A 55,112-nucleotide genomic window follows, 5' to 3' on the forward strand; every position below is an offset into this window, starting at 1 on the left:
CAAATAACAATATAATTAGCAAACTAAGTTTTAACAAACAAAAAATGAGAGGAATAATCTCTAATATCATATCATAAAGAAACTAGACATCTACAGAGACAGAAACTTTGGTCACTGAGCAAAGAATTTTTGAATGAATAATGGTCCATTGAAGATATCAGTGAGAAAAATATTTTAAAATTACCGGGAATCAAGTGGCAATGACAGCACAAGTTCTAGAACTACTGGGATACAGCATCAGCAACTTTAAAAGCAATTTGAAAGATACACGTTCTTATAGTAAAGATTTAATAGATCTCAAAGTAATAGTCTTATGATGATATGTGCTTCTACTAAAATATAGGATAAATATTAATACAATAGATAGTAAAAATAATAAGTGTTAGGACAGAAATTGATGAACTAGGGATGCAAAGAACAATACACAAAAAAGAAACAAGACTGACATACCACTAGAGAAACTAGTAAAAGGAAGAGAAAATGCAAATTAACAATGGAAAGACAATTGTTCACACACAAATGAAATAAAAATTATTAGGGTGTTTATATATATTCTAAAGATGTAAAACCTAGAAGAGACTGGTAAATTTTTAAACATATATTTCTTACCAAGGCTAAGTCAAGACATCATTAAGAACTCATATAGACCCATAGTGAGTACATGATTGAAGTAGTAAGTAAAAGTTCTCTACAAAGAAAAGACTAGCGTTACACACACTATTGAATTCTACCAAGCTGCTAAGTCGTAACACTAACACTGCACAAATGACCCCACAATGGTGAAAGGGAAGGGACTCTCCAAACTCATTCTATGATGTCTATGAATATCAAAATTAGATAAGGGCAAAATAAATAAAACTAAAAAAATCACCTGGTGCACATAGATGTCAAAATTATCAACAAAACACTTCCAACTCAAATTCAAGACACATTGAGAAAGCCATACATCCCCACCTTGTAGGTTTCATCCCAAAGATGCAGGTTTGGTTCCACATATGGAATCCATGAAAGTAATACACAATATAAATAGACTTAAGAACATAAATCTTAGCCTTAGGAAAAAATGATTAACTCTAGTTGCATATAAACAAATACACATATAAATAATTTCACATATTTTTTAATATTTTTATTTTAATTTTAAATAGCTTGTTTTACATGTCAATCCCAGTTCCCTCTCCCTCCCCCTCCTCCCGCACTCCCCTTCCCCCCCACCGTCCCACCCTATTGCCAAATCCTTCCACATAGGGGATATCTAGAGTCTGTCATTTCACTCAGGGCAGGGTCCAGGCACTCCCCTAAGAGTCCAGGCTGAGAGAGCATCCCTCTTTGTGCTATAGGCACACGATGACTGTTTGTATTCCAGGGATAGACACTGATCCACAGCTCAGGGCCCCATAGGTTGCCCAGGCCTTCTTGCTGACAGTCACATTTGGGGGGGTCCAGATCAGTCCCATGCTGGCCTCCCCACTGTCTGTCTGGGGTCCAAGAGCTCTCCCCTGTTCAGATCAGCTGTCTCTGCTGGTTTTGCCAGCCCATTCTTTGCCAATTTGCTCATCACTCCTCTCTCTCTGTCACTGGGTTCCTTGGGTTCAGTTCAGTGATTAATTGTGTGTTTGCCTCTGCTTCCATCAGTCACAGGATGAAGGCTCCTGGATGGTTATAGACATCAAGTTCATTATCAGGAATGGGCATTCGAGGTGGTCTCTCCACTATTGCTTAGCTTGCCAATTGGTGTTATCCCTTTATATCACTCGAGGTCACTCTGGTGCCTGATCTGTCTTTAATCCTATGATTCCCTCTTCCCCCTATTCTACCCCCACCCCCTCAACTTCCTGTTCCCCCATGACCAACTCTCTTCCTCTTCACCCCCTCTCTTCTTCCCATGTCCCACTCCCCACCCCCTCGCCGTGTTCCCCATCCATTCAGAGGATTTTGTCTCAATCCTCTTCTTTTGGGTACTATGCATATATGCATATCTTTTAGGTTCTTTCCTGTTTCCCAGACTCTCTATCAGTGGAAGTGCAGACTGGCACTATCCTGATCCATGTCTAAAATCCATATATGAGTGAGTACATACCATGTTTGTCTTTTTGCGACTGGGTTACCTCACTCAGGATGGTTCTTCCAGTGCTATCCATTTCCCTGCGAATTTCAAGATTCCATTGTTTTTTTTTTCTGCTGAGTAATACTCCATTGTGTAAATGTACCACATTTTCTCTATCCACTCTTCAGTTGAGGGGCATCTAGGTTGCTTCCAGGTTCTGGCTATTACAAATAATGCTGCTATGAACATAGTGGAGCAGATGTCCTTGTTGTATGAACTTGCCTCATTTGGATATATGCCTAAGAGTGGAATTGCTGGGTCTAGTGGTAGATTAATTCCCATTTTCCTGAGGAATCTCCATACTGATTTCCAAAGAGGCTGTATGAGTCGGCACTCCCACCAGCAGTGGAGGAGTCACATATTTTTAAGGAAAGAAAAATATAATTTAATGTAGATCAGCTACACACATGAACTCACAACAGTTGTGATAGCATGTCAAAAACTATGTAAGCTCAAACCAGACAAAAATCCCAACATTGAGAGGGGAAGTGAACATTAAGTCTAATAGTAGTAAAGAACCAATAGCAATTAATAGCTACTCAGAGAGGGAAAGTCCGTTTTCTGTAACAGTGTAGTGGCCCCTAGTAAGCCAACCATACTTAACTGGAAGACTATTCATTCAAAAATATATGGTCAGGAGAAATTGAACTTTCTGATTAATAAATAAATAAAAAACTAAAATAGGACACAAAGTGGGTGGGTAGGAAAAGGCACTGGATCTGAGAGGAGTTGGAGGGAGGAGTGAATATGATCAAAATATATTATAAAAAGTTTTCAAAGAACTAATAAAGAAGATAAAAGTGAAGAACATGCTGAGTATCATAATGGCTCTCCAAGATACTGTCATTTGAAGTGACATTAAAGTATTGACTGATTTTGTATGTGGGTAGGTGTACATGCATGCCATAGAGTACCTGGGGAGGGCAGAGGACAACTTTATGGAGTCAATGCTCTACTTGCACCATGTTTCTATGGCTTGAACTAAAGTTATCAGTTTGTGTCACAAGTGCTTATTCTCATTGAAAAATCTCACTAGCCCTGAAAGTGATATTGAACCAACACAATTGGGAGGAGTGACTTACACGAAGTATTGGGGAAAGTGTGAAGGTTCTGAAACCCAAAAAGATCTTACTATATAAGATGAAAGTCATAATATATCTAAGGAAATATCCCTTGGCTCACTAAGGCAAAGATAAAGAATGGGGAATTGTTAATATTAGGTAGCTAAAATTAGGGGAGATGGCAGAGAAGAATTTTGTTTAGCTTTAAAAAGTATGGTAAAGCTTTAGATATCATTTTATAAGTAACTGATTTTCCTATGTTTTGGAATAGCTTATTTAGTTGAAGTTTAAGATATTAGATCTTTTTAAATGTGTGTGTGTGTGTATGTGTGTGTGTGTGAGTGTGTGTTCGTGTGTGTGTGCGTGTGTGTGAGAGTGTGTGTGTGCGTGTGTGTGTATGTGTGTGTATGTATGTGTGTGTGTATGTGTAAGAGTGTGAGTGTGTGTCTGTGTGTGTGTGAGTGTGTGTGTATGTGTAAGAGTGTGAGTGTGTGTGTGAGTGTGTGTGTGTGCGTGTGTGTGTATGTGTGTATGTGTGTGTGTGGTGTGTGTATGTGTGTGTGTATGTGTGTGTGTATGTGTGTGTGTGAGTGTGTGTGTGTATGTGTGTGTATGTGTGTGTGGTGTGTGTGAGTGTGTGTGTGCATGTGCGTGTGCGTGTGTGTGAGAGTGTGTGTGTGCGTGTGTGTGTATGTGTGTGTATGTATGTGTGTGTGTATGTGTAAGAGTGTGAGTGTGTGTGTCTGTGTGTGTGTGTGAGTGTGTGTGTATGTGTAAGAGTGTGAGTGTGTGTGCGTGTGTGTGTGAGTGTGTGTGTGCGTGTGTGTGTATGTGTGTATGTGTGTGTGTGGTGTGTGTGTGTGTATGTGTGTGTGTATGTGTGTGTGTGAGTGTGTGTGTGTATGTGTGTGTGTGTATGTGTGTGTGTATGTGTGTGTGTGCGTGTGTGTGTGTATGTGTGTGTGTGTGTGTGTGTGTTGCCTACATGGACATCTGTGGACCATGTGTATTCATGATGCCAACAGAGGCTAGAAGGGAAATTGAATCTCTTGGGATTGGAGTTACACAAGGTTGTGAGTGGATTTTAGAAATAAATCATATGGATTATAGAAATAAAACCTAGAATCTCTGTAAAAACAGCCAATGCTTTTAATTGATGAGCCACCTCCAAATCCCTCAAAATATTAGATCGTATATAGAAACATGTAATGTAGCTCAGTTATGAGAAGCTGTAATTCACACCACACAGTAACACTAAAAATAATTTGAAAACTGGTTTAAAAATGTATTTTGAGGAAATATCAACATGAATTAATTCTGAACTAAAACATTGGGTGGATGAAAATGAAACAAATATAATAATTCAAATTTACAGAGATGTAATAGCATCAAGTTCCCAAGGTCAAGACTGTGAACATTTTACTTTTGGAATGTCAAAATTTAAACTCCTGGAAGACATCCAAATAGGGTATGAATTTTCTCTTACAGAGTCTAGAATGCAAAAGAGATTCATGTCTTAGGTACAGAAAATGTATACTATCATAACTTTGCTACAAATCATATTTGAAGCTGTAGGAATAGAATAGCTAAGAATCTAGAGACATAGTCCTATAAAATAAAGGTATCAAAAGAGACTTACTAGAGAAATGATAAATCTAGAATCTACTGATATCATGAAAGTGAAGACAAACATTTTAAAGGAATAAAAAAAGTTCATTATGCTAAGATTTAAATAGGTGCCGATAAGATAGGCCCAATTGATTCAGCTTCACTAGTATTTTTGGCAAAGCATTGCTTGGAAGGTCTGGAACAAAGTCCCAGGGGAATGAGTTGAAACTAAATGAAAGTGAAAAGGAGATAAGTGTTAGGCCATTAAGTTGGAAAAGGGGAGAAGAGAAATTGACATCTATAAGGGAATGTACATGTTTGAAGCAATTAATTCAGACACTGAATTTCTTAATGCTGCAAACACTGGTCAAGTAAAAATAAGAAGGATACAGATACAGAAAACAAAGGAAACAAATAAATAAGCCTTTGAGAAAATGAAAGCAGATGGAATCCAGAGGTTGTGTATCAAGGGAGAAAGATTATCTAGACCAGTTCGAATGCACATTTTTTCTAGAGGTAAACATTGAGGTAAGGGGAGAAACTTGGTAGAAAGTCAATGAGTTGGACTAGCTTTCTCCTCTTTCTTGAAGATGGTCCTTTTGATGGCCTGGATGAGTTCCTTGTTTCGAAGACTATAGATAATGGGATTGGCCAAAGGTGTTAACACAGAATAGACTACAGCTAGAGTGCGGTCAAGAGTCAGTGAATAGCTCTTCTTTAGCCGAACATACATGAAGATGATGCTCCCAAAGAATATGATGACCACGACAAGATGTGAGGCACACGTGGAGAAGGCCTTCCTTCTTCCTGCTGCTGTTTTTATCTTCATCACAGCACCAATGATTCTCCCATAAGAAGTCATGATAAAAAGGAAAGTGATAAGAATGATGAAGGCATTGACAGCAAAATCCACCAGAACATTAGTGGATGTGTCCTTGCAGGCCAGGCTCAGAAGAGGTGGAAAGTCACAGAAGATGTGTGGGATTTCATTGTAGTTACAGAAGGGGAGCTGAGAGACGAGGATGACCTCAGAAATAGGACACAGGAAGCCACAAGTCCAGCAGCCAGCAGCCATCTTGGCACAGAGTGTTGTGGTCATAACTGAGGGGTAGTGGAGGGGCCGGCAAATGGCCAGGTATCTGTCATAGGCCATGGCTGTAAGAAGGTAACATTCAGAGGCCCCTAGGGAATGAAAGAAATAAGTCTGAAGGAGGCATCCTCCAAAAGAAATGGTCTTCTTCTCACTGAGAAGATTAGCTAGCATCTTGGGAATGGTGGTGGCAGTATACCACAATTCCAAGAAAGAGAGAACACTGACAAAGTGGTACATGGGTTTGTGAAGGGCTGCATCCAGTCGGATGACTAGGAAGATGAGCATATTACCACCAATGGTGAATAGGTATGCCAACAGCAGCAAGACAAAAAGCCATCCCCTGATGTGTCCCACATTGGGGAAGCCAAGGAGCACAAACTCAGACAAGCTTGAGAAGTTGTGTTGATCCATGAGAGGCTGAAGAGGACAAGGAAAGGTTGAAAACCTGAATTAGAGGGATTGCTAATCTATGATGAAGCCTTATTTATCTTTGTCCCTCATAAATATAAAGGAAACATTTTACTTACTGTCATTAATGCTAATGCTATTAACACTAAATAAAAATAACAGCTAGTTCTGGTTCTGAATACATTCAGTGGGAAAGGTATCATTGTTATGCCTATTTTACTCAAGGGAAACTCGAGGATGGATAGACCATGACTCCTTGCTGTTTCATTTGACACCATTTCATAGGAAGAAAAATTTTAATTTCTGTACTCATATTGCTCATCTCTAAGCTATATAGTCTTCCCAGAGCATTCTAAACGTTCTCCTAAGTGATGCACAGACTTTTCCTCAGCCTAGCATAAAATGAGTTAATGTGTGATATTGGTATAGCAGGTTTTTTCTTGTTATTTGACTGAAATCTATAAATAATAATTGAACAAGGATGCCTTGGGACTCAGGAATACAAAGCTCAGCAAGATACAATTTCTGATAGCAGAACTCACAGTCATATTACCACAGGTAAGCATTTCCATCAGTCTTCTTGATATAACCTGTGACATAAAACACCATGGAGTGGCAGGAAGGAGGTTCATTTGTCAGACAAGGGTTACTGAAAGGGTTTTCTCAGAAAAGGAAGGCACTGAGCCAAGCTGTCCAAGCAGAGAAAAAAACAATGGTAGAGGGAAAGAAACATTGCAGACAAATACTGTCTCTTTTGGGCTGAAAGAAACCTGGAAAAGGCACTGTGTAAACTCACCCATCGACCTGAGACCCTGTCTCAAAAGATGCAAAATGTCACTAAAGAATGATTATAAAGGGTGATACAATCAGTTGTAGACAGACTGTCAACACAGCTGAAATGTAGCTCTTATGACAAGAACCTCAGAGATAAATGAACAGAGGTGTCTTGTGGGTACCCCTGAAATGAAAATAAGATGGACGAGCAGCACGTTTGGTGATGGAATGCAGGTTTAAAATCAGTAATGATAACTTAGCAGTAAATAAAAGCCCCTTGTTTTAAGAAAACTAACCAGAATACACAGGTAAAGAACAGACAGACAACTGTGAATTCCATCTAAAAATGCACTGGACATTCCCATTGTTCTCAAGCATAATGTGAACCATATATAAAACAAAAATAAAGGAAAAGAGAACAAAGAAAAAGGGAAATAGAAAGGGGAAGAAAGGAAAGGGGGATAAGAAATTAGTGATTATAATGTCACTTTATTTGTATAAAAATGGTAGCCATCATCAGTCACTGTGCCCATTACAGACATGCTCATTTGGTAATGACCATCTAATTCCAACCATCATTGCAATTTCTTTTATATTTTTCAGTTGAACCTTTAGAATAATGGTTGCTACATTAGCGGTATTAAATAAAAATTATTTAACCAGCTAACTAAATAATTAGCATACCAGACACCTTTGCTTTGATTTATACCACTCACTGTAACCCAAATGCCCCAGCCCAAGTGCCCTCCTGTAGAGATAAACTTACAGATTTGCTGTTTTTAAAAGTTAAATTCATGCAAAGCAATTTCTGCTTAAGCATTTCTTATTAAATCTCTCATAAAGAAGCATATTCACCTCTCCAATTACAAGAGATGGATGTCAAAACAGTAACTCATGCTTCATTGCATTATGGGTACTTTTTCCCCTCTTGGCCACTGGCTTCTGGTTTAACTCTCATCCTTTTTCCTCCTTCCATGACCTACCTCTTGCATCCTTCACAATCAGGTCAAATGTTAGCTCATTAATGAAGCCTTTTTTTTACTTTCCTAGGGAAAGTTATTTATTCCTTCTATACAATCATAGCATTTAGAGTGACTAATCAGCATAGAGTTGCTACCCTATAATAAGTTGTCTTCACTACAAATTGAGGCGATCTTTGAGAGCAAGTACAAACTCTGCTAATTAAGGCATATCTGCAATGAATGATGGCAATGAGAAACAGAGTTCAGGTTTCTTGTATGCTATCTCCCCCCTACATCCAAGTTAAGTTACATCTTTCCACCTGCATGCAGGATCCCTATCCTGTCAGTATCTCAAGATCAATATATGCAAAATAATCTCCCCTGATCTGTCTAGCATCCTGCCTTTTTCTACCCCCAACCCAAATAAATAAATGTCTGATTATCTGCTGTGTTTAAGGAACTGTTAGTGTTCCTCCTTTCTAAATTACTTTGTCTAAAGCTAACTGTAAGTTCATGTCAAAGAAGGTCTGGTGAGCATGAGATGCTTTCAGAACTACTTTGAAGAATTGTGAACTCTAAATTCTTACACCAAGAATGTTTAATACCATCACTAAAAACCCTGGGTAAGGATCTCTTTAGGTGTTTTCCAAAAACACCTGCTCCTAAGAGATGCTAAGACTTCTTTAGATGTTAACTACAGATTCTAAAGAAACCCGTGCTTTATACCATCTACACTAGCCTGTAGCTTATCTGCATGATCACTCACTTCACAGTGTAAACAGCAGTGAATTTCTCAGTTTAAGTGTGGACTGGAAAGGGATATGGGTGAAGCTGACCATTAACGTTGCTTGTAGATCTTATTCTGTAAAGGCTGTAAAGCTGGACTTTCTAAAAATGTTATGCAAGTAATCTGTCCATTGAATCCAACCCTCTGATCTTAACACAGTGTCTGTTTTCAATTCCCTTTTTTCATAACATTAATATTAATTGCTTTATATGAATACTGTATCGAAAGCCCAAGCATTCAGTTTACACACGAAATTATACAATTATATCGCTTCACAAAGGCAGTGAACACATTACAGTCTACAAAATCTACTTTACAGAAATTTAAAAATTCTAAATATCAAAAGGTACAGCGAAGAAACAGCTATAAATTTGGCAGCCCTTACACCACCTCTTCTATCCCCAATGCTTACAGCTAGTTAATCCCCAGTTAACTGACCAACAGTAGCACATTGTCTGTTTCGACCTTGCCTGGCTGCTTATGTGCAATAGATGAAGGCTCCTTCTTCATGAGTCTTATCCCCACAGTCACAGTCCCTCGAGTCAAAGAAACAAATTTTAGATCACTTGGGGCACAAGGAAGCAAGAAACCCCTAGTTCCAGAAACAAATGAGAATAAGACTCAATTGGGGTCTTTGGAGGACTCATGGAAACAATGTTCATTCCTGAGAGGTAATTTGAGAGAATTTACCTATCTCATTCCCTCCCATACTACCCTGATTCTAGTGAGTTCTTAAAAAAAAAGGAAGTCTAACATTTCTCTCTTTGAGAAGCCTCACTGATAACAGCTACCACTTTTGAAATAAAAAATGGGTATGGATTCTTAATATTTTTCCAATAAAACACCTGCTTTCTGGGTCTTTGGTGGTTATCAAATAATGTCAGCCAATGCAATTTCCATAGTCACTCTGCAATATTAGTATACTTATTAGTCCCATTTAATTCCTAAATAAACTAAAACAGAGCCTCCAACACTGTGTCCTGGGTCGCACACCTCAGCATTGTAAACAAAGCACTATAACAATGGCTCTGTGATACCTGTGCCTCCAAAAGTGTGTGTGGGAAGTGGTCAGTAGAATGTAACCAAAGTCACAAAACCACAGAATGATGTCTGTCTCAAGCCCTGTGTTCTTGACCAGTATCCATTACCTTTCTACCTTTAGGTGGCTATTTATTTATTTATTTTAATTTTATGTTTTACTTAATATGTGTGTTGTAAGAATTATATGGTATAAAATATCAAGAGAAACTATACTTATCTCAAGATATTAGTCTGCTTTTTGTTTTGTTTTTCTCATTTTGTATTAGTTCTTTGAAAACTTTCCACGATGTTTTGATCATATTAACATCCTCCACTCCTCCCAAATCCATACCCTTTTATTTACACAACCAATTTTGTGTCCTTTTAAAAAATCATATTCAGTAAGTACTGCATGTACTCCTGGATTTTTGTCCTTCCACTGGCGTGTGGTCAACCCCTCAAGGGACTGCACTCTTTAAGAAAACTGTAAGATATCAACTGCTATCAACAGTTCCGTGTGTGTGTGTGTGTGTGTGTGTGTGTGTGTGTGTGTGATGGTCTCTCCATGCTATGTGGTAGAATTTTGTAGGATTGAGCTAGTGAAGGACTTATGTATGTTGTCACAGATGCTCTAAGTAGGTATGTCTGAAAATATCAGATACTATGATTGTGTACACATGTGTGTGCAGAGAGATAGGAGGAGTCAAATGGGACTTAATCCTTAGATTCTGCAATATCTACTGCTTTTTCTGCCTGTCACTAGACAGATATTCAACAATTGTTAGTCAAATGTTCATCCAGGTTAAGCCAGATGCTCTACTAGGAAGTTCTATAGCATCATGCATTTCTAAATACTCCCCATCTTTAATAATTCATTCAATAACTACATTTCAAACTTCATTGTGAAGGTATACCTGCTTCTTATGTGTCTATTGAATTCTGTGTCCACATTGCCTAATACTCTATCTGGCATACAGACAGTCAATATAGTTAATCAATGTTTTAAAGGACCTTTCTGTTCTATACATATTTCTTTGGAGAGTTCACTTATTAGTGGTCTTAGTACGCATGGTGTTTTCATTTGATAACAAAACATGAAACCATATCCTATCTCCACTGAAGTTCATTTTATGAGTTTTTGGTCAGTTTTCCAAGGTCTTTAACTTATTTTGAGGTTTGGATTCTGTCATCTCCTCTCTTGTGCGTATCACTAACTTTATATTAAGCATAAATTTAATAAGTACATTATTTGGCTCTTCATCTATCTTGCTACAAAATCTGTAGACATTCCCAATGATTGTACTGACCACTGTAACAGAACCCTAGTTCCATTTTTCAAGGTCGCCAATTAAACATCTATTAATTCCATTTTTAACTTTCTGTTTTTTCCAGTGTATACAGTGCTTCTTCCTAGGACTGGGATCAAAAGGGCAGGAGACAATAAAAGGCTAGAAAGCCTGGAAATAATTAAAAGAACTGGGACATGCCTCGCATGAAGTATTGTGGGATTTCATGACTGGACTCAGAATCACTGATGGCAGATGCCAATGTATCAATATACAAAACTTAATGATTTCGTCCTTTGATATAATTTACTCTCAGATTATAACTCGATTCATACAAATTTTCTCAGTCTGTACTAATACAGTGACATAAACTTTTGCTAAGGGACAGGTAATTTTTTTTAAAGATCCAGATAGTAAATATGATCTGTCAGGTCTCCAGGGTCTATAACAAGTACTCAACTTTGTCTTTGTAGCACAAATGTAGCCATTTCTAGCATGGGAAAGGATGCCTGTGGCTCTGCTCTCGTAGAAACGTGTCTACAGAAACAAACTGCAGATATTATTTGGTCCAGACACACACACACACACACACACACACACACACACACACACACACACGTATACATACAATTTTAAATAACATTTTCATCATCCTAGTGTTTTTAAAATGTCTTCACTTGGAATTATTCCTCAGAAAACATCTCTGTGTTTCCCAGCATGCAACCACAGCATTCCAAATGCACAGAAAAAAAGACTTATTTAATCCCAGCACTCCGGAGTCAGGGGCAGGTGGATCTCTGTGAGTTTCAGGACAGGCTCCAAAGCAATGCAGAGAAACGCTGTCTCAAAGAAACAACAAAAAAGACTTATTCTCATATAAGTTTTCTATTATTTGGGTTTTAAAAAATGATTATTTTTAATGACTTCTTTTAAAAAAATGATTATTTTTAATGACTTCTATTGTCACATCCTGATACATAAAAGATATACACAGTGTACTTTCTGTGAGTGGATTTGGCAGAGACAACTTGAAAAAAACCTGAAGAGGGCACAAATCAAGGAACACATGTCATTTAAGCCTCCTTCAGAAGACAGAATAAAAAATCGAAGCTTATCATCTCTTTCAAAATGGAAGAAAAAGTAATTGAAATAATGTAAAATGATAATTATTTCTTCAGAAATGTTTAATCCCTTTTTAAGGAAAAATATAAAATATGATACTTTCTGAGATCCACTCACTAGAGTTGTGAATGCTAATCATATTGAAACAAACCTATTAGATATATTATATAAGATCAATGTTATCCCTGCTTGTCAGTCTTTCTTAAATACAGCACTCAGGTACTTTTGTTATCTAATGGACAGAAGAAGTCAGGACACTACTGTTGGAAATTTTATGGTCTATATAAAACGTCAAGCTTCACAAGTGTAATGAGTTGTCAATAAGGCAGGAAAATCCATGGTAGGCACATTCACCACTGACTGGGGAGTCACTTTCTGGGAAATATGGATCCCTACAAGTCTATGGCTCACAGAAGCCTGCTCTTCTCTGTGATTCTTAGGACCACAGATGTTCTGTAAAGAAGAAGAAAGAGGAAGATGAGAAAGAGAGATAGAACATGAATCTGGATCAGTAAGGAAGTGGGAAGGATAGGGGATGGGTTGAGGAAAATGGGAAAAAAGTCAAAGCATATATATGACAAAATTGAAATAAAAACTTGAAAAAAATTAAAAACACATGAAGTTGGGAAGGAAAAGTAGTGATGGGCAATAGGGAGGAACTCGGTAGGAGAGAATAGGAGATGGGTGTCTTTAAAATGCATTAAATGTATGTATTAAATTATCAGACAGCAAAATAAAATAGATCTGTAAGTGCCTTGAAACAGGGAACCAAGAGTGTGCTGACTTCTCTCTTTACCCCTTCCATGGTTCATAGGGCTAGTTTTTCACAAAGGGGATACATGAGCAGTGTTTCCTGGTTGACTGTTTCAAATACAGAGTGTAGACAGTGCCTTTATAACTTGCTTAGACCTCTGATCACCTAGGCACCGTTGTTTTCCGTCAGATTCTCTTTCACATTAGAGGAAGCCTCTACTCCTCTTCCAACAAGTTTTATCATAATGTTGCTCAAGAACATTGAGCTCCACATACCTTTGCTTTCTATTTTGATAGTTCACTAGTCTCCATCTCAGCATTTGTCCAACATGCCCTTTGAATCTTCATGTAACTAATCTCAATGTCTTCTGGATCTTTCTCCAAAAATCCAGTCTTAACTGCAACCCCCTAGACAGCCTAGATCCTAGAAGTGAACACATTTCAATTTCTTTCTGTCTGCTTAAAAAAACTAAACTTTATTTATTTATTTTGCTGTGTTTGTTTCTTCAAATATGTGTCCTCATCCACACCCATATTAGTAGGGACTATATTTCTCCTCCAACATCTTTTTTCAATTTGTCCTTATCCAAGACTACGTTAGTTATTTGACTATTTCACATATTATTGAAATGATTAGTTAATTATTGACATAAGTAACCAGCTCAATCTTGCCATTTTCAAATGGGTGAATGATAAAACTGTAGGGCCTTAGAATCAATTCAACAAAGCCTTGATCTTCTGTATAACCCTCTTAACAGCCTCTTTCACTTCCTTATTGCGAAGGGTATAAATAATAGGGTTGAGGAAAGGGGTGAGAAAAGTGTATACCAAGGCAATAAGCTTGCCTCTGCCCTCAGCTCGAATCTCTGGTGGCCCTACATAGACAATGAAGGCAGAGCCAAAGAACAGTGTCACTACAGTTATATGGGAGGAACAGGTAGAAAAGGCTTTCGCACGGCTAGCAGCTGAAGACAACTTCAGCACAGCTTTCACAATACCTCCATAGAGTCCCAAGATGAGGACAAGATTGCATGTATTGATCATACCAATCACAGCAATATAAACCTGAGCATGCCAGCTTGTATCCACACATGCCAACTGCATCACTGGGCCAAGGTCACAAAAGTAATGGGCTACCTCTTTCAAGCAGTAGGGTAAGGTGGCAGTGAGACCAGCAGGCACTAGGGCAGCTGAAAAGCCAGCCACCCATGTACCCCCAACTAGCCGTAGCTGTACCTGTCTGCTCATGATTACATGATAGTGGAGTGGGCGACAGATGGCCAGGTAGCGGTCCAGAGCCATGACACCTAACAGGTAGCACTCAGTCATGCCTAAGGAGTGGAAGACATACAACTGGACAAAGCATGCAGCCGATGGGATGGGTGAACGTCCACGGAGCAAGGTATGTAGCAAGGTGGGCACTGTGGTGCTGACGTACCAGAGTTCCAGGAAGGAGAGGACACTGATAAAGAAGTACATGGGAGTGGACAGCCCTGAATCTGCTTGGACAAGGACAATGATAAATAAGTTCCCTGCAAGTGTGAGGAGATAGATGCACAGGGTTCCAAAGATTGCAAGATGTTGGAGGGTACCAGTGGGAGTGAAACCAGCAAGGATGAAAGTCTGGGTCCAGGTGTGGTTAGCATAATCCATGATTCCTGGGAATGAGATATAAAGACACCAAATGAGCAGCATTAGGCTTTTTCCCTCTTGAGCCCAAAGACTAGAAGACACAAGCTAAGAAATAATTTATAATATCCAATCTGTTCCCTCTAGTCTATAAAAGAGGAGTCAATACTAGAAGTCATAAGTGATTTGCATATTATCTGTCACTGACAGATGACATAGAGTTCTAGTTCCTTAATTCACAGACCAATATTTAGTGAACTATGGCAGCAGGACCTCAGGCCTAGGATTTTCTTTCTGGTAAACAAACAAACACAGCCAAATAAACAAAGAAAAAGCAAAACAATAATGAAAAAAACAAGAATAGGAAAATTATGTTTCTCATTCTCTTACCATTCTAGGTAAAATATTCCCACGATACTTAGAAATTGCCAGGGCACAGCAGGAAAAGGAGACTTACTGTTTTAAACAGCTAAGTCTCTCTGGGGGCGTTTCCTGGAACTCATCAAAATTCCCATCAAAGATTGAAAGAGAAAAAGATCGAAAAAAACAAAAGTTGTCTTGGGAGCATTTCTCAAAGCTTAGATTTTAATCAATGAGCTGGCAGGATTCTTTTTTTTTCTGGAAGGATCCTAACAAGAGACAAACTTCAGGATTCTGCAGGGTATAAAGAGAAGAGAGACAGTATGAAGCCAGTCCTTAGGAGGTGTGTCAAGAGGTGCTGAGGTAGTACACGTAGCACCTTCTTTCTGGAACTGCATTTCTAAATTTATTAGCAACTCAAAGCAAACCCTGGTCCAGACCACTGCTTCCTCTTTGTTTCAACTCTTCAAGTGAAGAAGTTTAAGTTAGAGGTTCATGAAGCTCCTGGTAAGTCATTAGTCTGTGTTTATCTAGTCATTGATTTATGTGTGTTGGGTTAGCATGGAGATAGATAGTCTACATTAACATCCCTAGAGTGCCACTCCCGTACTCCAAGGGGAACTATTAAGGAAAGGTCAAAGCTGTTCCCTACTTCTCTTCTTCAGCCACTCTTACCTCTTCTGTGCCACCTCCAACCATTACCTCACTGCCTTGGTTACAGCAGAACTAATCTCATCCTTATTGGCATCACTTCTATCCCAAGACACTGCATTACTTATAGTCCATGCTCCTGGAAATGCAGGTCTCCCACAAACTCCTTAACGAATCTTCCCTGGGGCTGCTATGACTGTTTTTCGGAATGGATCCCCCTGGACCAAAAAGTTAGGTTCAGAGAAGTGAGTCAGATGAGGCATGTTCCTCAAACAACTTAGCCCTGCAATCTTCACTTTGGAGTTCTGAAATCCATCCCCAGGGATATTGCCTGTTTTGCAATGACCACATAACATATGATTAAAGAAACAATCCAATGCTGAGATCCTCATTCATGCATGGAGAGTAACAACTTGGGGAACCCAGAAATGGATTGCCTCTTAAAAACCCTGCTGGCCAGGGGATTTGTCATTATTCACCATTGTTCCAGGACAGCCTCTAAAACAATACAGAGAAACCCTGTCTTGAACCACCCCCCCAAAAGAAAAATTATTGGTTTATGTGTATTGTGAATGTGTGTGCCTATGTTTTTGTACACAGGCATGCAGATGTCTAAAAGGCAAAAGGGGGCATCAGATCCTCTGGAGCTAGAGTTTCAGACAGTTGTGAGCTGCCAGAGGTGGGTGCTGGGACTTAAACTCAGGTCCTCTGTAAACGCAGCCAGCATTATTAACTGCTGAGTCACCTCTCTGGCTCTCCTAAATTACTATTCTAAGTCCCTGTCAGCAGGATTGCTACCAGTACTCAATCCAGTACACCATTTTACCCTGACCACCTTAATGAGACAAACTTAGCATTTCACAAAATACATCTACTCTTATTTTCTTCAAAACTCCTTATATCAGTTTCTGAGGTTTAATCTCAGCTGAGTGAGTACTATCTCCAAGTGTGCACTTGGTTAGACTCAGAATCAAGATGAATAACAAGTTAATTGTATTTAGCCACTGAGTGTGAGACATTTGACTTATTCATTGATATAAAGGTACTTTGAAAAAATTAAGAGCAAGAGACATGTGAAGAGTAGTTGATAAATTCACCTTAAGAGAAGGGAATAATATATTATATTAAGAAACATACAGCTCATGAAGGGATTGGTCTTGTGAAACCACAGGGTTGTGGTGGCGAGGGTCTACCCTCCTCCCAAATAGAAACAGTCTAGACAGGAAGCCATTGAAGAGAACTCTTAAACTTGTGATAGGAATATTCTCCACAGTTGAAGGCTTCTGGTGGGGGTATGGGTGGGGAAGGACTCAGTTTTCTTAATGGGCTGGTCACTGGGAGCTTGACCATGCACCACTGGGCATGTGAGCAACACAAAATAGAGTTGGTATTTTTCTTTCTTCTTCCTTGTTCTGAGAGGAGGTCATACGTGTGCGAGTGTGGAACTGGGAGGACTGAGAAGTGAGTGTGATCAAGGTTATTTTGTGAAACTCACAAATAATCAATAAAAACATGTCGGATAAAAAGAAAAAAAGAAACAGATCACATTAAGTGGATGGAAAATACTAAATCCCCGAGACTGGAAAAGCTTCCCATGGAAATCATAACGTTGGAGACCAAAGTATAAAATACCCATTGCTTCTGAGTGCAATGGTGGGCAGCTTCTGTATCCTTCTTCCTCTGAAATACTCAACTATTCACTGGGATAGATAATTGCAGCAGTCCTTCAATACAATGCAATACAATGCTGTATCTTCTACAGCCCCACACATGGGACCATGGTTTATCCAAACCCTTAAATTAATAATGGGGCTACTCAAAGTAGCAAAGTTCATATTCTGAGTTTCTCCTTATTTTCACATTACATTTGTCCTTCTGCATTTCTATTTTGCCAGCCAAGCTCGGAGAAGAATTGTCTCAGAATTTCTACATTTGATGTGATATCTCCATTTGCATGTCTGAAATCATGCTAATGACTGAGTGGATTATGCTCTCAAGTCCTGTGTCTCAGGTTATTATTAATCAGATGCAAATGCCTGAGCATAGAAGTAGGAGATGCTACGTAGCATTACACAGAAGAGGAATATATACTATCAAGTTGTAATCTGTAGCAAAGGATGGCTTTTAAAATTATCTATATAAAAGTTTTAAGTGGGAAGGATATAATATATGTACAAAAATTCAATAGATCATTAGTAAATTTTCAAAAAATAGCACATGCCCATGAGAAATTAGAAGTAAATTAATGAATGCTTTATAAACTTAGGGACATTGAAGAAGAGTGAGAAGAAGAATCATTGAAGTCAGAGATGGTGGATGAGTACAAGCAAGCTTTTTTCTGGACAAAGTAGGGCAGATATACATATGAACTCACATCACTTATGACAACATCCGTAATAAGACCATGCCAGGCTAAATCTCAGCACGGAGAGGAGGGATGAACATGAAGTCATATTCTTAGCTGTGGCTATTGGCAACTGATAGCTCTGTGGCAGAGAGAGAGTCAGTTTTCTTTGAGGGCATACCGCCCACCCCTAAGTCCACCAAGCTGCAGTGGAAGGCCATATACCCAAAGATATATGGGAAGCACAAATAGAACTTGATGAGTTTAAATTTTTAAAATTATTTTTATTTCATGTACATTATTTTGCCTCTATGAGGGTGTTGTATTCCATGGAACTGGAGTTATAGACAGTTGTGAGCTGCCCTGTGGGTGCTGGGAATTGAACTCTGGTCCTTTGGAAGAGCAGTCAGTGCTCTTAACCACTGAGCCATCTCTTCACCCTGAGTTTAAACTTTTTTGAAATAATAAAGAGGATGCAAAATTAAGTTGGGTAAGGAAGTGGAGTAGATCTGGGAGGATGTGGGGGAGGGGGTGAATTATTCAAAATACATCATAGGAAACTTGCAAACACATTCATAAATTATTGTAAGCTGTATTTATCAATAATGATATTTCAAAATTGTGCCCTAAAGGCTACAAAAAAGGCATCAGGTACAGCTAAACTATACCCGATAAACAAGAAAATGATGTCTTGTGGTCATAGTTCATTCCACAAAATAACTGAGCAGGTTTGCATTCAGGGTCCAGGGTTCTTACTAATTCCATCTTTCTTTGCTACTTACTGTACTGGAGTTAGGACAAAGTACCAATAACCCGCATGAGGAATGCTGGACTTACTGCAAGTGTACTGTGAGTGATGTGTTTACTTTTAGTACTGACCTCTTCTACTGTCTGTTCTACTAAAGTCATCAAGATCCAGCATTGGAGGAGTGGCCAAAAGTTAACATGAACGTTTAGCTCCATACATCACAATCGGCACTTATAAAATTCTATGTCGTTTGAAGTACAAAATGGAATAAATAGCTGCTTCCTGCCAGAGCCAGCCTGAGAGACTCCAATTCCCCGAAATACCATCTGGCCACTCAAAGAGTATGTAGAGGGGATGAAGATCCAGTCGCATTACACACAAATGATATAAATGTTATTTGTACGTTTTGAAAAGCACTGTGTAAAAATAGCCTCAGATTCATGTTGTAAGGGAAAGACCCAAGGAGGTTAAGAGATAAAATGGTGTACAATGAAAGGCAAAGGTAGTTTGGAGTTATGAATGTATTTGCAAGAGGCATTTTCTCTGGATAGAATTAAAGAATAGTAATATAATGTCTGTCACACGTATTCGATTTTTTAAAAGTCTGTTTATTTATTCACTTATCCATTTTCCTTCAAATACAAATGAATAAAAATTCATGGTGTAGTAGCCATCGTTTTCCTAAGTTGACTGGCCACTAGCTCTGCAGTAGATACATAAGTACCACTATCCTACTATAGAGCATGGATACCATAGGAATGGAAGCCCACAGGGTTAATTACTAAAGTGATGCAAGCCACTGGCAGAACAAACAAGTCCCAGCAGTTCTTTAGTGCTGACGACACAGAAAACAATTCCTTTGAAATCACAATCAGAAGTTAGAGGCATAAGGAGAGAAAAGACAAGGGTCTCAAACAAAAGCCAGAATAATGGAGTACTGTACAGTACTGTACCCAGCACTGAAAGAGCATAGGGTTAATGATCATGTCCAAGTGCTCTGGTTACATAAGGAGGACTGTGAACACAGCTCAGGAGGAGATGTGTCATTGGAATGCCTCGAGTATGCTGCATAACACCCCCACAAATGTAAGATATATGTACAGCTAAGCATTCTCAAATGAGCAAATCCTTCTTGTAGCGATGTGGAAAATGTTGGATAATAACATTTATGTTGTTCCTAAGATCCTATCACAGTACCCATTTTACAGATTAAGGAAATTAAGGCAGAGATTTTAAATACATTGCCTAAGGCCATAAAGCAAGTGAATATTAGAATTAATGTTTGAACCCATGAAGGAAACCTTCAGTCTCTTTTCTAATCACCACTGTGAGATAACAAGGTCAATTTGTTTACTGAACATTCATTGGAATTTTAGAATATTCTATTACAGACATTGTAAAACAAAGAGAAGTCAGAAAGCAGGTATTTTTCCCCAGTAAATAGAAAAGCTGGGGCTGAATTTGACCAATAAATTTCCTTTCTTGGGGATATTCAGAATATGCTCTCCTGGACCTGGATCAGATGATGCTTTAGAAAATGTTGCAATTAGAATCGAAACTTCCTCAGCTGGAAGGAATGTCAGCCACCTTCCCTGCCAGCCACTCAGATTTCACACAAAGTTGAGCTTGACGTGACCCTGCCAAGGTCAGCTAGACATCTGGATGACATCTGGTTGAATTCAACTCTTGAAGGCAATTCCTTTCTAATTTTGTTGTGACAACAGTGAAACAATAACCCTTAGTCATCATAGGGATATGATGAAGGTTTTAAAATGTGTTTTAGGCTAGGCATGATTTTACAGCTGTTGTTAAGCCCCAATACACTGAAGCACTGTACTGTGTGTTTAAGGCCTGTCTGTCTAGTATATAAAGTGAAACTCAAGCCAAGCTGGATACAGCTTCAACTCAACTCATACACACACACACACACACTACACACACACACACACACACACACACACACACACACACACGCACACTCCACACACATACCTGTGTGTATACAGAATTTTTATAATCACCAATCCTGATGTGGTAAGTATTAAAAATTTCATTACTTTGATTTTTGTAGTGACACATATGTAAGAATGAGAAAAAATGCCACACGTTCACACAGTGCCTAGTCTCCCTCAAGGCTTTAGTTCTGTCATTCCAATTACAGACCAGCCCTAAGTGGGTACCTGGTGACTCAGAGTTCACAAAGTCTGAAATGTGGAGGCTAAAGGGAACAGTATTGTCAGACTTTGAGCAGAGGACGGGGCCTGACACCACAGATTTGTGTGGTATTTTTCTTTCTACTGTGTACACACCCACCTTTCCTGACACACCTCAGTTTCTTTCTGCTCCTCCTGGAAAGGATGGCTTCAGATTCATTGTTAGTAATAAAATAACCACGATTCTGAAAGTGAGCTCATGCTCAGCTCCACTGCCCTTGTCCCGTAAGAGACGAGGTGAGCAATTCTAGTCTCCAGGCCCGAAAGCTCTGTCATCCTCTGCTGACTCTGGTACTGTGAGTCAAGATTACTGGGCTGGACCAGCTGGGAGCTGTCTGCTCATTGTGAGTCTCCACACATGCTGTCATTGAATTGTTTCTGTCACCTTTGTTGCCTGCCCTTTAAACTCCCTGTTGAGATCATGGTTTGAAATGAAGAGGCTGCTGCTGGCTGTAGGGGGCCTTACTTCAGTGTTGTCACGTCTGCTTTTTTCATCTGCTACACTTTAGAGATTTGTGAATTCTGAGCTATCGTTTACCTACTCAGGGCTGGTCTGGTAATTAGAAGGACAGAAAGTCTTGACAGGGAGTAGGCACTGGACAAATGTGTTTATCTTTTCTCACTCTTGTATGTGTCCCAGTTCAAAAACTAAAGTCATAAATTCAACTGAAATATTTTCTCTATGCAAGTTTTTAATCTGCTGTGGCATTTCTTCATTGGAAAGGATTAGGGAGGAAATACTTCTTTTCCCTCAACTGCCTCCACCTTTGACTGGTGTAAGACAGTGGGTCTGTGCAGCATCGTGAGTGCTAAATTGAGTGGTAATCTTATCGGCATTTATTTAGGTTCTGCAAAAACGATTAACAAACCAGTTGATCCTTACTTTTGCCCAGAATGTGGATAACACCAAAAGAGATAATCAGGCTTCCCTCAGCGAAGTCCTGATCTTGTCACTGACCCTTTTCACAGCCTCCTTCACCTCTTTGTTACGAAGAGAATAGATGATGGGGTTGAGGAATGGAGTGAGAAGGGCGTACACTAGAGCAATAAGTTTGTCGGTGCTCTGAGGTCTGTTCTGAGGCGAGCCCACATACACGGTAAAAGCAGAAGCATAGAACAGCGCCACCACTGTCATGTGGGAAGAGCAAGTGGAGAAGGCTTTGGCACGGCTGGCTGCTGAAGGCAGCTTCAGAACAGCCGTCAGAATACCGCCATAGAGTCCCAAGATGAGGACAAAATTGCATCCAGTGGCCACACCAATCACTGCTCCATGAACCTGAGCATGCCAGCTTGTGTCCACGCATGCCAACCGCATTAGTGGTGCTAGGTCACAAAAGTAATGGGCTACCTCTTTCAAGCAGTAGGGCAAAGTGGCAGTGAGACTGGCAGGCACCAGGGCAGCTGAAAAGCCAGCCACCCAAGTGGCACCTGCTAGCCACAGCTGTATCTGTCTGCTCATGAACGCATGGTAATGCAGTGGGCGACAGATGGCCAGGTAGCGGTCCAGAGCCATGACACCTAACAGGTAGCACTCAGTCATGCCTAAGGAATGGAAGACATACAACTGGACAAAGCATGCAGCCGATGGGATGGGTGAACGTCCACGGAGCAGGGTATGTAGCAAGGTGGGCACTGTGGTGCTGACATACCAGAGTTCCAGGAAGGAGAGGACACTGATAAAGAAGTACATGGGAGTCGACAGCCCTGAATCTGCTTGGACAAGGACAATGATAAACAAGTTCCCTCCAAGTGTGAGGAGATAGATGCACAGGGTTCCCAGAAAGGCAAGAGGTCTCAGAGTGCCAGAAGGAGTGAAGCCAGCAAGGGTGAAAGTCTGGGTCCAGGTGTGGTTAGCATGATCCATACTTCCAAGAAGGAGAGGGGAGCAGTTAAGTTACAAGATGCGCTACTGCAGGCTCCTTCATCTCTTGATGAAATAGTCCTAGAGCCAAGAACAGCAACTGTGAGCACATGGCTGAGCTTGGACATCATCTGATTGAATCCCTCATGTTTCCACAGTGGAACTTCAGCTTTCCCCTTCCTCGTCCCCCACCCAAGGTGAAATGGTGGCTGTATGCTGGACTGGAACTAGAAGTGAAGACTCCCGACTCTGTTTAGTGTTTGTGTATGTTCTACTACTGGACTCTTGAGAGTCCAGCAACTCAATTCTCCGCTGTCCCACTATCAATCACAGAGAAGAGGAAGCTTTTCTACTGTAATCTCTCCTATGACCTCTATCTTTGCTGCTCACTCTGTGTATCCAGTTTACAATAACAAAATATACAGAGGTATTGTGCTGTTGTAAAGGAAGGATTGCCATCTAAAGGTGGTTATTGTGACCTCTCTCAGGAAGTCTTCTTACTCTTTAACTATTCTTCTAAGTAAGGGTTAGGTGATCTGGGCATGATAATGGTGCAGACTCTCCAAGAATACTCCCTAAAATATCAGGCCCATGGTATCCAATTGTTACTCACTCAACAGTCATACTGCACCTTCTAAAATCCAGTCATCATGAAAGACAGGTAACACCGATTATCAAAGAAGAAAAGCACCAGTGAGAATCCCCAGGCAGGGAGGAGACTGCAGCAGCCTGAGACTGGCTGCATGCCCTTGCTCTGACACACCCCCGTTGTACACTCTGAACTGGGGGATTTTTCACTTAACCAACTTCCTCTTCCATACAAGGAAGAACAGGAAGACTTGGCAGTTGGTTCCTAAAACTCTTACAAGTTCTCATCTCCCAAGGTTATTGGGAAATAATTGTGACTTTTGTGGGCATCAAGTCGAATTTCACTTGAGTTTTCTTACCATGCCCTGTGAGGACTCACTTGGAAAGGTGAAAGCTCTGGCCTAATTCTCTTCTGATCATTGGACACCCTCTTCACAACCTTCACACATTACCTGATCTCTTGACAGCACTAGAACCTGCAGCATCCTCCTCAGAGCAATTTCCATATCTGTCTACTTATATTCAAAACTCGTAGAAGAGCCACTTTCCCAGAAGCTCCTTATGGGGTGTTCCCTGGAGCTGTGAGTGTGATGAGCTCTCAGTAAAAGTCCCTCTGGAGCAAGGGGTTGGCAGGGAGAAGTGAAACACACAAGTTATGTTTCTCAGATAACTTCTCTTCATCCTGCACCCAAGACTGACACCTTCATCAGTAAATTCATGCTCCAGTAAGAGACAATAAGTACTAATGCTATGGGAAATGATGTCAAAAGAAGAGATGAATAGTTGTGTAAAATAATGTTATAGTGAATTTAATTTTTAATCTAGATATCCTTTTTATCAGCATATTTGTTCATGATATTATTTCCTAAGGAAAAATTGTGAACCAAAGTTCAAAGTGGTATAATAGGTAGTTAAACCATTGTGACAAGAAGTACTCATTCATCAAATATTTATGGAGCGCTTTCTGCTTTCCATATTTTGTACTAGGATAGAGATGGTACAGAGAACAATATTTATTTCCTCAAGAAATTTAATTTGTAGTGTGAGACATATCTCTAAATAGAAAGTAGAAAGATAGAAAAATAAAACAATAAAGGATATGTAAACATGTGAGAAGATATCAACTCAACACTAAAAATATGGAGTGTTCAACCTAGAGATATATTGTGGTATTTCCCTCATTATTTTTTACTTTGACAAAGACCTTGAATTGTTTTTCATTATATTTTTTATATTTTTTTAGATAAAAGCTTGCTTCACATGTCAATCCCAGCTTCCTCCTGTCCTCCTGCACACCTCCACCATCCCCCCCTCAGCCTCCCACCCTATATCCACTCCCTTCCATGTAGGGGATATCCAGAGTCTGTCATTTTGTTCAGGGCAGGGGCCAGGCCCTCCCCGAAGAGTCCAGGCTGAGAGAGTATCCCTCTCTGTGGTATGGACACACAAAGTCCATTTGTATGCCAGGGATAAATACTGATCTACTGCTCAGGGCCCCATAGATTGTCCAGGCCTCTTCGCTGACACCCACAATCAGGGGGTCTGTATCAGTCCCATGCTGGCCTCCCAGCTGTCAGTCTGGGGTCCAAGAGCTCCCCCTTGTTCAGGTTAGCTGTCTCTGCTGGTTTCACCAGCCCATTCTTTATCCATTTGCTCACCATTCCTCCCTCTTTGTCACTGGGTTCCAGGGGTTCAGTTTAGTGTTTAGCTGTGGCCTCTACTTTCATCATTCACTGGATGAAGGCTTTAGGATGGCATATAAGGTAGTGTCAAACTCATTATCAGGGATGGGCATTTAATGTAGTCTCTCCACCAGTGCTCAGTTTGCCAGTTGGTGTCATCCTTGTAGATTGCTAGAGATCTCACTGGTGCCAGATTTCTCTTCACACCTATCATGGCTCCCTCTATTATGGTATTTCTCATCGTGTTCTACCCTATTCTTCCCCCAACCCAAACTTCTTGCTCCCCCATGATCTCCTCTTCTCCTTCTCTCTTTGTCCCAGCTGGGAAAAAAGATCAAGAAGTTTACAAACATACTTGATTTGGAAACTGGCAAATTGACAGGTATTTTCAAGCATTTATGTATTGACATATAAAAAAACATGCTTCAAACGAAACATTAGCAATACTTATGTAAACTTCATACTTATCTTCATTAAAACCAGGTTATCGCATTTCTAGGAATACACTCTGTGTGTGTGTGTGTGTGTGTATACATAAATACACATATAGATGTATTTCCTTTTAGTCTTATTTATAATTGTAAAAGTCCAGAAGCCTTTCTATAATAGGAGCTGGTTAAATAACACAAATCAGGAGATACCAAGAAGCTTATTATAAAAATCTGAATGCCCTTAATGAAATGATATATAAAAAATTTCCAGTATGAATAGAAATACTTACATTAGTTTGTTTTTGCTAAAGAAAATACTGGAGAGTTGTAGAAAACACTATCATATTTTTTCTATGAGTACAGTATGTGTCAAAACACAGAAAGGGAGAAATTAGGTTTAGAAGTGGGAGAAACATTCATATTGCCTTCTGTGTATTAACTTGACTATTAAAATAATATAGGTATGTTATCTAATGTACAGTTGTCCTCACTTTAAAAACTCACATTAGTGTGATGACATTGTGTCCTGCTCTAGCAATCAATGATTAGTGAATATCCCCTGAGTTGTGGGGTGACTGCTAAAGACTCTATACTAAGACTGCAAGTTCTTCATGCACATCATGGAGTATAGACCCCAGTGATGAATTAATTTGCTCTAAGAGATGGTCAGCACTTCTTTTGGGTATTACCAAAGTTTGTGCTACTCTGGTAGTGTTCTGTTCTCTTCACAACTACTTCCCAATAAGACAAGTTGAGATAACTATAATTAGTAAGACAACAAGTAAGGAGAAAACAGTTATGGTGCCTATTTTACATAGGTAAGAATAATGACAAGGATGCCCAAGTTCTCACTAAACACCCTGGTCCAAAGGAAATGATGGACTTGAATTACTACTAATTTGACTGTTCTTTATAAGAAAAATATGATATATATGAAAATTCCCCTTTATGGAATTTATATGTAAAATATTACAAGTAGCATCTTTCTCATATGGATATATACATTCCATGTGTTTTACATGTATAAAATACTTTAGCCCAAGAATTCTCTCAACTTACCTAATGTCCGAATTTCAAAACAGAGAAAGACAAGTGAAAAATTCAAAGACATTATAGGTAAAAACTATGAAAGATAATGATTGAACCATGGGAAATGATGTTAAAATGCCATCTTTAAACACTATCTGCCCTGCATTTGGACAAAGGGGGATTTTTTACCACCTAGAAACCCTTTTCAGTGCTCAAACTTCCATCAGCCACTTTGTATATTTCATTTCTTTTAATCTTTCTGGGAGTTTGTGTTCATTGATATGTTTTTAGGGTAAGGAAAAATATTTCAGAGGTTCATGTTTTTGCCCAGAATTTTATAACTAAAAGGAGGCAAAATCTGGATACATGTGGACATATTTACCTCCCTTTGTCATATTCAGAAATTGCCTGTCTGACTGGACCTACATCAGGTCCTTCTTTCTTCAGACAGGGTTAGTCTTGGAAGTGATCTCAAAGGTAGAGCACTTGCCTAGCACACTCATGGTCTGACATTCAAAGCAGTGCTGCAACCACATAACCAAATTTTCTTAAGGTGGAAAGAATTTGAAAAGTCATCTACAACCAGCAGGTATTTTGCAGAGACAGAATGAGGCCAAGAATGTTGCAATAGAGCAGCAGGAGTTACCAAATTCATCCAAGTTAGATAAATGTATGTATATCTGTAGGAAATTTAGAACTGTTTCTTTATGTGCTTTAAATGACTGGCATGGTCTTTTAGAAAGAATGTGTAAAGAAATGTAAAACTGGAGAATGCTCTAAAGAGGTGGGTCGGTGCGTACCAGCATCTGATAGTGAGCCTGAAAACCCGAATCCTATCTCTAAGACCCTTATGGTAGAAGGAGAGAACTAACTTCTATAAGTTGTTCTTTGATTTCCACATGTACTCAAATGTACATGCACAAATAGCATGCACTTCCACATGTGCACACATACACATATGTATGTATGTGCACACATACACCACAAATAAATAAATAAATAAAATAAAAAACAGTGGTCATCATGGAGGGATGTTCTTTTAGCCTGGACACATGGGGGAGGGCCTAGGTCCTGCCCTGGATGAAATGACAGACTTTGGAGATCCTCCCAAGAAGGGCCTCACCATCCCTGGGGAATGGTGTGGGGATTGGGTGAGGGGCTGGGGGGAGGGCTGGGGGCAGGGCAAAGGAGGAGGTATGGGAAAGGGAGCTGGGATTGACTTGCGAAGCAAGCATGTTTCTAATTTAAATAAAAACACATATTGGAAAAACAAAACAAAAAAACCAGTGATCATTTACTGGTATGATACAGAAATTTAAAAAATTATTGTCCAGATATAAAATTGATTTTACAAAGAGTATTCAAGACTCACACAGTGGTCTGCCCCTGCCAATTTCTGTGTGTCTAAGGAGCTGTGGCTATTTTTGAATTTCATATCCCCTCCTTGGTCATCAGTTCTGCCGTCGGGAAAGTGAGAGAGCTGAAGCAAGTCATCTCAGAGAAGAAAATGGTACAGAGACCAGGTGGGCATAAGGAAGGTCAGAGTTGTTAACCTCCAGTTCCTATTTTCTATTTCTGTGTGTTTCACCTTGTATTTATATTTTTAGATGTGTTTCTGCATACATGATTTGTTCATCTTTCTATTTGAAAGAAGAGAAATGAGTGTTTTCTGGGATGCTTAGTTTCATCATTATGTAAGACAGATGGGTCATCATTTTCTCTCTAATTTTATAATAATTCTGGGGTCTTCCTGAGGCTCTGTGTTCTGATGAATACAGTCACTTTAGTGAACATTGTATAAATGATATTGCTCCAGTCACTGAAGGCTTGATGGCTATAAATATATAGATTCTGGTTAAATTCCTGATGAAAGGTCTAAATGTGCCTAAAATGGACCTATAAATAGCCTTTCATCTAATCTTAGTCAAAAGTGCTTCCAGTACACTCGGTGTCCAGTTTAGGTAAGTAACTGGAGCTTTAGGTGTCTATTTGATAAATGACAAGTGAATTTATCCACGTGTCATGACCTGTCTTGCCTCAGTGAACTACCATTAAAGTAAGGGTTTGGTGGACAACAAAAAAACGCCACCAATGTTCATGGACTATAGAAATTCTAGACATGGAGAGAAGAAACCACAATGTACCAGCCTCACAATGAGCCTGGAAATGTTAACTAAGCAAGGTTTTAAAGCAACCGTTCAACACTTCCTCTTCTTCAGCAGATCTCAGGAAGTTGCCTTGACTATCCCTATCTTTAGTCACACCGATCATTTATTTCCATGTCCTGTTTTCAAGACAAGGAACTTTGACCCCACTGCTGACTATGGATGCAACACATCCTGCTGGAGCATATGTCTCACAGGGAAGCAGGAGAGGTAGACCTTAAACAGCTTTAGAAATCCTCCTACAAAACTTTTCTTAAGAGCAACTCAGGGGAACAGAGTGAAATACTAACAAGTTTCCTAATGAGAAAACAAACGAGTTGCTTAATTGAGCTGGGAAAGCCAGAAGCCAGAGCAAGGGGAATGTTTCCCAGGAGGAAGCCTATGCCCAATTAATAACCCAGGGCCTCAACTTCAGTAATTATCAGCATTTTCTCTTCAGAGATCACCAGTGCAGGAGTTACACAGTAGGCAACTTTGGGGAGGCCCTCATTGTTTCCCTTTGCTTCCTTTAATTATTCCTAATTAGGATCATGGGAACACAGGCCAAGATGTCAAAGATGCTATGTTAGATTAAGTCTTTGTAGGAGTCCCTTCCCCAGGCCATGTCAGAGACTTTCTCTAAATCGTACAATTACTTCTTGTGTCTACAGTACATAATTTGTTGGCTTAGACTGTATTCCAGTCCTAGGTTAGAATTCAAAGTTTGTCATTAGCTGACTCCAGCATAATGTGAGCTACAGACCTTCCCTGGCCTCAACCTTGTAATACATAAAAGTGATTTCACTCCATGACTTTTATAGTGTTTTGAGCTATAAATCTAAACTGTGATAAATGATATGGAGTACAACATTAAGTATGATGCAAGTAATCCCCTTCCACTATGAGGGTGCTAGCAACAAAGGAGTCCAATCAAGTTCAGTAGGTTGACTTTTGATTACACACACTGGGGGAGGGTGAAAAGTGCCAGTGAATTAAAGTAAATTCAGCTACTTTTGTGTTCTTTTCTGCTCTTTCAGAGCATGTTATCAGCTGCCACTTCTATGAAAACAAAAAAGATTCTAATCATTGCTTATCTTTATACCCCTACTTGTCTATACACATAACTGTTTATTACGATTCTCAGGTGCTACTAAAAAGTAAAATTCACAAGTGAACAATATCATAGAATATTCAGTCAAAACCCCTACACTTTAATTCCAATCCCATATTCCATCAATTTAAAAATGTTTACACAGTTCAGTTAATTTGTTTTGGCCTCATTTGCAAGCTGCAAGCAAAAGCTAAATGGAAGACCAATAGGAAGATTTTGTAAAATAATTTTAATGAACATACAAAAAGTTGCTGCAGGAATGAAACCTAACTTTGTTGACATCTATTATTTTGAGCAGCATAAAAGAATCTAATTCCAAACACAAGAAATGATTTCTAAATCTTAAAATTATCAGGTTAGAGATGAGTTCAATTAATGACTAAAAGCCTAGAGGTCTTCAGCTCTGTGTACTCGTAGTGATCTTTACAAGTCGTTAAATTGTGAAAAAGGCAAGACCTCTGATACATAATAAATACTCATGACGTGAGAGTCAGTGAGGAGGCCTGGGCAACCTATGGGGCCCTGAGCAGTGGATCAGTGTTTATCCCTGTCATACAAACAGACATCGTGTGTCCATAACACAAAGAGGGATGCTTTCTCTGCCTGGACTCTTAGGGAAGTGCCTGGACCCTACCCTGAGTGAAAGTTTGGGATGGAAAATAAGCTCTTCATTTCTTATATGTGTAGTGATAAATATCCTAAACGGGGTGAAATGATATATCATAATAGCTTCTATTTAACTTTCTCTGATGATTAGAAAAACTGAACTTTTACTTTGAGGGGTGTGTTTTTAGTTAGTTTTTTTTTTAATTTTTAAGTAATTCATGCAGGTGTACAATGAAATATCTTAAAAATCACTTCCTGATCCACTGCTCAGGACCCCATAGGTAGCCCAGGCCTCTTCACTGACTCTCACATTCAGGGGGTCTGGATAGATCCCATGCTGGCCTCCCAGCTGTTGGTCTAGGGTTCAAGAGCTCTCCCCTGTTCAGATCAGCTGTCTCTGCTGGTTTTGCCAGCCCATTCTTTGCCAATTTGCTCATCGCTCCTCTCTCTCTGTTGCTGGGTTCCTTGGGTTCTGTTCAGTATTTAACTGTGGGTGTTTGCCTCTGCTTCCATCAGTCACTGGATGAAGGCTCCAGGATGGTTATAGACATCAAGTTCACTATCAGGAATGGTCATTCGAGGTGGTCTATACACTATTGCTTAGCTTGCCAATTGTTGTCATCCCTTTAGATCACTAGAGGTCACAATGGTGCCTTATCTGTCTTTTAACCGATGATTCCCTCTTATCCCTCGAATACTAACAGACATCGTGTGTCCATAACACAAAGAGGGATGCTCTCTCTGCCTGGACTCTTAGGGAAGTGCCTGGACCCTACCCTGAGTGAAATGACAGACTGTAGATATCTCCTATGCTGAAGGAATTGGCAATAGGGTGAGAGGATGGGGGGGGAGGGTGGGGGGAGGGTATGGGAGGAGGGGAGGGAGAGGGAACTCGGATTCACATGTAAAACAAGCTATTTAAAATTAAAATAAAAAGTAAATAAAAAATTAAAAACAATCACTTCCTGACTCACTATACCTCTCCTATATCTTCCCGACACATCCCCCTCCTAACTTCATGTCTTCTCTCTCTCTCTCTCTCTCTCTCTCTCTCTCTCTCTCTCTCTCTCTCTCTCTCTCTCTCTGTGCGTGCATGTGTGTGTGTATGTGTGTGTGTGTATGTGTGTGTGTGTGTGTGTGTGTGTGTGTATACAATAATCCATTAAATCCAATTCAATTACTGCTGCCCAGGTGTGAAGGAGTGTGTGGGGTTCCCACCTGTGGAGACAATTTCAGGAATAATAACTTTCCTTCCCTTAGCAACTACCACCTGCTAATAGTAAGGGGTTGGGGGACAGAAGATATCTGCCTCAATCTGTGTTGGAATTGTGAATGACTTGATTTTGTATATGGGTGCATGCAAATTGATATGGAAATACACTGTTTCATAAGCCAACTAAGAAAAGAATTAGCCAGCTAATAGGATTACAAGTGAAGTTCCATGTTTACATAAGAACTAGTTTTCAAATTCAAATTCAAAATCAATTGTGCCCTACCTTAGCGGTAATGTTAGTAAAATTATGCATATAACCCTTCCCTCTTCTCTTATTTAATGAAACTACTTATGCATACATTTTATGAATATTTGCAATCATACTCTAGACCTGGCCAAAAGGTGGATGCCACTTCTTCAAGTTCCCAACATATTATTGCATAATAAATCTAATATCTGATAATGAAGACACACCCTGCTCGCTTGATACTGAGACTTATTAACAGGCAAATGGATAAACTTTCAGAAAATAAAAAGTGTGAATAAAGAAAAGACTGGAGTGAAGAAGACCAAGGGGCCTGAGGGGCCAGATCATCCTTCCTGTCCTGAAGAAGGCACAGCCAGTGCCAGTTCCCAGTCCTCCAGGTCTCATCTGGCTCCATCTATCACTTCTTTGGCTAAGGTACAAGTTATCTGCCCCCTTTAATTTCCTCAATCCAAATATCACAATCATATCTTGAAGTTCTGAACATGTTCCCCACTTACCACTGAGATTTAATTAGGTAGAAACACATAGAGAAGTTGGATATGACAGAAGTAGATACAATTAATAGCATCCATTATCTGGACATTCCCTTTACTCTATGTATCCTCCCATTCTTCTTAACCCCTCCATCTTTTTCTTACTTAAGAAAATATAACTCATCCCATAACCCTTCTCCAGGTTACAATGCATCTCTCTCTGAGGGTCTTCAGTTGAGGGGCATCTAGGTTGTTTCCAGGTTCTGGCTATTACAAATAATGCTGCTATGAACATAGCTGAGCAGCTGTCCTTATTGTATGAGGGTACATCTTTTGGGCATATGCCTAAGAGTGGAATTGCTGGATCGTGGGGTAGACGGATTCCCATTTTCTTGAGGAATCTCCATTCCGATCTCCAAAGTGGCTGCACAAGTTGGCATTCCCACCAGTGAAGGAGTGTTCCCTTTTCTCCACATTCTCTCCAGCATAAACTGTTATTAGTGATTTTGATTTTAGCCATTCTTATGGGAGTGAGATGGTATCTCAGAGTTGTTTTGATTTGCATTTCCCTGATGGCTCTCCTAATTGGATTGGGAAGGGGTGGGGGGTGAGGGGGCAAGGGTAGGGATTGGGGGAACAAGAAGGAGATGGAAGAAAGAGAGGGGGAAAAGAGGAGGGGAGAGGAAGACTCAAGGGGAGCAGGAAGGTTGAGCCAGGGTAGGAAAAGAGGAAAGAAGGATAAAAGATACAACAATAGAGGGAGCCATTATAAGTTGGAGGAGATATCTGGCACTAGTGAGATCTTTACAGATCTACAAGAATGACACCAACTGACATTAAGGCTACCTTAAATGCCCCCCATGGTAATGAGATTGATGACTACCTTATGTGTCACCCTAGGACCCTCATCCAGTAGCTGACAGAAGCAGAGGCAGACATCCACAGCTAAAAACCAAATTGAACTACTGGAACCCAGTTGCAGGCTGGTGAAACCCACAGAGACAGCTGATCTAAACAAGGGGAACACATGGACCTCAGACTGATAACTGAGAGGCCAACATGGGACTGATCCAGACACCTCCTCCCCACAACCTAGATGCCAGAGAAGAGGCTGTGGCAATCGATGGGACCTTGGAGAGTAGAGCACTATTTATTCCTGGCATACAAATAGTCTCTGGAAGCCCATTCCACATAGAGGGATGCTCTCTCATCCTGGATACATGATAGAGGACCTAGGCCCTGCCCAGGATGATATGACAGACTCTGGAAATACCTTATGGAAGCTTTTACCCTCCTTGGGGAGTAGAGGAGAAAAGGAGTGGGGTAAGCGGTTGGGGAGCTGGGGTAGGAAGGGAAGGAAAGGGAACTGAAAAGTAATGTGTAAAGAGTTGAAAAAAATATGTTCATGAAACCAAAAAAAATAAAGGAAAAGATTTTAAAAAAAGAAAGAAAATATAATCAGGCAGTTAAGCAAAAATACAAGCAATTTTACTCATCAAAACCTTACCATTCAGATAATTTAAAGGTTTTGTTTTGTATTTTCAATTATTTGTATAATTATATGAAGTTTTTTCTAGTGTAACTTCTTATAGTAGTTATTTCTTTTTTCTTCCTTTTTTTATGTAAGTTAGAAACAAACTTGCTTCACATGTAAATCCCAGCTCCCTCTCCCTCCCATCCTCCTCTTCCCTCCCCATCATGCCCCCCAGTCCCCAACCCAATCTCCACTCTGAACCTCAGGGAAGGTGAGGCCCTCCATGGAGGATCTCCAGAGTCTGTCATTTCATCCAGGGCAGGCCTAGGCCCTCCCCCAAGAGTCCAGGCTGAGAGAGCATCCCTCATTGTGGGATGGGCAGCCAAAGTCCATTTGTATGCCATGGATAAATACTACCCAATGCCCCATAGATTACCTAGGCCTACAATATTTATTTCTTTTTTAATTGTTTTTCCAATTTAACATGTCAGGATTGTCTTTCCAAGTCCCTAGGTTAAATGCATATAATCCACTTTCAATGAATATCCCTCAAATGTGTGCATTAAGGATCATTTTGTGGTCTTCAAGATAGCCCAGTAATTTATTTTATGCATATATTATAAATTTTTGTTAATTTAAATTTAGCCATTGCTACTTCTTTACTTATTTACCCATCACTACAACTAAGTATATTGCTTTTTGATTTTTATGTTATAGTAATTGTCTACACCTATGAAAAAAATCAGATCCAAGTGAACTCTAGTCATTCATAGGTAATGACTGTGTGTGACATGATAGATCAGGTTATTTGCACCCCCTTGAGTCTGTGCAACAATGCTATCTCCTTATACACAAATATATGAAGTTCATAGATTTTCATTGTTGTGCATGTTCTGTCTAACAGGTACACAATCTTCTTTTCATTGGAATACTCTGTTGAAATCCAGTGAGCTCAGAACACTATGCAGAAAAGAAATTAGATGCCTATCAATAACTCTCTGATTTTCCATATCACTGTTGTTGAAGAAAACTCTCTATCCATGTTTAAGGACATGTGTCCAATCAAAGTAACTAACTCTGCTTGAACCTATTTAAAAGAGTTGGCTATGGGCCAGGTCAGGTTGTTTTTGATCATTTAACTGTAACAGATTGGTATCTCCTGAGGAAATGTACTGTAATTTGTACCCTCAGAATAACTGTAGGTAGTCCAGTGGCAACTAAAGTCCTATGTCACCTTTCTGGTTACTATTACCATTCTTGATTTTCAACAGTATCTAATTTCCACATTTTACATTGTTCTGCCATAAAAATAAAGGATATATTTGAATTAATGATGATTTCACTTAAATACTTCATAAAATTGCTCTCAACAGCATGTGCTGTGTTCACGCTAAACATCTTTTATGTTAGAAAGATTACTGAGATTCTCAGTGAGTGTTCAAACATCTGTGGCTGAAGCCCTTTGCTTTAATTCATTAGGCTTTTGGCCAATGAAAGAATTCCTCTTTAGTTTATTCCTAGTTCTGCAAATGCATAAAAATTGTTAGGACTAACATAGAGATTGTGATTTATCTTACGTGAAGTTTAATTTGCATTTGCTGCTAAACTTACAAGTTTATATCCCTGTGTTTGTCCATCCTAGAACCAAAACACACAGACCCCAAACCAGAGCATTACCAGAGAATCCTAAAGGACCCCATGACAGTGGTGGTGCTCATTGCAACAGACCCATTTGAGTCATCAGAACATGGAATGAAGAACATGTTTCATGCTACAGTGGCTACTGTGAACCAGTATTTCCATGTGAAAGTTTTCAACAACAACCTGAAAGAAAAGTTCACAAAAGATAATTTCATCATAATCTCCAATTACTTCAAGTTCAGAGGAATCCTAGATATAAATGAAGCTTCCCCTGTGGTGGAAACTGGTCCTGACTAAATGATTGAAGCTCCAAGTATATTATCTGAAGAGCAAATAAACTTCCCAAGATTTCTGATATACACAAGTATGCCTCTGGAACACTGGTTTATGGATTATTTACATTACACAAAGTAATGACTGAAAATTTGTTTCTGTCTTTTTCTCCACCAACACCTGGACTCAAATATGATAAGTTTCCAGTCAGGGCATAATGACAATATTGTAACACAAGATTTTACCATGTATGGGGATAGCAGGTGAAACCATTCCACATATTAAGGAATAAGAGTGGGTGATGACCTTTTAACAGCCTACTTCCTAAGATATCTCTGAAAGAGTACTCTGCAGTCCTAAATATATACTTATAAAACAGAGAGGCACTCCATTTCATAAAATAAATTCTAACAGTTTTAACAATAGATTTTTAAAACCATTAAAGAGAAATATTTAACTACTGAGAGGGTCAAAATAATACCTATATAAATGAGAATATATGCAACCCTGTAGATTTTATTAATCAGTACCATGAATAGGATAGCTGTTCTCACAATATGTAAATGGCATGCAAAATTTTAGAGATGACAGGAAAAATACCACTGTGCTACAAGGTGTGACGAGTGAAAGGCTGTGATGATATGGAGAGGAAGCACCTGGAACTTTTAATTCTTACTACTCTACTATCTCTGAAGCTGAAACAAGTCCAAAAATAATGGAAAATAATTTTTAGAAGAAAAACGCTAATGCTTTTTGGAGGAATATATAACTCACAACCTGGTACAAAAGACTAAGAGCAAATATACCTAAAGAAAACTGAAAGACTATGTAGGAAGTGCCAATTGCACTAGTTATCAACACTAGTATAAATAAATGCCTTCTATAAATATGATAGTATTCAGTTAGTGGAACACAGAAAAATCAACAGATATGTAGCAAGGAAGTAGAACATTATTTCAAAAAAATATGGCATTATATCATGAGGAAAGAATGAAGAACTATGAAAAAGTAGGAATGTTTATGTAGCGTGAAAACAGACTGAATCACGTTCTTGCTTTGAGTTCTTTTATATTTGTTTGGTTTTTGAGATAGGACCTCACTATATAACTCTGCCTGCCTGCCCTGGAACTGATTATGTAGATCAGGGTATCCTCAAACTCATAGAGCTATGCCTGTGTCTATCACCTGAGTAGCCTGCATGTATACATCTAGGTAATACTTGATATTTGTCTTACAATACATAATAAGATAAATTAAAGACCTAAAATAGAATTTGATATTATTAGTTTGACATGTATTTTACTTTTTTCTCTTTATAGTTTTAAAATATATTTAAATGACTCTTGGCTCCCCCCACACCCACCTCCCTTGGCTTCATGTGAGTGTGGGCCCTCCTCAGGCCCCAACTCCCGCCCATCACCTCCTCCCTCAATCTTCCTGTGCCTGATCCTCAAATCGAGTGGACCCATCTAGACAGGAAGGTCGTGAGTCCTGCCACACCCCACCCTTGGTTCCCCCTCCGCCCAGATCTGCTTGAGTATGGAGAATACAAGAAGAAGGCAGACCATCTAGAGTTGCAGACCCTGAAATCTTGGCCTACATACACCACCAGGAGACCAGTGGAAACAGAGAGAACCCACCTGAACCCATTCGAGGAAGGGATGGGAAGATGACAGTATAAGAACACACTCAGCAATAGACAGACCAATATGACACCACAAGAATCTAGAGACTCCATACCAGCAAGACGCAAAAAGCACAACGCAGATGAAGCAGAAGAAACAGACCTTAAAAATTATTTTATGAAGATGATAGAGATCCTCAAAGAAGAAATGAGAAAATCCCTTGAAGAAATAGAAGAAAAAACAAACCAAAATTTCAATAAACAAGCAAATCTCTTAAAGAATCTAAAGAGAGTCAAGAAAAAACAAATAAGTGAAGGAAACAACACAAACAGTTCAAGGCTTGAAAGATGAAAGAGAAACAATAAAGAAAACACAGAATGAGGAGATGCTAGAAATAAAAAATCTGGGTAAATGATCAGGTACTTCAGATGTAAGTATAACCAATAAAATACAAGAGATGGAAGAGAGAATCTCAGGTGTTGAAGACTCATTAGAGGATATACAGTCATCGACCAAAGAAAATCTCAAGTCCAACAAATCCCTAACACAAAATATCCAGGAAATATGGAACACTGTGAAGAGACCAAACCTAAGAATAATGGGTATAGAAGAAGATGAAGAAATACAACTCAAAGGTACAGAAAACATATTCAACAAAATCATAGAAGAAAACTTCTCCAACCTAAAGAAGGATATACCTATAAAAGTACAAGAAGTTTACAGAACACCAAATAGACTGGACCACATAAAGAATTCCCTTAGCCACATAATAATCAAAACACCAAATCTACAGAATAAAGAGAAAATATTAAGAGCAGCAAAAGAAAAAGGCCAAGTAACATATAAAGGCAGACCTATCTGAATTATACCTGACTTCTCAATGGAAGCTATGAAAGCCAGAAGGTCCTGGATAGATGTCCTACAAACACTAAGGGAACAAAGATACCAGCCCAGACAAAAGCTTTCAGTTACTATAGATGGAGAAAACAAGATATTCCATGACAAAACCAGATTTAAACAATGCATATCCACAAATTCAGCCCTACAGAAAATACTGGAATGAAAGCTACAACCTAATGAAGATAACTACACTCACAAAAACATAGACAATAGATAATCACACTTTACCACACACCAAAAGAATAAAGGGGGGGGGGAATCCACACACAATAATACCACCACCGATAAATCCAAAACAAACAAGAATCAACAATCAATGGTCATTAATATCCCTCAACGTCAATGGTTTCAATTTGCCTATAAAAAAACACAGGCCAACAGAATGGATATGAACACAGAATCTATCCTTCTGCTGCATACAAGAAACACATCTCACCATCAAAGACAAACGTTACCTTAGAGTAAAGGGTTGGGGAAACATTTCCCAATCAAACGGATACATGAAACAAGCTTGTGTAGCAGCAATCCTAATATCTAACAAATTAGAATTCAAATTAAAATGAATCAAAAGAGATGAACAAGGGCATTTCATGTTCATCACAGGAAAAGTCCATCAAGATGGAGTCTCAATTCTGAACATCTATGTCCCAAATATAAAGGCACCCACATTCGTAAAAGAAACATTACTAAAACTCAAATCACACATAAAACATAGTAGGAGACTTAAGCACCTCTCTCTCACCACTAGACAGGAACGCCTACGGAAACTTAACAAAGAAACAAAAGAACTAACAGAAGTTATGACCCAATTGGTATTAACAGACATCTATAGAAAATTCCATCCAAAAACAAAAGAATATACCTTCTTCTCAGCTCCATATGGAACCTTCTGTAACATCAACCACATACTTAGCAACACAGCAAACCTCCACAGATACAAAAAAAAAAATTGGAAAAACCCCTTGTATCTTATCAGACCACCATGCTTTAAAGTTAGAATTCAACAACAACACAAATTGCAGAAACCCCACAAACGGAACAATGGGCAATTGCACCATTCCTGGGTCAAGGAAGAAATAAAAAAAGAAATTAAAGACATCCTGGAATTCAATGAGAATGAAGACACAACATACCCAAACTTATGGGACACTTGAAAGTAGTGCTAAGAGGAAAGTTCATAGCACTAAGTGCCCACATGAAGAAACTGGAGAATAGTCACACTGAAGAATTAGCAGCACAATTGAAAGCTCTAAAAAAAAAAAGAAGAAGCAAACTCACCCAGGAGGAGTAAACACCAGGAAATAATCAAATTGAGGGCTGAAATCAATAAAGTAGAAACCAGGAAAGCATTACAAATAATCAATGAAATAAAGAGTTGGTTCTTTGAGAAAATCAAAAAGACAGACAAACCTTTATCCAAACTAACCAAAAGGCAGAGAGAGAGTGAGAGAATGCTAATTAACAAAGTCAGAAATGAAAATGGGGACACAACAACGGACACTGAGGAAATCTAGAGAATCATCAGGTAATGCTTTGAAAACCTGTACTACAAAAAATTTGAAAATCTAAAGGAAATGGACAATTTTTTGAATAGATATTACCTGCTAAAATTAAATCAAGAACAGATAAGCAATTTAAACAGACCTATAATCTCTAATGAAATAGAAGCAGTCATCAAAAGTCTCCCAACCAAAAAAAAGCCCAGGGTCAGATGGTTTCAGTGCAGAAATTCAAAGACAGGCTAATGCTATTACTTTTCAAACTGTTCCACACAATATAAGCAGAAGGGGCATTGCCTAACTCTTTTTACAAGGCTACAATTACCTTGGTACCCAAACCCCACAAAGACACAAATAAGAAAGAGAACTACAGACCAATATCCCTCATGAACATGAATGCAAAAATACTCAATAAAATATTAGCAAATCGAATCCAAGAACACATCAGAAAAATCATTAACCATAATCAAGTAGGCTTCATCTTGGGGATACAGGGATGGTTCAACATACGAAAATCTATCAGTATAATTCACCATATAAACAAACTGCAAAAGAAAAACCACATGATCATCTCACTTGATGCGGAAAAATCCTTTGACAAAATTCAACACCCCTCCATAATAAAGGTCCTGGAGAGATCAGGGATAAGAGGAACATACCTGAACATAATAAAAGGAATATGCAGTAAACCAACAACTAACACCAAACTAAATGGAGAGAAACTCAATGCAATTCCTTTGAAATCAGGAACAAGACAAGGCTGTGCACTCTCTCCATATCTCTTCAATATTGTATTTGAAGTTCTATCTAGAGCAATAAGAAAACAAAAGGGGATGAAGGGAATACAAATTGGAAAAAAGAAGTCAAACTTTCACTATTTGCAGATGATATGATAGTTTACATATGTGACCTGAAAAACTCTACAAGGGAACTCATACAGCTGATAAACATCTTCAGCAAAGTTGCAGGATTCAAGATTAACTAAAAAAATCAGTAACCCTATTATATAGAGACACTAAGTGGCTGAGAAAGAAATCAGAGAAATAGCACCCTTTACAACAGCCCCAAACAACACAAAATATTTGGGAATAATGCTAACCAACAAGTGAAAGACCTGTACAGCAAGAACTTTGGGTCGTTAAAGAAAGAAATTAAAGAAATCTCTCCCATGCTCTTGGATTGTTAGTATTAACATAGTAAAAATGGCAATCTTGTCATAACCAATCTACAGATTCAACACAATCCCCATCAAAATATTCATACAATTTTTCACAGATGTCAAAAGAACAATGCTCAACTTTATATGGAAAAACAAAAGACCCAGAATAGCTAAAGCAACCCTGTCAATAAAGGAACTTCCAGAGGCATCACCATCCCTGATTTCAAGCTCTATTACAGAGCTATAGTCCTGAAAACAGCTTGGTATTGGCACAAAAATAGACAGGTAGACCAGTGGAATTGAGTTGAAAACTCTGATACTAACCTACACACCTATGACCATTTGATTTTTGACAAAGAACCTAAAATTATACATTGGAAAAAAGACACCATCTTCCACAAATGGTGCTGGCATAATTCATTGCTTGCATGTAGAAGACTGCAGATAGATCCAGGTCAATCACCTTGCATAAAACATAAGTCCAAATCGATCAAAGACTTCAACATAAATCCAGCCACACTGAATATGTTAGAAAAGAGAGTGGGAGGCACATTTGAGCAAATTGGTAAATGAGACCACTTCCTGCACATAACACCAGTAGCATAGACACTGAGATAAACAATTAATAAATGGGATCTCCTGAAACTGAGAAGTTTCTGTAAGGCAAATGACATATTCAACAAGACAAAAAGGCAGTCCACAGTATGGGAAAAAATATTTACTAACCCCACATATGACAAAGAACTCAATAAGCAAGTCTCCAAAACACCAAAGGATCCAATTAAAAAGTGGGGGGTCTGAACTAAATAGAGAATTCTCAATAGAGGAGTTTAAAATGGCTGAAAGACACATGAGAAAGTGCTCAACATCCTTAGCCATCATGGAAATTCAAATCAAAACAACTCTGAGATACCATCTTACTCCTATCATAATGGCTAAAATCAAAATCACCAATGACAATTTATGCTGGAGAGGATATGGAGAGAGGGGAACACTCATCCACTGCTGGTGGGAGTACCAACTCTTACAGCACTTTGGAAATCAGTATGGAGATTTCTCAGAAAATTGGGAGTCAGTCTACCCCAAGATCCAGTAATTCCACTCTTAGGCATATACCCAAAAGATGCACATTCATACAACAGGAACATCTGCTACAGTATGTTCATAGCAGCATTATTTGTAATAGACAAAAACTGGAAGCAACCTAGATGCCCGTCAACTGAAGAGTAGAGAAAATGTGGTACATTTACACAATGGAGTATTACTCAGTGGAAAAATCAATGGAATCTTGAAATTTGCAGGCAAGTGGATGGTACTAGAAGAAACCATCCTTAGTGAGGTAACCCAGTCACAAAAAGTCAAGCATTGTATGTAATCATATATGGATTTTAGGCATGAAACAGAGGATTGCCAGCCTACAACTCCACTGACAGAGAGTCTTGGAAACAGGGAGGACCCTAAGAGAGATATGCATGGTAACCCAGAGAAGGGGAACAGAACAGAATCTTCTGAGGGGATTAGGAGCATGGGGGGGAGGGGGAGGAACCTGGGAGAGAGGGGATGAAGAGGAGGGGAGAGTAAGAAATGGGGAGCAAGAAATTTGATTCGGGGGAATAATAGAGAAGAGAAGGATGAGAAATACTATAATAGAAGGAGCCATTATAGGTTTGAAGAGAGATCTGGCACTAGTGAGACGTCCAGAGGCCTACAAGGATGACACCACTGTCAATCTAACCAATAGTGGAGAGGCTACCTTAAGTGCCCTTCCCTGATAATGTGATTGATGACTCCCTTGTATGTCATCCTAGATCCTTCATCCAGTGCCTGAAAGAAGCAGAGCCAGACACCCACAGTTAAACATTGAACTGAACTCCGGGAACCCAGTTGTAGAGAGGGAGAAGTGATGAGCAAAGAAATTAAGACTTGGCAGGTGAAACCCACAGAACAGCTGACCTGAACAAGGGGGAGCTCATAGACCCCAGACTGATAGCTGAGAAGCCAGCATGGGACTGATCCAGACCCCCTGAACATGGGTGTCAGTGAGGAGGCCTCAGCATCCTTTAGGACCTCAGGCAGTAAATCAGCATTTATCCCTGTCATCCAGATGGACTTTGGGAGTTCATTTCACTTGGAGGGGTGCTGTCTCCACCTGGACACATAGGGGAGGGCCTAGCCCCTGCCACAGATCATATGACAGACTTTCGTGATCCCCCATGAAGGGCCTCATCCTCCTTGGAGAGTGGAGTGGGGATTGAGGGAGGGGTTGGGAGAGGGTTGAAGGGGGCTGGAGAGGAGAGGAGGGAGAGGAAGCTGGGATTGACATGTGAAATAAACTTGTTTCTAATTTAAATTAAATTTAAATTAGTGAGAAATCAGAGAAACATTAGCTTTTACAATAGCCACAAAGAGCATAAAATATTTTGGAGTAATGCTAATAAAATAAGTTAAAGACCTGTACAGTAATAACTTTGAGTCCTTAAAGAAAAAAATTAAAGACTACACCAGAAAATGGAAAGATCTCCCATGCTCTTGGATAGGTAGGATCAACATAGTAAAAATGACAATCTTGCCAAAAGCAATCTACAGATTTAGTGCAATCCCCATCAAAATCCCAACACAGTCTTCACAGATCTTCAAAGAACTATACTCAGCTTTATATGGAAAAACAAAAAATCCAGAATAACCACAAAAACCCTGTACAATAAAGGAATTTCTGGATCACCATCCCTGACTTCAAGCTCTATTATAGAGCCATAGTCCTGAAAAAAGCTTGGTATTGGCACAAAAATAGACAGGTAGACCAATGGAATCGAATTGAAAACCATACACCTATGAACACCTGATTTTTGAAAAAGAAGCTAAAGTTATACAATGGAAAAAAGCATCCTCAACAAATGGTGTTGGCATAACTGGATGTGTACTAGTAGAAAATTGTGATAGATTCATATCTATCACCATGTACAAAACTTAAATCCAAATGGATCAAAGACTTTAACATAAATACAGCCACACTGAACCTGTTAGAAGAAAAAGTGGGAGTTATCCTTGAACAAATTGGTACAGGTGAATGCTTCCTGAGATACCATCTTAAACCAGCCAGAATGGCTAAAATAAAAAACACCAATAACAGTCTATACTGGAGAGGATGTGGAGAAAAAGGAACACACTTCCATTGTTGGTGGGAGTGCAAACTTGTACAACTACTTTGGAAGACAGTATGGCAGTTTCTCAGGAAAATGGAAATGAGTCTACCTAAAATCCAGCAATTCTTCTCCTGGGCATATACCCAAAGAATGCACATTCATACAACAAGGACATATGTTCAACTATGTTCATAGCAGCATTATTTGTAATAGCCAGAATCTGGAAGTAACCTAGATGCCCTTCAGCTGAAGAATGGATAGAGAAAATGTGGTACATTTACACAATGGAGTACTACTCAGCAGAAAAAAATGGAATCTTGATATTTGCAGGTAAATGGATAGCACTAGAAGAAACCATCCTGAGTAAGGTAACTCGGTCACAAAAAGACAAACATGGTATGTACTCACTCATACATGGTTTTTAACCATAGCGAAAAGGATTACCAGCCTACAATCCACACCGCCCAAAGAGCTAGGGAACTCATGGTCCCCCTGTAAGAGGAGGGGAACAAGGACCCCTGAGCAAATTGGTAGCACAAGGGAAGAGAGGAGGGAGATGGAAAGGGGAGCAGGGGAGAAAAGGGGAGGAGAACAGGAGAACTGAGACAGGGGGCAGATAGAAGAGGGAAAGAAAGAAGATGCCTTGATAAAGAGAGCCAGCACATGTTTGGAGAGAGGTCTAGCACAGAGGAAATGGTAGGGGATCCATAGGGATAACCCCAACTAAGAATATAGGCAGTGATGGAGAGGCGACCTTTGATGCCCTTCCCCTATAATTAAATTGATGACTGCCTTGGTTACCATTCCTAGAACCTTGACCCAGTAGTTGATTGAGGCAGAAACAGGCACCCACAGCTGAGCACTGAGCCATACTCATAGAATCCAGTTGCAGAGAGGGAGGAGAGATGACCAAATGAACCAAGGCAGAACTGGAGACACCCTCAGAAACAGTTGACATGACCTAATGAGAGCACGCAGATCCTAGTCGTTGGACCAAACCAAGCCCTCTGAATGTGGGTACCAGCTAGGAGACCAAGGCAGTCTATGGAACTTCTGACAGTAGAACCAGGGTTTATTACTAGGTCACAAATGGACTTTGGGAGCCCATTCCCTATGGAGGGATACTATTGCAGCCCTGATACAGAAAGGGTGGCCTGGGCCCTCCCACAAGTGATGTGACGGACTTTGATGATCTCCCATGGAGGGCCTCACTATCCCTGGGGTTGGAGGATTGGTGGGAAGCATGGGAGGATGGGAGGGTGAGGGGATGGGGGATGGATATGTAATTAAGAGTGTTTCTGAAAATAAAAAGGAAAAATATATTTAAATGAGATACAATTACACCACTTCACTTTTCTTTTTTCTTTCCAACTCATCCAATATTCTACTCATTCTCAATGTGTTAGCCTTTTTAAAAATAATTTTTGTTGTATAACATGTATGTATGCATGTATGTGTGTGTGTGTGTGTGTGTGTGTGTGTATGTATAGATGTACATGGGCCTTAAATCGAAGAACGTAACTGGTTTCACTGATGATATACATACCACTATTTTACCCCTGGGCATATCTTTCCAGACTTTTCATGGCTGTGATCTGCACCCTGTGATAAATAACAAGATCACCTTGTGTGTAAGTTTCCCCTGACTAAGTCTTTAATTGTTAATGCATAATTGTCTGCTTCTTTTTGTTCTGAGACATCTGTGTGACAGGACAATTCTCCAAATACTTAGACAATCCTAAAAGTCAAGAAAAATTCATTTTTGGCATTCTTCTGCTACATATCTTCCGCACACATTGGATTGAGGAACACTGGGCAGAACTATCTAGTTCAATGATGGTGATTTGTGTTCTTCATGCTGAAGTGATTGTGAAATGAAATTAAAATGAAAACAGAATAAATCATGTTCATTCTTGCCACATGTTTTTTTTGCTTGATTTTTTGAGACAGGGTCATACTGTGTAACTCTGTCTGCCTGGAAACTCACAATGTTGACCAGGTTGGACTTGAACTCACAGAGACACTCCTATCTCTAATACATGAGTGCTGGGTTTGAAGCATGTAGCACCATACCCTACTTTTTCCACATGGTCTTGGCCCTCTGAGTTAAGTCATTTTCAAACCTCTCTATGACTATACAATGTCCTACTCTACCTGGTGCATCACACAGCATATAAAGCCCACTAAAGAGAAACTTGGATAGGCATGGGTGTCTATGGTTTCCAACCACATCTTCTGCACTTTTCTTTTACTCTTGATTCAGTTGTCTTTAGATGGCTCCAGTATCAGTCTTAAACCATTTCCTATGTGACCCAAGTCAGGAAACCCAAGGAAACTAGTAATCTAAGTTCATACAAGATCTAGGGGTCCTTATAACCAACCCCTACAGGAGAGCTGTGACCTAGATTATACACTTGATGCTACTCCTTACTGCCACCCCCTGCCATTCACTGTTGCAAAACACAAAGGAATATGAAAGTTGTTAAATATCAGGTCTTAAAAAGCATCATGTATACTCATGATTCCCATGAAGGTAAATGAATGGACCCGGGTAGCTTAATGGTAGCAGCCATCAGCCATGATATCAACCTGCTTCCAGTTAAGGCAGTAGACTTCCACACCACCATTTGCTTATTGCCATTGGTTCCATGTCACATTATTTCAGTAGCCCAAAATATTATTCCAGAAACCATCCACTAGCCCACATAGAAAAACACAGTCAAATGCTTTCAGATCCTGATGCTTCCAGAGGCTGTAAACTCTTACACAATTTTCAGACCATTGGGGGGGCTCTCATTACAAAATAGGCCCCCAACCTAGCCTAACCGTCCACAAGAAATGCAGAAATTCTGTCCACAATAATGCAGAAATGCCAAGGGAATATTTTTACTTCTGTAGTCCAGAAGACAGCCAATGCCAGATTGTTGTATATTTATTTGAATTTGGGTTTGCATATTATAGTGACATTGTACTCTGAAATCCACAGCTTGCAACAATGAATAAATGAATAAATGCATAAGAAAATGTTTGAAAGGAAAGTGGTTTCAGTTTAAGATTGCCCTTATTTCAGTAAATACAGTCAAGCCATGGTGGTAATAGGCAGCTAATGAGTTCTCTTTCTATCATCTCTTAGGATCCTTAACTCTAAAGGTTGGAGTGGATCAGTGTCTTATCTTTTTCCAATGAGATGTTGTATAACTTTAATGGAATGTAGAGTCCTAGTGATTTACCTGTAAGTCTGAAAGATGAGAAAACGTCCATGCCTGAACTTGTACCTGTAAAATTTTCTCAAAATAGCATCAGAGTATAGCTGAATTTCCTTGTGACTACAGTAATTTCCTGCTTAACAAGTCAAAATCTGTGAGTAATAGTGGGATGAGTCCATATGAATTAGTCACTACTAACTCAGGAAGATCACCCAGAGATACCCAAACAGCCCATTCAGAGAGGAGTATTTAACCAGTGTTATTTTCCCACTTAAAACTGACAAGCCGTTTCTGCCTTGCTGAGGATCTAGTATCTGGACATCACTGAAGAAATTTCCAGCATGGTGAGTCCTGCCCCTGTTCTGTGGAGAGCAGGTAGCTCTGTGAAACCCATAAGTACACAAGGTTCAGTGTTGGTACTTCCCTCTCAAATTCATGACTTCTTTAATTATTGAGGTATATATTTATATATACCTCATGCATGTATATGTGTGTCCTTTGTATGTGTAAATGATTAGAGCTGACCATTTGGGATCTGATAACCTGTTGGATGGTTGGCTCAACACTGGAGAAGAATGTTTCTACCTTTGTTTTGTTTTACAGACTGGAGTTAGTAATTTTTGTTAGGGTAGCTGGAAGCTGGTTGGTAAAGGTATTTGTGGATGTGCTGTCATTACAGGGAAAATTAGAGAGCAAAGACCTTCTGTGAAGAGAACTAAAGAGAAAGGTTCTTGTATTCTCTGACTTTGAAAATAATTATGCAGGAAACAATCTTTTTTCCCTTTGTAAACAGAAGAGCTCAAGCAAAAAATCTGATCCTACAACAAGAGATGCACTACAGCAGATGATGTCCCAGCTTCACATGACTTCACCTACCAGCACAGATCATACTGAGGGTCAACATCAGACTTCTCAGAGCCATTCTTCAGGTCTTTCTGAGAGTCATCCTCAGACCACTCCTGCCACCACTGTGAGTCAATCTCAGGCTCTTTCTTTGAATCCACCAAATGCTCCCAGCCATTCCTCATTAAATTTTATGATTTTCTGTTTCATTTCTGATATCTTTATAATAGTATTATAATGATCACAACCTTGAAAGAACTCTAACCTCCAACTAATTTAGTTAGTTTATATGTTCATTCATTCATTGGATGTATATTTTGAAACACTGCAATTGACATAAATCTACTTTTTCTATTGCATGGTACCATTACATCAGAACTCACTATGAATGTGAGTATAACTTGGAACATATCAGAGTGCAACTTGGAACATGAGATTCATAGGCACTTCTAACTATTTGTGCTCATAAGTAATGACAGTAATATAATTAAAAACATATTTAATAATTATTTGATTAATCAATCAGTTTGATTAATAATTAATTGATTTTATTTAGTAATTATTTTCTTTGGATGGCATCAGCTTTATAAAGCATTTTTGTTAAGGCCAAGTTTATTGATGCCATTTGCATCAAAAGAATGTTGTCCTACCCATCATGAAAGGTGTCTGAGCATTGGGGGCTGAATGAAGTTACCCATCCATCATGAATGGATATGAGAGTGAATGTCAGAGCTGTCCTCTTGTTCTCAGAGTAACCTGGGCTAGATAGAGCATTTATGGCTCCTTCTTTCAGACAAACCTAGGCACAAGGAGCCTCTTTTGAGTCTGTAGGGATGTTTTCTCTTCTAAGAGAGTAACAATTTTCTAAGAGATCTTGCATTTGTACGACTAATATCCTGATTCATCATAAACACACAAAGCAATAAGCAGTAGGGAACAGTTATAAGGAAGGATTTGCATAGCAACTTGCCTTTACTTTTAAAATAATATTTAGAATCTTTATAGTTTTATACTTCCTATAAGTTTTTAAAAGTGTATTAAAGACAACAGAAGTATTATCCAAAATACTTTTTCTTGTACATGCATACACTTTGTTTAAGCAGTGTCATGGTCCCTTAAAAGAATTTAACCTAAACAAATATTGAAGTGACTCCTAACTAGGTTTTGTGCATGACAGGCCAGGAAGCTGGGAGGTTCAGAGACACCTCCCATACTGACTGGTTTCTAGGTGTGCGTGTGCGTGTGCGTGTGCGTGTGTGTGTGTGTGTGTGTGTTTTCTGTCATATTTCTCTTTCAGCTCTGTGGGACCATTATATTTCAAATTGCTTCCCCTGAAATTTATAAATAGTGCGAGAAATCCAGATGTGGTGAAGCACAACTATAATGCTATATAAAGCTACAAAACTGGGTGGACAGAGGCAGGTGGACCTCTGTAGGTTCTAGACAAGCCTAGCCTGGATTCCAAGTTTCAAGCCAATTAATGAGACACTTGTTCCAAAAGAAAGCAAGGAAGTAGGGGAGAGGAAGAGAGGGAGGGAGGGAGGAAGGAAGGTCCAGGTCCAGTATCCTTTGCCATGCCTGTTATTTTGTAAGTGAAGAGATTCTAATCTATTCATTCAGATTGGCAAGGCTCTTGGGGTGAATCTAGTGGCTGCCAAGCTAAGACTTTTTTTTGCAAGGCAGGACTGATATTTTGGAAATGTTTTTATAATTCCGATCTTTACAAAGCCCTGCCTGGGCTCTTGTGAAGCAATTCACAAGAGCACCTGATTATAGACTACATGGGTCTATCTGAGTCTCCCCCAATATACAATCCCTTATCGACTATGTAAGATTAGTATCAGCTGGAATTACAACGTAAAACTCTATTTCTTCTATTACCCAAATGATAGCACATTTATCATTGTTTAGAATTTCTCCATTCTAGTCAATGAAAGTTTCCTTACATGTTTTAACGGAGACTGGTTTTCTTGTGTACATTCTTTGCAGAAGAAACAAATGAGGTTGAAAAAACTACCTAATGAACCTTCTGAGGAAGATGGTTTCCATGAAGGTCCCAAACAAGTTATGGTGTTGGAAGCTACAAAACCATTTACTTATGATATTGCAGGAAATAAAAAGATGTTCCATGCTACAGTGGCTACTGACACTGAATTCTTCAGAGTGAAGGTGTTTGAAGAAAACCTACAGGATATGTTTACCCCACAAAGAGTCATTGCTTTCTCAGACTATTTTGGTAGCTATGGGTCTCTAGTGATACACAAAGCCTCAAGTGTGTCTGAGGTGACTAATAGTATGGAAATCTCAAGATCATTGACTGAAAAACCCATTCCAAATCCTAAAATCCGTGAGCTCCACTCAATAACAAGAGAAATACCTGTGAATGGAAAGTTTAAAATACATGAGGTAAGGCATTAGACTATTTTGTAATTCTTCTTTCTGGAAACTCATGTTAAATCTTAGCAACAACAACATTGTTAAGTTACTGAATATAAGAAACATAGGCCTCTGTATAAGAGAAAGATGAATGAGTTTCCAAATCTTGTATGTTATGTCATCTTTTTTAATGTTTTCTCTCGGGGTAACACCATGGTAGTTCTTTAGAAAGAGAGTCATCAGTAACATTTGGCATTTTCTTGGCCATGAAGATCCATCTACAGGCACCCCAGTCCCTTACAGTTCAGTTTATGCCTCACTTTCTTTTTAAATTTTATTTTTTTGATAGCTTCCTTTCCCGTCTTACAGATAATTCAACTGTGAATGAAGAGTCAAAATCCTAGCCTAGATACAGGTCAAGACAATGAGAATAAGAAACCAAATAGACAATTCTGGCCTAGAATGCAGCTTTGTCCAACAAGCTGAGATTCTGACCCTCATGCCTTTAAATTGTTCTCACCTCTATTCTTTGCTTTACATCAAGATGTTGAGGAAGTGACTTCTGCTTTATGTAACAAGACAAAGAGAAGTTTGGCTGACTGGAAAATACAGTTTAATTTCTTAACTTAGAACTGAGGATAACAAAAGCAAGAGCTTTGAACAATTCTGGACTCTGGGAATATCTTTAAGTGCCAAACCCCTACAAAACAGCATGTTTATCTGACTTGACCACGTGTTTACAATATTCTTTCATATTCTTTTATGCATTTGTTCAGCAGTGTATTAATCAATTTTATCAGTACTGCTTATATACAGTGTTTTTAAATGACTGTGAATATACATGTGTCTATAAGTAAATTGAATGCAAACCAAAAGAGCAGAGTTAGTTAGATGATGTGACTTTAATTTTTGAGAGCTATAGAGTAGAGTGAATGAGTGTACACGCTGACTAAATGTGGTCCATTTAAATGAGAACTACAATAGTCATTTTTAGGCTCACAATGAGATAGAGCTTTTCTTCTCAGGTCTCACAAATATACTTAGGGAACCTGTAAAGGTAACCAGCTGGGTTTTTTTGTTGCTTACTTATATACTTTTGTTGTGGCTTTCGTTTTTGTTCCCTTCCTTTTGCTCAGTAAGAAATCTTAGCTCTTCTTATAAGTTAGCACCAGTGCTTAGGAAGACACTCAGTTTTTCTAGAGAAAGTTTCAAAGGATGAATTTTCCAAAACGAATATCTTAAGCTGTTTTGTTCCTGACATTCAATTTTTAAAATGTGTGCTTACATAATTGTATTTATTTTTAACTAATTAATTAAGTTTTAATTAGACTGTGAGGTTTGAGGAGAAACACTCATTCCATGGTGCTCCTGTGGAGATCACAGAACAGTTCTGAAAGTGGGTTGTGTTCTAAATCATGAATCCTGTGATTGTACACAGGTTCCTAAGCTTGACAACAAGCAGCCTTACCAACTGAACTGTCCCTTGTGCCTGCAATTCTAATCATAATATACTCATTTGCTTTGACAGAGACAAGTATCTCTTAACCCACATAATTTTTCATTGAGGTGATAAATTTTGACACATGTCTCAGAAGATGAATGTTAATTTCTTTTGCAGAAATGTAAAGGGACAAATTGTATATATTATGTGATTAAGGATCGTACAGGTAAAATGAAAGTGGTAGTATCTGGACACCTGACCAATGTCAGCTGCAAGACTGGTGACACAGTTAGACTTGTCTGCTTTGAACTGACCTCAGATGTGAATGAGTGGTTTCTGAGAGCTGGGAGGTACAGTTACATGGAGGTATGTACTCTAGGGCAACTGTATCCTTACTAATAATAATTTCAGTCAATACTCTACCAAAACTTGGCTTGCTGGCATTGTGCAAAAAATTCAAGATGTGGCAGGAAAATTTAGTTTTGTCCCAGTATTGGAGGTATTTTTTTCTTATAATTTATAAATAAGTGTATTTTTATTCATAGTAAAGAGAAGAAATTTAGAGACACTCTCAAACTGTAATCCCCTAAGAAAAATAATAAAATGGTTACATTTACTTAGAAAGAGATATTATTCAGTAGAAACTTGGATTAATTTCTTTCAAATTCTGGCTCATTGGTTTTACAAATTGACCATAGACTCAAAGAAATTCAATATCTTCACCTACAACATGGAAATTATGTCCAACATAGAGGTTCATGAGTAGAACTCATAGTACACCTAAGTTTGCCACAGAGGCACTAGAATCTGCTCTCTATATCAAACTGACATACACATGAGCATAGGGTATTCAGTACACTAAAATAAACTAATATAAACTTAGACTTGAAAACATTCAAGGCTGGCCTCTTTGGTCACACAGAAATGTTATCAGATCTCAGTTGATCTAAGGATCCTCTCAGTTCCCTGACTTTGTCCACAGCAGGTACACTAGCCATGCCTTGGTGCTCTCCTCCCATTTTCCCCAGTGAGAATTTCCAAACTGCAGCCCCTTTCTCCCGTTACGTCAGGGCCCCTCCTACTTTTCTACTGTGTTCATGATTGGTAAGAGTGAATAGCACATGCCATGGTCTCATGCAGGAGAGAAAAGCTGAATCACAGAAGAAAAAATTCATTAAAGAAGGCAGGCAAGAGTGGGGAAAGAGTTGGCTCATAGAGACAAGATAGTGTGAGGAAGGGAGAAGTGTGTGACCAGCTGCATAACAACTGATCTGCCCTCATCACTTTCTGTTCAAGGTCATCAAGCCTAAAGAGAAATAATAATGATGCAACCCTAATTCAATCATGGAAATCTTTAGAGTCCTCCTTGTGAAAACCTGGATGCCACTGGAAATGGGGATAAGATGCAAGTACAAGAAAAAAATTATATGCATGTTAAAATCCAATACATATAGAAGCCAGCTCTTAATTATAGGAAATAATACTTTTTAAATGTATTCTTTATAGATTGCTGCATTATATACCTTCCACAGGTTGTATGTTTAAGTTTCATAGTTTGAAAAATTAATTCTGTATATAAAGCAGTACTTCCAGTAATTTACTTCTTAGATCCGTGAGTTCTTTAAAACAAATATTTGGTGGTCTGCTGCTACCAGAGTGGAATAAGATTTATGTCAAGCAATATTCAGATTTATGTTTTGAGTGTGATATTTACTGGAAAGGCCTTCTGTAGGAAGGAACCAGCTGTATCATCAGAGAAATCAAACTTAATAACAGTTAGGTAGGACCTGAAATGTAGCCTAGAATGTAGCTGAAGGGTACTCGTTGTACATTCCAGTATATTACACAGTTAAGTCATTTGAAGTAACAACTCTATAAATTGGAGATTTTACTACTGTAATCTTCTGTTTGCAACTATAAGAAATGTCATTTCCAATATTAGGTGAAATAATATCAGAAGTCTTGAGAGTACAAAGAGGAAGTCTTAGAATGAAGAAAAGCATCAGTCCCAAATAACACACATGAGGCTATATTAATTATGAAGCTGTTGGCCTTGCTTGTTTCTTACTGGCTAGCTCTGACTTGAGTATTTACCCCATAATTGTTAATCTAAGTATTTCTCTTACTGGAGAAATTTCCGGGCTTCCTACCCCATGGCAGTTACATCTTGACTTTCTGTGTTTCTCCTACCCAGAGTTCTCCTCGACTCCTAGTCCCACCTATCTTAGATCACTATTGGCCAACAGTGCTTTATTAACATATACACAGGACTTCCCCAACAGAGGGACACAAAGACAAAGAAAGAGATGAGAAACAGTGGCAGCTCTGACAAGAAGTGATGTACCAATATTGCAATGTATCTGAAGAATTTGTAACATACTTCTTAGTGATTTTCAGCCAGTGGTGCAAAGGGACACATGACTAAGTTAGAAAATTCTCTCCCACTTGAGTTTTATTTTTTATGGTGTTAAGAAAGCTGAGACATGCATGTATCTTTCTCCTCTTCTTGATGACACTGTGCTACATGAATATAATTAAACTTCTTGATAATGAAAATGGTCTTTATCATCACAGACACAAAGCCTGTACCTTGAATCATTAGATCAGATAAATCTATTCACTTAGTTTTGAGCATAATCAAACTAAAATGCAACACAGGATATATAGCAATAGAATTTAAAAAATATTTTCATCCTTTTTTGAGAAATCCATGTATTGTATTTTTATTACATTCACCCATTCACTCTCCCCAGTTCCTTTCATCTATCCCATTCTATACTCACCCTACTTTGTGTTTTCATACTTTTTTAAAAAATCAATTAAATTAGTGCACCTACAGACTCTTCAATGTTTGCCTATCAAGTAGGTCATAAACAACCTATCAGGTATTGCACCCTTAAAGAAAACAAGCTCTTCCTACTCTAACAGCTATCTATTGCCAAAGGCACCTCAATTAGAGCTGGCATTGTTTGAGTGTCTCCCATTTCCATGATGGTATTTTGTCTGAGTTAAATTTGCACAGGTCTATGCAAACTGTCACAACAGTAGTGCCTTCACCTGAGTAACTGCCCTGTTGTGTCAGAAAAACTCTGTGCCACTGTAGTTATTCTCATCTCTGGCCCTTCCAAGCTTTTGGAATTACTGTTGCAAAGATCTCTGAGTTTTGGGAGGAGGGTTTGAGGCACAGATGTCCCATTTAT

The 55,112-nt window shown here is 39.0% G+C and overlaps 3 protein-coding genes and 1 pseudogene across 3 annotated transcripts; 1 reads left to right on the forward strand and 3 right to left on the reverse strand.

The window, feature by feature from the left end:
* Window positions 1-5,329: 5,329 nt before the first annotated feature.
* LOC101823571 (olfactory receptor 6N2) lies at window positions 5,330-6,280 on the reverse strand. The gene has a single exon (XM_005078183.1). The coding sequence runs from the start codon at window positions 6,278-6,280 to the stop codon at window positions 5,330-5,332; it is 951 nt and encodes a 316-aa protein (XP_005078240.1).
* Window positions 6,281-13,695: 7,415 nt separating this feature from the next.
* LOC121136711 (olfactory receptor 6N2-like) lies at window positions 13,696-14,634 on the reverse strand. The gene has a single exon (XM_040737605.1). It carries the CDS (start codon window positions 14,632-14,634, stop codon window positions 13,696-13,698), a length of 939 nt encoding a protein of 312 aa, XP_040593539.1.
* Window positions 14,635-21,845: 7,211 nt separating this feature from the next.
* LOC101823837 (olfactory receptor 6N2-like) lies at window positions 21,846-22,790 on the reverse strand. Its single transcript, XM_005078184.2, has one exon. The coding sequence runs from the start codon at window positions 22,788-22,790 to the stop codon at window positions 21,846-21,848; it is 945 nt and encodes a 314-aa protein (XP_005078241.2).
* Window positions 22,791-22,897: 107 nt separating this feature from the next.
* Window positions 22,898-53,232, forward strand: LOC101841640 (annotated as a pseudogene).
* Window positions 53,233-55,112: the final 1,880 nt, after the last annotated feature.

Source organism: Mesocricetus auratus, unplaced genomic scaffold (genome assembly GCF_017639785.1).
Source record: "Mesocricetus auratus isolate SY011 unplaced genomic scaffold, BCM_Maur_2.0 Super-Scaffold_100676, whole genome shotgun sequence".
Lineage (NCBI taxonomy): Eukaryota > Metazoa > Chordata > Mammalia > Rodentia > Cricetidae > Mesocricetus > Mesocricetus auratus.

Bases quoted from the DNA above. Each gene is read 5' to 3' on its own strand.
- LOC101823571 (XM_005078183.1), bottom strand. From the start codon at position 6,280: ATGGATCAACACAACTTCTCAAGCTTGTCTGAGTTTGTGCTCCTTGGC.
- LOC121136711 (XM_040737605.1), bottom strand. From the start codon at position 14,634: ATGGATTATGCTAACCACACCTGGACCCAGACTTTCATCCTTGCTGGT.
- LOC101823837 (XM_005078184.2), bottom strand. From the start codon at position 22,790: ATGGATCATGCTAACCACACCTGGACCCAGACTTTCACCCTTGCTGGC.